Source organism: Chenopodium album, chromosome 18 (genome assembly GCF_948465745.1).
Source record: "Chenopodium album chromosome 18, dcCheAlbu1.1, whole genome shotgun sequence".
NCBI lineage: Eukaryota > Viridiplantae > Streptophyta > Magnoliopsida > Caryophyllales > Amaranthaceae > Chenopodium > Chenopodium album.
The window spans coordinates 47,098,152-47,170,240 of NC_137851.1; the positions used below are offsets into that span (position 1 = coordinate 47,098,152).

At 34.5% G+C, this 72,089-nt stretch overlaps 2 protein-coding genes and 1 pseudogene across 2 annotated transcripts in view; all 3 read right to left on the bottom strand.

Moving 5' to 3' along the window:
* Nucleotides 1–2,906: 2,906 nt before the first annotated feature.
* On the bottom strand, nt 2,907–51,471 carry LOC145592247 (uncharacterized). The gene is made up of 12 exons (XM_081648700.1): nt 51,393–51,471; nt 48,704–49,243; nt 48,152–48,580; nt 46,987–47,276; nt 46,384–46,878; nt 46,139–46,196; nt 6,938–7,333; nt 6,017–6,847; nt 5,553–5,644; nt 4,106–4,298; nt 3,608–3,850; nt 2,907–3,526 (listed from the first exon to the last, which is right to left on the bottom strand). Exons 1-12 carry the CDS (start codon nt 51,469–51,471, stop codon nt 2,907–2,909), a joined length of 4,266 nt encoding a protein of 1,421 aa, XP_081504826.1.
* Nucleotides 51,472–61,750: 10,279 nt separating this feature from the next.
* On the bottom strand, nt 61,751–63,217 carry LOC145592460 (24-methylenesterol C-methyltransferase 3 pseudogene; annotated as a pseudogene).
* An 8,313-nt stretch (nt 63,218–71,530) lies between these two features.
* Nucleotides 71,531–72,089, bottom strand: part of LOC145590965 (uncharacterized) — a 12,562-nt gene continuing 12,003 nt past the window's right edge. The window contains exon 2 of the mRNA XM_081647345.1: nt 71,531–71,810. Within this exon, the coding sequence (XP_081503471.1) occupies nt 71,783–71,810 (28 nt within the window). The 3' untranslated portion in view covers nt 71,531–71,782. The remainder of the gene's footprint in view (nt 71,811–72,089) is intronic.

The window sequence follows — 72,089 nt, forward strand, 5'->3', positions numbered from 1 at the left end:
TCTTATTGGTTTTATTTTAGAGCGCAACTAAACTCATATCCAAAGGAGCAAAATCATGCTCGAATCAAATCACAAACCTTGTCTCACGGCACAAGGAGAACCAAAATAATAAACCCTGTCTCACGGTACAAGGAGAACCAATATATGTTGTCTCACGACACAAGAGAGCCTTTTTTTAATAAAAATATTGTGCCAAACGAGGCTTTTCTTCATCTCCATGGAGATGTATTACGGAGCGTAGACACTTGATTGTGTCTCCCCAAAACCAAAACAAGTGATGAGTACTTTTCACATCATTGATTATCGAACGAGGTGAAATGTGAAAGATTCTCGTGATCCCTTTGTTTTTAATAAAAATAGTTCTTTCTTTTTTCGAAAAGCATTCATTTCGTATCCTATTAATGAAAGACGTCCAGTCCAGTTTAGTTTAGTCCATGATATGGGTCCAATAAGAGTTGCCCAACGATATATTATAAGCCCAATTCCGATGAATAATGAGGAAGTTATGGCCAAAATGCTAAATTGGATCTTAAATGCGTTTTATGGGCGACTCAATGATCAAGTGGGGCGTCCAAAAATTATTATTCCTAAAGTCATTAGGAATTACTTTAATTTTCTAGAATAATCTAGAAGGTTATTTTAAGTTCTAATGGGATTAGGATTAATAATTATATTTTTATTTGATTTTGAAAAGATAAAGGATTTTATTTGGAATAAAACAAGTGTTTTTAAAAGATTAAATCTGATCTTTAAAGATAAGTACAGACTCTTATTAATCCCAATTATATTGGAAAATAGATTCCGTACGGAAATCTATCATGCAGCACCATCGCACTACGCGACAGGCCTGTCGCTGAACGACAGAGTTGTCGCGTCGCGACAGATCAATTTTACACCGATTGAAATTCTTATTCTTTTCTATCATTTACGGTCATTTTTCTCTATAAATAGAGTCGATATTCCCCCATTTTAAATCACCAACAATCATCATCTATTCTCTTTCTCTCTCTAAGCTAGAAGCTTGTTCTTTCTCTCTATTTCTAAGCATAGCCTTTCCAAAAACACCATACGTCCATCATGAGTTCTTTCTCCCTCTTTCTAAGCCTAGCCTTTTTACAAACATAATACCGCATTCACGAGTTCTAGACACACCTAGCCAAGTTCGAAGTTGCCTTCGTCCTAGACGTGAAAGGTTGATAATTTCTGAGGGTTTGGTAGCAAATCCCTTTTTCAATTATTTAAATTAAATGTTTGATTTAATACATTTATTGAAGTTACTAATGTGTGTATTGTTTTGATAGAAAGAGATATGAGGAAACAAAGTGAGTAATTTAATTGCTCTTTATCTTTTAAAAGCATGCTGAAATTATTTTGATTCCTAGTATCATGTTAGGATGTTATTTATTACTTTCTAGAATCATGATTAAGTTGCTTCCTATTTCTAATATCATGTATCTTTCTAGTATCATGTTAGGATTAAAGCTTTAATCTTTACTTTTAGTGACATGCTAGGATTTGTTATTAATCATGTTAGTATCATGCCAGGATCTTGCTAATATTATTATGTTTTGATGAGACTGATATTATGATGATGATTCGTTGTATCAATATTATTATGTTGCTTGATATTATTGTTGTTGCTTGATCACGCCCTCTCTTGCAGGTTTAAAAGGAATTTGTACTTGAAATCACGCTTAATAAGATAATTAATAAATTTATTTAGGCTAATAAGATTTTAATACAAGTGATCGCCAATAATAGGTTTGTTTGTGCATTAATAATCAACCAACATAGATTAAACAGGTTTAGGGTTAATATATTGATTGTTTGTTAGTCAAAAAGCGCACATGAACGTGAGAAGAACAAAGTAAAGGCCTATTTAGGGCAGGTACAATCTCTTTTAGGTTGGATTTGTACCTTCATCCCCAAATATCCAGTCATGGTTCCGGACCACTATGGAGTTAGTGATCTCTTAAATCGTGAAGGGGTGTAACCTTCATCCTGTGAACAGTTTACAAGTTCCTAAAACTTGGTGGCGACTCTTTTGCTCTAGCTTTCTTCCCTTTGGATGCCACCATGCTTAAGTGTATGATCACAGTGCGGCTCAAGTGTACGATGCTTGAAATATTCCCTACACGGAGAAAACTCACTGACACACTCCACCTACCAAAAAAAATTTAAAAAAAATGAAATTTCAAAGAGTTTTAGTATTGCATAGTGGAAGCAAATTTTTGAATCCCACCGGTGGGTTTAACTTTCTAACCCACTGACAAGGGGTAAATTTTTTTGAACGGTCTCAAGATTTAACTTGCTCTTGATACCATGACAAATTATTTATGAGAGAATGGCTTGTTATTCTTATTGATCATCAATAATCTATTTATAAAACAGCAACATAACATTCGTAAATACTCTAAACTCTAAACTTCCTTATAAGATAATATTTCAATATCAATGCTTGACTTAATTGTATCTTAAAATATCACAAAGATATATTATTTTCTCCTAAATAATATAATAAGATCTACAAAAAATATATCATAATAATATATTTTCCTATATTCCTAACACACAGTAATCTTATATTGGAACATTGTTTTCCGCATTCATGGACTATATAGAATTATTTAGAAAATTCCTAAGTTACAATTTTTTTAGTTAATAGGCCAAATAATTCTTATGTTATAAATTTTTTTATTTAAAATTGAAGGAGAATGGAATGTAATTGCTTGACCTTTCCTTTACCAAAAGTCAGAGTATATACTGCGTACAAGAGTCAGTTAGGCCTAGGATTAAGCCTTTAATTTAGGAGCTAAACTACAGCTAAATATCCTATAATTATGCACAAGATAATTACATGACTAATTAAGGATATACAATAAAATCAAAATATATTATCATATATTCTAGCACACCCCCGCAGTCGAAACGGGAGCATCACGAACGCTGAGATTGGCCCTAAAATCTTCAAATAGAACACGAGGTAATCCCTTTGTAAAAATATCTGCAATCTGATAACGAGAGGGAATATGGAGGACTCGTACCTCGCCTTTTGCGACTTTTTCCCTGACAAAATGAATGTCCATCTCAATATGTTTGGTACGTTGATGTTGTATCGGATTTCCTGATAAATAAATGGCACTCACATTATCACAATAAACTAGGGTAGCTTTATGAATAGGGTAATGGAGCTCGAGTAATAAATTTCGGATCCAACATGAATAGAAAACAACATTGGCAACTCCTTGATACTCGGCCTCAGCACTGGATTTCGATAAAGTTGGTTGTCTTTTAGACGACCAACTAATAAAATTATCACCAAGATAAACACAGTAGCCGAAAGTAGAACGTCTAGTATCCGGGCATCCTCCCCAATCAGCATCAGTATAAGAAATAAGCTTACTCAGAGAGGATTTATATAAGTAAAGACCACAAGACAGAGTACCCTGTAAATACCGTATAATACGCTTGAGAGCATTCATATGCTCGGTTCTTGGATCATGCATATGAAGACAAACCTGTTGCACTGCATAAGATATGTCTGGTCTGGTAAAAGTAAGATACTATAAAGCACCAGCCAAACTGCGGTATTTAGAGGGATCCTTACAAGTACAACCAGCCGAAGCACTGAGTTCAGGCTTGGTGTCAACAGGAGTAGCACAAGGGCTGCAATTAGCCATACCAGCCCGTTCTATGATGTCTGTGGCATATTGTGATTGAGACAAAAACATACCATTAGCATCGCGGGATACAGCAATCCCTAAGAAGAAACTGAGAGGACCTAAGTCCTTCATAGCAAACTCACCACTCAGAAGAGTCATGAACTGCTTTCTTAACCTGTTAGAAGAGGCTGTAAGGATAATATCATCAACATGCTATAAGATATATGCCACATCTGAGCCCTGTCTGTAAATGAACAATGAGTTATCAGATTTACTGTGAGAAAATCCAATAGTGGCTACAAAATCTGCAAAACGCTAATACCAGGCCCTGGGAGCTTGTTTGAGGCCATAGAGATATTTCTTTAGTAAACACACATGATCAGAATGAGTCTTATCACGAAACCCCATAGGCTAATGCATGTAGACGGTCTCATTGAGATAACCATGTAAGAAAGCATTTTTGACATCTAACTGATGAATAGGCCAAGATTTAGAGATAGCAATGCTAAGGACAGTACGAATGGTAGCCGGTTTGACAATCGGGCTAAAAGTCTCATGACAATCAACACCCTGTTGTTGAGTTTTGCCATCACCTACAAGATGGGCTTTGTGCCTCTCAAAAGAACCATCAGATTTCTTTTTATGACGAAAAATCCACATAGATCTAATAACATTCACATCTGGTGGTGAGGTACCAATTCCCATGTTTTATTTTCAATTAGAGCATTAAATTAATCTAACATTGCCGATTTCCAATTAGGGTCACGAATAGCACTAACCGGGTCCTTGGGTAAGGGAGATATGTTAGTGGTAGTCATGGCAGCAAGGTTGGAAAAATATTTGGAGTTGGGTTTGTAGATTCCATGTTGAGCTCTAGTGGTCATGGGATGTGAGTGAGAGTGGGAGTTGGCTGATCTGTAGTGGTCTAATTAGCCGGCCCAGTTCGGTTGGGTGAGGTAGGTTGTGAACTGGGCTGCTCTTTGGTTCCTTGGAGATGGATAGTGCTAGGTGATGAGAAAGAAGGGCTTGACTGTAGCCCAGCCGAAAAGAGAGGAAAGTAAGGTGGGCTGGGTGGCGGCCCAGCAATATGAGGGGAAGAAGGTGGTAGGCCAGTTGGTTCTACTTGGGGATTGGGCTGCTCCAAATTAGGTGGGGGGTATGGGTGTGATGGATATGATGGTGAAATTGATTTTCATCAAGGAAATTGTAATCATCAAGACGAGGAGTATGAATTTTTGAAAAAGGGAATTCATGTTCAACGAATTTAACGTGACAACATACAATAATCTTGCCATTAGACATATCATAACATTTTGATCCTCTATGACTTGGAGCGGGACCAAGATAGACACAAGGAGTGGACCTTTGTTGCAATTTGTGAATAGAAGTGGACGGGAATAGAGGGAAACATAGACAACCAAAAACACGTAATTTCGAGTATATGGGATCACATTGTTATAGAATTTGAGTTGGTGACTTAAATCCTAAAATTTTGGTTGGAAGAATGTTTAGAAGATAAGTGGCCATTTCTAGAGCATGATGCCAAAATGAGAGAGGTAAAGAAGCATGAGCAAGTAAGGTCCGTATTATATTGTTTATTAGTTTTATGGGACGTTCTGCTTTTCCATTTTGAGGTGAGGTATGAGGACAGGAGAGGCGAAATAGCATACCATGGTGATAAAAAAACTCTTTAAAAGTGCCATTGATATATTCTGTGCCATTGTCACATTGAAAGGTCTTAATATTACAGTTAAATTGTGTACTTATGAGGGAGTGAAAAGATTTAAATAAGTGTTTAACTTGGGATTTTTTAAAAATACGGAAAGTCCACAAAAATTTACTGTAATCATCAAGAAAAAGCACATAATAACAATGGCCGGAAGTACTTACAATAGGTGAAGTCCAAAGATCACTATGAATAATATCAAAAGAAAAAACAGTGTTTGACATAGAATCATAAAAAGGAAACTTAGAAAGCTTTCCTAGAGGACAAGATGAACAAAAAGTTTTACAAGCCTTATTACAATCAATTAATTTATTACTACTGAGAGATCGAAGAACTGCATCACTGGGATGTCCTAAGCGCTTATGCCAAAGATTGGAAGAAATAGCAGTAAATGCTGAATTATTGATTGGAGGATTGGCTTGAGTTTTTGAGAAGATAGGATAGAGGTCATCGACACTGTCACATCTCATTAGTTTGACTCCCGTCTGTAACATATTGTGCAAGTGAAAAGGTGGGTGGGATAATGGAAAAGTTGTACTACCGTGACCGATAATTGGAATTAAATGACCACTACCCACAACAATGTTATGATTTTTATTGCTCGAATTAAAATAAGAATTAAAAATACCTTGATCCGAAGTCATATGAGATGTGGCTCCGGTGTCCATGTAGAAATTTCCGTCGGGTTGAGTGTAGGATGATGAAAGAGCATTCATGGCCGCCTCGATGTCCGTTGGAGAGTAACTGCCAGAAAGAGCTATGGCACTATAAGCCTGGGGTCGTGAGCCCAAGATGTCAGGCCTAGTTGGATGGAGCCTAGAGGACTGAGCTGCTGCTGGTCTAGGAGCCCAGGAGGAGGCCGGATATGGGCATGGAGGAGGAGTGGGCCACTGACCAACCCAAGGTACATAAAGAGCCCAAGATTGTTGTTGCCAATTAAATGGCACATGTGGGCCATTAAGAGGTGGTTGCTGTTGGGCCCTAAGAGGAGAGTTTTGGGAATTTCGGCCCTTCCTAGAAGCTTTAGAGGAATTTGATTTTTTTTGTTTTCCTCCTTTAGAATTAGAAGATGAGGTACGGGATGGAGAAGAAGAAGCAGAGCTGCTACCCGCACCGGTGGTGGTCACGAGTGCGGCTTGGTTCCGGTGGCCGAACCCACCCTCCTTTGCTAAACGATTTTTAATCGTAAGTTCAGCAAGTTTAAGCCGAGAACGACAGCTTTCAAATGAAGGCAAAGGCTCTTGGTTATGAATGATGTCCACCGTACCGACATAGGCTTCAGGTAAGCCGGCGGTGAGTTTGAGAACCAACCTACTGTCCGAAATAGGAGCATCAACGTCAGCAAGTCGGTCAGCAAGGGACTTAATATGATTACAGTAAGAATCAATTGAGGTAAAATTCTCAAAGTCGAGATCGGCGAGTTCCTCCTCAAGATGGGTTACACGAGAAGCTTTGTTATCTTGAAACAGGGATTCAAGACGAGCCCAAGCCCCTTAAGCGGTGTCGTCTTTGAGAAGAATGGCATTAAGGAGATTGGTGGATATGTTACCATAAATCCAATTCAAAACAGCAGCATCAAGACGTTTCCACAGAGCCGGGTCCGCGGCCTTGGTGGCTTGATAAGAAGCAATCTCCGTTGCCTCCGTAGGAGGAATAATGTGATGATGTAAATTATGGACCCTAACAAGGACCTTGAATAAGGTAGCCCAAGAGTGATACATGCCCTGGTCATCTAATGTCATGGGAATAAGAGATTTGACATTTGTGATGGTGAGAGCGAGATGATATTTGGATGAGTCGGAAGACATTATGAGCAGCGGAAGAGAAGAGATAGGTGGGCGTTTGTTAGGGAGGAGAAGCCAAGGTCGAAACCTTGCTCTAATACCATGAAGGAGAATGGAATGTAATTGCTTGACCTTTCCTTTACCAAAAGTCAGAGTATATACTGCATACAAGAGTCAGTTAGGCCTAGGATTAAGCCTTTAATTTAGGAGCTAAACTACAGCTAAATATCCTATAATTATGCACAAGATAAATACATGACTAATTAAGGATATACAATGAGAAGGTATTGAGTGTGGACGGACACACGAACTGTTTGGTGCCGGAGGCTTGGCTGATATATTTTACTTGTTGACTGATATGTTTCATGTGTTGACTGATATGTTTAATTTGTAGGCTGATCGATATGGTTTTTGTGTTGGCTAATATATTCCTTTTGTTGGCTGATATCAGACATCATTTGGCTTGTATGTTTCTTTAGTTGGCTAATATATGTATTTTGTTGGCTGATATGTATATATTTTAATTGTTAGCTTATATGTTTCATTTTGTTAGCTGATATGTTTATTTTGTAGGCTTACCTATTGCTTTTGTTTGCTGATTTCATCCTTTTGTTGGCTGATATGCTTCATTTGTTGGCTGATATGTTCCTGTTGTTGACTTATTTGTACCTTTTGTTTGCTGATTTCATTCTTTTGTGGACCAATATGCTTCATTTGTTGGATGATATGTTTCGTCTCTTGGCTGATAAATACCTTTTGTTGCCTGATATTTTACTCTTGTTGACTGATATACTACTCTTGTTGGCCGATAGGTTTCTTGTGTTGACTGATATGTGTAAACACCCAAATGTGTCTCCCAAAAACCAAACCCAGTGATGAATACCTTTCACATCATTTGATTATCGAACGAAGTGAAAGTGTGAAAAGTCTAGTGATGTGGTTGTTTTTATTAAAATATCTCTCTTTCTGTTTTTGAAAACATTTTTCTTCTTACTCTATTTATGAAAAATGTCCAATCCAGTTTTGTTTGGTCCATGATAAGGGTCCAATAATGGTGTAGTTGGATGGGGTTTGAAAAGACCTTTCCAACGATATATTATAAGCCCAATACCGATGAATAATGAGGAAGTTATGGCCAAAATACTAAACTGGGCCAAAACCGGATTTTACCTACGACCCAATGATCATGTGGAGGGTCCTATTCCTAAACTAAATAGGATTTATTAGAAGCTTCTATGAGTTTCTAACAGATCTTAATTATCCTTTTTAAAAAGATAAAATCAAAGAGTTCGAAATTGAATAAAACTTTCCTTTTTAAAGTCCTAATTCTATTCGAATTTAAAGACAGTCAGATATTATTTTTGTGCCTCATAATCTTTATCCAAACCTTATATGGTTGGATAGATCTTAAAATTATCTTTCCAATGATATTATAATATTAATTCCGAGCTATAACGAAAAAGATATGAAAGGAATACGAAACTCAATTCAAACCTGACACCCTTCCACTATTTCGGCCATATCATTTTATCTACAAAATATTTTAATCTGATTTAAATTGGGTTAGAAATTAGACTTCAAGAGCTTTCCAACGACATATTATATGACTTATTTGGACTTCTGCATCAAAAGATATGATAAAAACAAAATCCGCAAAAAAACTGTCCCAGCGCCAAACGATAGGTCTGTCACCTGGCGCTGCTAGTGTTGTCTGGCACTGACTCCTGTCGTTGGCGACAGGACGTATTTTATTTCAAATATGAATTGCTTTGATCTCGTGGTATATATTTTTCCTATAAATAGGGGTCGTATCTCCCCGTTTTTCATAATTCATAACCATCATCCCTCTCTATTCTCTCTCTAAAAAAGCTAGAAGCTCCTTCTCTCTCTATTCTTTTTCTAAACCTCCCCTCTTACAAAATTCCACATACATTAGTTCTAGACACACCTAGCCAAGTTCGAAATTGCATTCGCCCTAGACGTGAAAGGTTTATAATTTCTTAGGATTTGGTCCCAAATCCCTATTTCAATTATTTAATTTAATTGTTTGATTTATTATTTTCCTTGAAGTTACTAACGTGTGTATTTTGTTATTAGAAAGAGGTACGAGGCATCGAAGTAAGTACATAAATTGTTTTATAGATCTTTTGATATAGAAATCATGCTTTGATTGTTTTAATTCCTAGTATCATGTTAGGATGTCTTTATGATTCCTAGTATCATGTTTAGGGTTAACTAATATTTCTAATATCATGTATGATGCTTCCTATTTCTTCTATTATGTTAGTGTCATGCTAGGGCTAAGTGATCTTTAATGTTTAGTGACATGCTAGGTTTTGTTATTATTCTTGTTAGTATCATGCCTAGGATCTTGCTAATATTATGCTTTAATGAGATTGAGAATATTATTATGATTATGATTGTTATTATGTTGCTTGATATTATATTTATTATTATTGTTATTTCTTTATCACGCCTTTTATGCATGCTAGGGCTAACTGATCACGCTTTATAAGATAATTAATAATCTTGTTCAGGCTAATATGATTATAATTCAAGTGATCTCCAATAAAAGTTTTGTTTGTGAATTAAATTCAACCGACATAGATTAAACAGGCTTAGGGTTAACCTATTGATTGCATGTTAGTCAGAAAGCGCACATGAATATGAGAAGGATAAAGTAGAGGCCTATTTTAGGGCAAGTTCAATCTCTTTTTGGTTGGATTTGTACCTTCATCCCCGAATTTCCAGTCATGGTTCTAGACCTATTGGAGTTAACGATCTCCTGGATCGTTAAGGGGTGTAACCTTCACCCTGTGAACGGTTTACAAGTTCCTAAAACTTGTTGGCGACTCTTTTACTCTAGCTTCCTTCTCTTTGGACGCCACCATACTTAAGTGTATGATCACAGTGGGGCTCAAGTGTGGGATGGTTGAAATATTCCCTACAGTTTTTTGGCAACTCCGCTGGGGAGGATTTCTATTTTAATTCCTAAAATTTATTTTGGCAATAATTTAGAATGAGTGGATGAGACTCGAAAAGTTCTAAGTATTCATATGCGTAATTTCGATTAACATTATTGGCATATGCATAAAAAGGTCAGCACTGGAAAGACCATCCGTAATGCGTCAAAAACATAGGATTTTTACACGTAGGAAATTAGGGAAACATCTTTCACAACTAAAGTTGAAATAACGCTGCGAAAACCATGGAAAATTCAAGAACAGAAAGCTGCCGATGCATGTAGGAATCAGCGCTGAGAAAACAGAGTCAGCGCCGAGCAATGGCTCTATCGCCTGGCGACAGTACTTATCGTCTGGCGACGGAGGCATCGTCTGGCGCCGAATTCTTCCAATACCGAGCCAGAAATCTACCTTCTTATTACGACTGGTTTTCTAGTACTGTTTGCTCGGTTTTACTTCCTGATTGAGTTTTTTCCTTTTTTCTGAAACCCATATGTGCTCTACATTTGGCCATAACCCTCTGGGGATTCACGCTCCATCTACCTAATCGAATGCTCCTGGCAACGACGGGTACATCCGAGTTTGTGAATTCACCAAACCATGGAAGCGAGTTTAACTCGCGGGGTCCCATCCACTCGCGCCAACCCTTCCAAAGGTTAGCCTTCCGCGCGGTGCATCCGGACACATAACCATGGACCCTCTTTGACTAACCCATATCCTGAACTTTAGAGAACTAGAGCCATGGTTAGGTTGCAAACTCATTGCATCATATTGTGACTATTTGACTACTTGTGCATTATTTGTTTGTGCATAACCTATATGTGTTTCCACTAACCGTTTGTTTGACTTGTGAATGAGTTTAAATGAACTAATTAATGACTAAAGGACTTTTCTTAATTAATTAATTAATTAATTTAATCCAATAAATATGTCTAAAGTCGAGTCATAATTCCTTTGAGTCAACCCGAATTTTTATTCCCGTATACTGCACAAGTGTCACCTTGTTTTGATCATAGCCAGAGTTCTAAGAAGAGTTACGAGCTGTACAACCTATGGATCTGTAGCCCCGTGTTTTAGCTTTCATTTGGAGTTGGTTTTGTTTAATTCGGAGTCATAGATAAAAAGTTATGACTAAAATACTACAGCCTATCCAGTTTAGTGCACATACGTGAAGTCTTAGTTTAGTCTTTGTTTGAGTCTAGTCACATAGTCTAGTCCCACGGTCATACGAGTCTTGAACATATCACCTACACTCACAAGTATTCACACACTTTGTACATACTCTTTTCACACCATGACCATGTCTTAGGTTCCTGCATGAGTCGTCCTTTCCGTCATTTGAGTTGGGGGTCCGTCCTATTCCAGAAATTTCTATAGCTTTCCACATTCTTTCACATCACTTCTCCATACATTAAATGTCTTACACTTTCCTTCTTTCACACTTTCTACATTCATACACCACTTTCATATTACATGCTTCCTTCATACATCATTCACCTCATTACACTCTTTTCCCACCCATGCATGTTGAGTCAAGTTTGAGTCATGTGATTGACAAACGAAAAAAAAGTAATGATGAAACAAATGCACAAGGCAAGCTTCTCACCAAGATTTCATGCTTTCTTCTTCTTTTTTCAAACCCTTCCCCAATAAGTCTAGCATAGGCACCCTTTGTCTACCTTAGATTTATTACATAGATTTTTCCCTTTTTCATTTTAATAAAATGAGCATTTCTTTTCTTGCACATGATCATCGCATTGCATTGCATAAAAAGAAAAAAAATTAATACAAAATAAAAAATAAAAAAAATCCATGTCGAATTAAGCACAAGGTATACTAATGATTTGAGGCACCCCTTGTAGCCATATCATATTACCTTTCACCCTTCAAATATACAATCCTTTCTTAATAAACCACTTTGAGCCTCGTCTAACGACATACCTTTCTTTCTTCAACCCACATCTACCTAACCTTGGGATGGAATGGTGTGCAATTTATGCAATTTTCAAAGAATAAAAGCTTGAGTGATTTTATAAAAATTTCAAAAGAATAAAATAGCAATAAAAGTGTGCAAAAGGGCAAGTGTTCCAATGTCTTTGATATGAATATATCTTTGATAAGAACACGTCTCAGATATCGTCTCTTATTGAGTGCTAGGTACCGTGCCTAAGAAACATGAATGCCAAGTGAGTGATAGACCGCATGATCGGGATTGCCCACACTTATCAAAATAAAAATGATAAAGCAAAAAAAGAGAGAGAGCAAAAATAAAAAAATAAAGAGCTCAAAAGTAAGAAACCTCAAGCATAATAATACAAAGATTCAAAAGCAAGGTTGCACACCTTGGGGGCTTATCTAAGGTCTTGAGCCTTTATCCCCTTCTTCTTCAACCATTAGCCTAACCACGTTACAACCCTCAAAAGACCTCTTTGAGGTATACACACACTTGTGCAAGGTTCGACTAGAGCTAAGTTCGGCCTGATTCCTAACGGATACGTAGGCAACCTCAAATTGGGGTGCGGCCGTAATAAAAATGCATTCATATTTACATTCATACATGATCATATCAAGGGATCTCCAATGCTCATCCCTATCCATTTAGAGCTAGACTTGGGGGCTTGATCCCTACATTATTAACTTACCTAGCCTAAGAGTCACCATCATTTGACTCTTCTTGATAAAATATTCCATACACTTAGCCTTTGCAGTCTAACTTTAGTGTCACTTTCACACACGTCATAGAGACATGACCAAATAATCCACCTCTTAGGAACCTTTTGTCATAAAGTCTTAGCATAACGTTGAAGCATACCTTGTCATATCAGAATCACTCATTATTGCATCATTAAGTATGAAGTACTTAGCCTCCGTGCCTAAGTTACCTAAATACTTTCACTATCGAGTCAACTAGGATAGTCTAGGATGTTACAATCCTTGCACTATGAGATACAACGTGGAAATCTATGAGATACAACGTCGACACCTACACTCCACTAAGCTCATTCAACATGCACCTTCAAAAACTTCACTTCATTTTTTTTTTTTGTCTTTCTTTTTCAGGAGAAAGTCGATACCCTAAACAAAAATGACGAAAATTTTTGTTTTTCTGCGTTTTCGAGTCACACATTGAGTCATGAGTCAATACTTTGCACACACGAGTAATGTACACATTGAGTCATGTCGTGTTATCACATTGATTTTAGTCTATGCACACGAGTCGATTTGAGTACTTCGAGTTACACGTCGAGTCAGGCAATAGCATTAAGTCACACAAATTCAACCTTAAAAACATGAGCAAAGTCCTATAGTCAAAAATATAAATGTAGGTACACTAAGTCCCAGACGGGTGATCTTTACAAAAATTTTGAAGCAAAGGGATGTAAACAAATTAGCAAATCAACTAGAGTCAAATGGTCATATTGATTAATTGAGTTTCTTGGTACGCTAGTTAGCCCCTATAAGCAAATTGACATGATTAGTAGTCAGCTCGATTACAATCGCAATAAGTGATCGACCTGACAAATGATCGTCTCACTTAACTTAAAGCACCTAAGTATTGGCTCATCACAAGCACCGAAGTAATGGTTCATAAAGAAGCACATCACCAAAACGACAATATTTCCAAGAGAGAATTGTCGAGCATTAAATCTTCGACAATTTTTTCAAGATTGGATTGTCATCTCAAACTGGAAATGTTTTCAAGCATGGATTGTCGTGCTCCTTCTCTATTTGGCAAGTTTTTCCAAGTTCGGATTGTCATACATTCATCAAATCCTTGGCAATATTTCCGAGATTGGATTGTCATGCATCAAGTTCCCTATGGAAAAATTTCCCAAAGGATTGTCGTAGATCTCTATTCATCTTAACATTTCTTCAAAAAGGTTCCCCAACGTGGATTGTCATTCATTTTAGTTTAGGCAAATTTTCCAAAAGGGATTGTCGAGTTAACTCTTTTTTGCAAATATTCCAAGACGCGAATTGTCAATTGTGGCAATATTTTCCCAAAAGGATTGTCACAGAGCATTGGCAAATTTCCAAGGTAGATTGCTTTCAAGAGTTATATTCCAAGACGTGGATTGTCGACCGTAGCAAGGTTCTTATGACAGATTGTTACGAAGCATTGGCAACTTTTCCCAAATTTGGATTTTGGCAAAATTTCCGAGATACGGATTGTCGCTTCATCACGGCAACATTTCCTAGGATGGATTGTTACGTGGCATTGACAACTTCCTCTAAATCGGATTGTCATACATCATTCAAGAGTTGTGTTGGCAACTATTCCTAAAGAAAAGAGGATTGTCATCACCCCCAAGGCATCAAAAGCAACAAAATGCGCCGACGTACTGGCACCGCGGTAATTTCAGCAAATATCACAGCAGCAAAGTTCAAGCGAGCTTTGAGGACCAACAAGCGTTGGTCTTTGGTAATTTTCTTTGAAATATTATCACAACAAACAGGAGGTGACTTCAAGCGAGGTTATCTTCGATCGTGTTCCCTAGGATGTGAAAGATGTTCATAAAACAACGGCAAGATGGCGTTCCCTAGATTAAGGAAGATCGTCAAACGAAATAGGTTACTCAAGAGACGTGTGCTCGACGGTGCAAGATATGCGTTTCTTAACTCTTTTATCTGTTTTAACTAACGCTAGGTTGCAGGTATCGGCGTTACAAGAATGATTTAAGATCGCAAAACATTCTGAATCATTCTCCGTCCCTATCGCTACTTTGACTTTCGTTTTCGAAACATGCATTTCTCCAAACTCAGTCAAAGTGGGGGCTTCTGTAGACACCCAAATGTGTCTCCCCAAAACCAAACCCAGTGATGAATACCTTTGACATCATTTGATTATTGAACGATGTGAAAGTGTGAAAAGTCTAGTGATGTGGTTGTTTTTATTAAAATATCTCTATTTTTGTTTTTGAAAACATTTCTTTTCTTACTCTAGTTATGAAAAACGTCCAATCTAGTTTATTTTAGTCCATGAAAAGAGTCTAATAATGGTGTAGTTGTATAGGGCTTGAAAAGACCTTTCTAACGATATATTATAAGCCCAATTCCGATGAATAATGAGGAAGTTATGGCTAAAATACTAAACTGGGCCAAAATCGGATTTTACCTACGACCCAATGATCATGTAGAGGGTCCAAAGGTTTAATCCTATTCCTAAACTAATTAGGATTTATTAGAAGCTTCTATGAGTTTCTAACAGATCTTAATTATCCTTTTTGAAAAGATAAAATCAAAGAGTTCGAAATCGAATAAAACTTTCCTTTTTTAACTCCTAATTCTATTCGAATTTAAAGACAGTCAGATATTATTTTTGTGCCTTATAATCTTATCCAAACCTTAAATGGTTGGATAGAACTTGAAATTATCTTTCCAATGATATATTATAATATTAATTCCGAGCTATAACGAAAAATATATGAAAGGAATACGAAACTCAATCCAAATCTAACACCCTTCCACTATTTTGGCTATATCTTTTTATCTGCACAAGATTTTAATCTGATTTAAATTGGGTTAGAAATTAGACTTCAAGAGCTTTCCAACGACATATTTTATGACTTATTTGGACTTTTGGATCAAAACATATGATAAAAACAAAATCCGCAAAAAAATTATCCCAGCGCCAAACGACAGGTCTGTCGCCTGGCGCTGCTACCTGTCGCCTGGCGCTGCTAGTGTCATCTGGCACTGACTCCTGTCGTTGGCAACAGGAGGTATTTTATTCCGAATATGAATTGCTTTGATCCCGTGCTATTTTTCCTATAAATAGAGGTCGTATCTCCCCGTTTTTCATAATTCACAACCATCATCGCTCTCTATTCTCTCTCTAAAAAAGCTAGAAGCTTTCCTTCTCTCTCTATTCTTTTTCTAAACCTCCCCTCTTACAAAATTCCACATGCATTAGTTCTAGACACGCCTAGACAAGTTCGAAATTGCCTTCACCCTAGACGTGAAAGGTTTATAATTTCTTAGGATTTGGTCCCAAATCCCTATTTCAATTATTTAATTTAATTGTTTGATTTACTATTTTCCTTGAAGTTACTAACGTGTGTATTTTGTTATTAGAAAGAGGTACGAAGCATCGAAGTAAGTACATAAATTGTTTTATTGATCTTTTAATATAGAAATCATGCTTTGATTGTTTTAATTCCTAGTATCATGTTAGGATGTCTTTATGATTCCTAGTATCATGTTTAGGGTTAACTAATATTTCTAATATCATGTATGATGCTTCCTATTTCTTCTATTATGTTAGTGTCATGCTAGGGCTAACTGATCTTTAATGTTTAGTGACATGCTAGGGTTTGTTATTAATCTTGTTAGTATCATGCCTAGGATCTTGCTAATATTATGCTTTAATGAGATTGAGAATATTATTATTGTGATGATTGTTATTATGTTGCTTGATATTATATTTATTATTATTGTTATTGCTTGATCACGCCTTTTATGCATGTTTAAAGGGAATTTGTACTTGTAATCACGCTTAATAAGATAATTAATAATCTTATTTAGGCTAATATGATTATAATTCAAGTGATCGCTAATAATAGTTTTGTTTGTGAATTAAATTTAACCGACATAGATTAAACAGGCTTAGGGTTAACCTATTGATTGCATGTTAGTCAGAAAGCGCACATGAATATGAGAAGGATAAAGTAGAGGCCTATTTTTTGGGTAAGTTCAATCTCTTTTTGCTTGGATTTGTACCTTCATCCCCGAATTTCCAGTCATGGTTCCAGACCTATTGGAGTTAACGATCTCCTGGATTGTTAAGGGGTGTAACCTTCACCCTGTGAACGGTTTACAAGTTCCTAAAGCTTGTTGGCAACTCTTTTACTCTAGCTTCCTTCCCTTTGGACGCCACCATACTTAAGTGTATGATCACAGTGGGGCTCAAGTGTGGGATGCTTGAAATATTCCCTACAATACGTTTTTATTTATATCTCATATGTCTCTAATATTGACTGATATTATACATCCATTAGTTGATATGAGTTGTTTGTTGGCTAATATGAGTTGTTTGTTGGCTAATATGATACTAACTACTAAGGAGTACTATATTTATTTCTTTCTCTCTCCTCTTTTCTCTTTCCTCTTTATTCTTTTCTCTTTGGTTCTCACGCAACATCCCACCCTAGACACAATTAACAAAGCACGCCATAGCAATGATATAATAGCATCACTCACCATAACCTCACTCACCCTAACCTCACGACCCAGACCTCACACCACACCCAACCAGCCACCACCCTAACCTCACACCATCATCCAACCACCCACCGCCCTAACCCACGACCCTAACCTCACGCCACCACCTCTAACATCGCAGGACCTCCAACAGCCACCATCAACCAGAAAATCACAACCACTCGCCGTAGATCACATCACCACCAACCACAAGCCACCATCGCCGCAAATTGCATCACCACCAGCCATCAGCAAGCATAATCGCTTTACCTTGTCTTCGTCGTCATCGTCATCTTCGATTTAATCAAAAAATAAATTATTTTCTTCGATTTAGTTGGTTGATTCAAGGATTATGATGTTATTCTGTGAATGTGAACCCTAAAATCTCAGTTTTCTTTGATAATTGAAATAAATGGTAAAGTTTCAATTGTGTTTGAAGGGGAAATCGACTTGCTTGCACAAACACTTTGGTGCGAGTGCCCGCACCCAATTGTTTTTGTTTCTAATAAAAAACATAATTTATATAACTACTTTTACTAATATAATTCAATTTATCATATGGTCAAGGATGACTATGAGATCTCACCCTTTTGAGGAAACTGTGAGATCTAACTATACAAATTGATTTTTTGAGAATACCATATAGTCTTCCATTTCACAGATTGTTATAAAAATAAGGATGATTGTGTATATATAGATTTTATACAAATTTAAATTTATCTACTAGCACAAAATTCAATTAGCAACTTAAATGCTAATTTTATCAAGCAATTAAACAAAGTCTTTTAGCCTTCCTTAACTACTACATCATGCTTATTAAAAATGTAAAAGCAAAAATACAAGGCTAAATATGTAAATTAACTTTTTAAGGGGTATATTAATCTCAACACTATTCATAAGAGTTGGGTGATACTTTTAAAGAGATAGAGAAGCGTTTCAATGATGCACAAGCAATCAAATCTATACTATATATTAATGGTGTTCATAAAATCTATACTATACATTAAAAGGCGTTCATAAAATTGTGTATGTTCCACGTGTTTCCTTTCTTACACCTGTATAGCGCCACATCATCATTCGACGGCCTTTAGCATCTTGCCACATCATCATCCAATTATCTTAATTAAAAATCCATATAAAGAGATTTGAACCCCAAACCTCATTGAATGGAAACCAAATGCATTACCATCTTAGCTAGAATTTATTCATGTTTAATTAATCCAAATTTATATATATAAATACATACATGTATTAGAATGTAGAATAAAAACCAAAAAAAATCCAAAATAAATTATTAATGCCATTGTATTCTAATTTACCTATGTTATATAAATTAATAAGTCTTTTAAAGCTTCTAATATAAAAATGAAATTATTCAAAGTATCACCCAGGGCAAAGCCCGGGTCACACACTAGTTTAATATTAAACACAAATTAAAATCTCTGAATTTTATTATTGATAAAAAAAATATATTTATAACGCATACATATATACCATGCCAACTAGTAAAAAAAAATTAATATTAAATACACGACTCTCTAAATTTTATTAATGATAATAAATGTAATAGAGTATAAAACATATTTCTACGCTTCAACCATCAGTTTACGCTTTTAGTTAAATCGGTCATTTTACATGGTATCAAGAGTCAATATGACACAAAAGTCACGAGTTTGAATCTCTTCCACCCCTCTTTTTAAAAGTGGAATATTAAACGTTGGTTATGGTGGGACCCATGCTGCATCCACCCTTGAAGCTCAATGAGCTCTCGTGTGAGGAGGAGCGATAGAGTATAAAACATATTCCTGAGCTTCAACCATCAGCCATTTGAATTTTGAAATAGCACTAATATATACTTCATTTATATATATAAATATATAATATATATATATATATATATATATATATATATATATATATATATATATATATATATATATATATATAGTTATAATAAGAACAAAGGCTAAAATAAGAACTAGAAACTAATCTAGGTCGTTAGATCATGTTAATCAAACGGCTCACATGCTTCCCGTGTCATTAATGGTATTTTCGTAATATTTCAACTTTACAAAGTAATTTCCAGTTTTAATTTCTAAAAAGTAAATGAAAAGTTAGTAAAAGTAAATGAAATCGGTCATAAAGTAAATGAAATTGTCTTGAAAGTTAAAAAACTGGAAAAACGTTTGAAAATTCGTGAATTACGAAAATGTCACTAATGAAAGCGGGTGAGATGTGAGCCGTTAGATGGAGTGCGATTAAAGGCTGAGATTGGTTTCTAGTTCCTATTATTACCTTGGTTCTCACATGATCTCAATTCTTTATATATATATATATATATATATATATATATATATTTGTGGATTTGCTAGAATGAGAAATGAGAATATGAGAAAGCCATTTAAAAATTATCATGTGTCTCTTAAAAAGTACAAAGTACATAAGAAAGGAATATTTGCTTTTTAAAAAATTAGGAAGTGGGACATGTGTCAACTTTTAAGCGGTTTTCTATATATATAAATCATGCGTAACTTTCAAATTGACATACTTAGGGGCCGTTTGGTTGGGGTAATAATCAAAGGGAAAAGGAATCAACCGCCTTTATTCCCCTTGTTGTTTGTTAGGCATTTTTCCTCATTCCCTTTACCCTCTCCATTCCCCCAAATCCTTCCAATTTGATTCCATACCCCCAAGGTATTTCCATTCCTATTCCCTAGCCACCACCACACCACCATACAACCACCAAGCCCTAGAAACCCCTTTACCCTCCCCGTGGTAGGGGAAATGCGGCAAATGGTGGGGTGGCTGGGTAATGGTTGGAAAAGGTGGGATGTGAACTAGATGGAAGGCTAACCTACTGTAGCAGACGGAGGCGGGGTGGAAGTCTAACCCGCTACAGTTTACGGAGGCGCGGGCTTAAACAACCACATATTGGATTACTCCAGTACGGCACGAAGCCGCTGACGCCGAGTCGGCTCCTATTCCCCATTTTCTTGGAATAGTAAGAGATCTTCCTATAGAACGAAGAAGGAAGACGCAAAAACAATAACTCGAGAGGGTTGAAGAAACCGTAAAAAGAAGCGAATCCCATTTCCTCCGGCACGGAAGTGGAACGAGCAAGGTCGTCATGTGGTGGTGATGTGGTGGTAGGACTGGTGATTTGTTTCTCATTGTTTTTTAAAACAAACCAACATAGTAATTTGAGGTATTATTTTCATTTCATTCTCTTTCTTTCCTTTTATTCATTCCATTTCGTTTACCCCGTGCAAACCAAACGACCCTTTAATCTCTTTGATAATATGCAACTTGAGCAAAATTAAAGAGTGAATTTAAAATTGATCATAATCTTGAATCTTTCTGAACCAATTCAATTTACATCGCCATTCTTCTCACACTTGTCCATTTTAATATTGGCACATTTATAATTATTAAATGTGCTGTTTAGATTTACATTTATATCATTGAAAGTTATGGAAATAAATGATATTGTTTTTATAAAGGGAGTGCAAGTAGAATAAAATAGTCTATATTTATCCTTACTTTTTAAAAATATATAAACAAACATTTTAATGGGTATAAATGTCCTCACACTATTTATAAGCTCTTATACTTTTTAAAAGGTAGGGAAATATTTGTTATTTGCCCCCATTTATAAGTTTAAGAACCTCTTTTTTCCTTAAGTATTTATATATTTACCTAATAACTACAACTAGTAGGTAGTGATAGGAATGGTGTCCTTCGAACAAGTGTATTATTCCGATAGAAGGTTCGGAATTATTAGAAAGCTAATTATTCAGCAAGGTTAAGTAATCGGAATGCCTAGCTGGAGGCCGCTTCCGATCAATAATATTAATGTATAATTAATTTTACAGCTTAATCTTGACTGAACCCTTCGGGTCACACCCAATCAAGTAACCGATCTGTGACGACGAATTAATCCGAAAGAATTAATGAGTCTTTAGAGTATTATAAGCATAGACATCGGATATCGAGCTAAGAGTGTCGAAACCGAGCGTCTCAAGTCGAGTCGAATTTTAGAAATGGCAAGACGGTAAAATCAAGCAATCAACAAATCAAAATACAGCCCTAGCCTCGGGTTGGCCTAGCCAATCAAGAGCTAGGCTATATGTGCGAGCAAGCCATAGCCGCAAGCAAGGCCACAAGCACAGCGACCCTCGAAGGTGTTGGCTGGTGCTTGCTGGCTGAGTTCGCAAGCTTCCAGTGCTAGCAAGGCAAGCCACAAGCAATGTGCGCTGTGCCTCTTAAGCAGCTACTAACAAGGGTTAGGCGTGCTAGCTCGCATAGCCCGCATCATCGCAGCTAGGCCAGAAGCAATTGCTAGCTGGGCCTCGTGCGCATGTGCTAAGGCAGCAGCGCCCAGCAGCCCACAATGATGCGTGGCTGGGTTGCCAATGCGTGTGACCAGCTGGTAGGCCTAGCTAAGGGGCCAGGAAGCCAACTGGGCAGCCTTGGCGCCCTAGGCTGGCAGCGCCAGCTGGCGCGCGAGCATTGGCCGAGCTAGGGAGGTAATTTGTGAGGGGAAGCCTTAGAGAGCAAGGGAAATGGTCCCCTCCCCCTTGGTGGTCCTCACCTAACCTTTAGTCACATTGTGACACTTGTTGATTGTTGATTGTTTTGCCTTTTTCTTTTGATTTTTGATTTAAAAATTAAATTGAACGAGGGGATTTTACCAATTCTCCCACATTGATGGGAGAGAGGAATGTTCAAGGGATTTTCTCTATAAATACTCACCTTGGAAATTGAGAAAATCCCTTTGAGTTGTGAACTTGAAAGGATCACCAAAGGCTTGAACTTTTTCATTCGCTCTTAATACTCTAAGTTTTTTGTTTAGGCCCATCTAAGCTCCGGGGTAGGGGCCGTACGGGTCGGTCTTGAGGGTGTAAGCCGTAGGAGGCTCTCGCAAGTGCGAAGCTCGGCTAGCTTTCAAGTTAGAGCTCTTAGTCAGCGAAGCACGCGTCGAGGGTAATTTCGTCTTTCCCTTTCTTGTTAATTAATATGCACTGTTATACAACATCTAACACATGTATCGGCTATATGCAAAGAGTTATAATAAATTATCATACAAGTACATTAGCCATTCGGTCCAATTTTAATAACACTTTTCTAAGACTAGCCATACTGCGCATCGCGTACGCCAAAATCCCTAGTAATATAATAATGATCTTGCTACCGAAAGCCTAATTAAGCATTCCTAAAAATGTGTCACATGTACCCTTCTTCTTACACTAACATTATCACATCACATTATCATTCATCAATCTTATTCTCTGTCATGGTTTACAAAAACGCATACAAAGATATTTGATCATGTAGAGAATATTTCAAGCATCCCACACTTGAGCCCCACTGTGATCATAAACTTAAGCATGGTGGCGTCCAAAGGGAAGGAAGATAGAGTAAATAAGTTGCCAACAAGTTTTAGGAACTTGTAAACCGTCCACAGGGTGAAGGTTACACCCCTTAATGATCCAAGAGATCGTTAACTCCAATAGGTCTGGAACCATGACTGGAAGTTCGGGGATGAAGGTACAAATTCAACCTAAAAGAGATTGAACCTGCCCTAATAATAGGCCTCTACTTTATTCTTCTCGTATTCATGTGCGCTTTCTGACTAACATACAACCATTAGGTTAACCCTAAACATGTTTAATCTATGTTGGTTGAATTTAATGCACAATCAAAGCTATTATTGGCAATCACTTGAATTATAACAAAATTAACCTAAACAAGATTATTAATTAACTTATTAAGCGTGATTACAAGTACAAATTCCCTTTAAACCTACAAGAGAAGGCGTGATCAAGAAATAACAATAATAATATATAAAGCAACATAGCAATAACAATCATCATAATCTCAATAAAGCATAATATTAATAGCAAGATCCTAGGCATGATACTAACAAGATTAATAACAAATCCTAGCATGTCACTAAACATTAAAGATCAAAGCTTTAACATGACACTAACATGATAGAAGAAAGAAATAGGAAGCATCATAATAAACATACATAATATCATAAATATTAGTTAACCCTAAACATGATACTAGGAAGCAATAAAACATCCTAACATGATACTAGGAAATAACAAAATAATTTAAGCATGATTTCTATATCAATAGATCAATAAAACAATTAAAGTACTTACTTCGATGCCTCATATTTCTTTCTAATAACAAAATACACACGTTAGTAACTTCAAGGAAAATATAAATCAAACAATTAAATCAAATAATTGAAATAGGGATTTGGGACCAAACCCTCAGAAATATTAAACCTTTCGCGTCTAGGGCGAAGGCAACTTCGAACTTGGCTAGGTGTGTCTAGAATTAATGTATGAGGAATTTTGTAAGAGGGAAGGTTTAGAAAAAGGGAGAAAGAATAAGCTTCTAGCTTTTACAGAGAGAGAATAGAGAGAGATGATGGTTGTTAATTATTGATGATTATTGTTGATAAAAAATGAGAAAATACGACCCCTATTTATATAGAAAATTGTTCAGAAACAAATCAAGTCCTATTCGGAATAAAACCGGCATCTGTCGCCAGGCGACAGACATCAACGCCAGGCAATAAGCTTAGCACCAGGAGACAGATGTTAGGGCCAGGCGACAGACTTTGCCGTTTGGCGCTAATTAAAAGATAAAACACGCTTTTTTACGGAATCCTCTTCTTAATATGATTAAGCACCAAATTCCGTGTTTAGCAGATTAAAATCATGTTTGTGCCAAATCACATATTTTATTCAAAATAAAACTCTTTAAAATATAATTATCATTCCTAATCTCAATAGAATTAAAAAGAACCTTCTAATATTCTAGAAAATTAAAATCAATCCTAATAACTTTAGGAATAATAATTAATAGGCCCTCCTCTAGATCATTGGGCCGCATATAAAATTCATTTCGAACCCAAATTTAGTATTTAGGCCATATCTTCCTCATTATTCATCGGAATTGGGCTTATAATATATCATTGGAAAGCTCTTTACGAGCCCCATCCAACTACACTATTATTGGACCCTTATCATGGACCAAACTAAATTGGACTGGCTATTTTCATAAATAGAGTAAGAGAAGAAATGTTTTCAAAAACAGAAAGAGAGATATTTTAATAAAAACATTCACATCACTAGACTTTTCACACTTTCACTTCTTTCGATAATCAAATGACGTGAAGGATATTCTTCACTGGGTTTGGTTTTGGGGAGACACATTTGGGTGTCTACAGAAACCCCCACTTTGACTGAGTTTGGAGAAACGCAAGTTTGGAAAACAAAAGTCAAAGTAGCGATAGGGACGGATAATGATTCAAAACGTTCTGCGATCCTAAATCACTCTTGTAACGCCGATACCTGCAAACTAACGTTAGTTAAAACAGATAAAAGAGTTAAGAAACGCGTATCTTGCACCGTCGAGCACACGTCTCTAGAGTAACCGATTTTTTTGTTTGACGATCTTCCTCAAGCTAGGGGACATCGCCTGAAGACTGCTCCGCTTGTAGCTGCCTTCAATTTCTACTGTTTTAGTCTTCCACATCTTAGGGAACACCATCAAAGATTGCTCCGCTTGTAGCGATCTTCTGCCGTTTTGTGACCATCTTCCACATCCTAGAGAATATGATCGAAGATAACTCCGCTTGTAACCATCTTCAGTTTTGCTGCTGTTGATACCTTGGGAGTGATGACAATCCTCTCTTCTTTTAGGAATATTTGCCAACACAACTCTTGTATGATGTAGGACAATCCGATTTAGGGAAAGTTGTCAATGCCACGTAACAATCCATCCTAGGAAATGTTGCCACGATGAAGCGACAATCCGTATCTCGAAAATTTTGCCAAAATCCAAATTTGGGAAAAGTTGCCAATGCTTCGTAACAATCTGTCATAAGAATCTTGCTACGATCGACAATCCACGTCTTGGAATATAACTCTTAAAAGCAATCCACCTTGAAAATTTGCCAATATTATGCGGCAATCCTTTTGGGAAAATATCGCCACAATTGACAATCCGCGTCTTGGAACATTTGCAAAAAAGAGTCAATCGACAATCCACTTCGGGAAAATTTGCCACGTACTGAAATGAATGACAATCCACATTGGGGAACCTTTATCGAAATGTTAAGATGAATAGAGACCTACGACAATCTTTTGGAAAATTTTGCCATAGGGAACTTGATGCATGACAATCCAATCTCTAAAATATTTCCAAGGATTTGATGAATGTATGACAATCCGAACTTGGAAAAACTTGCCACATAGAGAAGGAGCACAACAATACATGCTTGGAAACATTGCCAGTTTGAGATGACAATCCAATCTTGGAAAAGTTGTCGAAGATTTGATGAATGTATGACAATCCGAACTTGGAAAAACTTTCCAAATAGAGAAGGAGTACGACAATCCATGCTTGGAAACATTGCCAATTTGAGATGAAAATCCAATCTTGGAAAAATTGTCGAAGATTTGATGAATGTATGACAATCCGAACTTGGAAAAACTTGCCAAATAGAGAGGAGTACGACAATCCATGCTTGGAAACATTGCGAATTTGAGATGACAATCCAATCTTGGAAATTTTGTCGTTGAAGAATGATGCTCGACAATTCACTCTTGGAAATATTGTCGTTTTGGTGATGTGCTTCTTTGTGAACCATTACTTCGGTGCTTGCGATGAGCCAATACTTAGGCGCTTTAAGCTAAGTGAGACGATCATTTGTCAGGTCGATCACTTACTGCGATTGTAATCGAGCTGACTACTAATCATGTCAATTTGCTTATAGGGGATAACTGGCGTACCAAGGAACCCAATTAATCAATATGAACATTTGAATCTAGTTGATTTGCTAAGTTGTTTATGTCCTTTTGCTTCAAAATTTTTGTAAAGATCACCTGTCCGTCTAGGACTTAGTGTGCCTGCATTTATATTTTGGACTATAGGACTTTGCTCATGTCTTTAAGGTTGACTTTGTGTGACTTAATACTATTGCCTGACTCGACATGTAACTCGATGTACTCAAATCGACTCGTATGCGTAGACTTAACTCAATGTGATAACACGACATAACTCAATGTGTACATGACTCGTGTGTGCATTGTGTTGTGATGTGTTTGACTCAAAATGCAGAAAAGCAAAACAGTTTCCGAGAAAAAAAATTTCCGTCATTTTTGTAGAGGGTATCGACTTTCTCCCAAAAAAGAAAGACATAAAAGGGAAGAAGTGAAGTGTTTGATGATGCATGTTGAACGAGTTTAGTCAAATGCATGCGTCGACGTTGTATCTCATAGTGCAAAGATTAGTTCATCCTATTGTTGACTCGATGATGAAAGTATTTAGGTAACTTAGGCACGGAGGCTAAACACTTCATACTTTGTGATGCAATGATGAGTGAGTGATCTTGATATGACAAGGCGTGCTTCATGGTTGTGTTAAGATTTCATGACAAAGGGTTTCTATAAGGAGGACTATTTGTCTATGTATCTGTGATGTGTGTAAAAGTGACACTAAAGCTAGGCTGCAAAGGCTAAGTGTAAGGAATTTTTTTTTTAAAAGAGTCAAATAGTGGTGACTCTTAGGCTAGGTAAGTTAATAATGTAGGGATCAAGCCCCCAAGTCTAGCTCTAAGTGGATAGGGATGAGCATAGGAGATCCCTTGATATGATCAATTATGAATGTAAATATGAATTCATTTTTATTACGCCCGCACCCTAATTTGAGGTTGCCTACGTATCCTTTAGGAATCAGGCCGAACGTAGCTCTGGCCGAACCTCGCACAAGTGTGTGTATACCTCAAAAAGGTCTTTTGAGGTTTGTAACGTGGTTAGGCTAAAGGTTGAAGAAGAAGGGGATAAAGGCTCAAGACCCTAGAAAAGCCTCCAAGGTGTACAACCTTGCTTTTGAAATCTTTATATTTTTATGCTTGAAGTTTCTCACTTTTGAGCTCTTTTTCGTTTATTTTTTGCTCTCTTTTTGCTTTTGCATTTTTTTTATTTTGACAAGTGTGGGCAATCCCGATCATGCGGTCTACACTCACTTGGTATTCATGTTTCTCAGGCATGGTACCGAGCACTCGATAAGAGATGCAATCTGAGACGTGTTCTTATCAAAGACATGTTCATGTCAATGACATTGGAACACTTGCCCTTTTGTACACTTTTATTATTTCTATTTTATTTTATTTTATTTTATTTTTTTATGCAATGCGATAATCATATGCAAGAAAATAAATGCTCATTTTATTAAAGGGAGAAGAAAAAACCTAAAATAAAACCTAAGGAAAACTAAGGGTGCCTATGCTAGACTTATTTGGGGAGGAGGAACAAAAAAGATAGAAAAAAGGGAGGTCACGAGATCTTGTCGTTTAAGCTCGCCTTGTGTCTTTTGCTTGATCATCACCCGGTCTTCTTGCTAGCTAGAGGCAATGAGATCTTATTTGCTTCTATGAGGTCTTGAATGAGATTTTGAAATCTGTAACATTCATCCGTGGTATGACCATTTCCTTGATGGTACTTGCAATAAGAGTTGGGATTCCATCTTGAAGATCACCTTTCTGGTGTTGGAGCTTCAGTAGGGCCAATAGGTTTGATTAATCCTCGATCATGGAGACGATCGAAAGCAGCATCTTAAGTCATTCCAATGGGTGTGAACTCTCTTTTGGGTTTCCTTTAGATCCTTGATTATCCATAGCTAAGACATCATTTAGGTCAAAGGTCCTAACATTATTACTAGAGTGGGTGTTTTCAGAAGAATAAGGATTGTCGTTCTTCTTTCCTTTCCAGCCACTGTTGTTGCTATTGTTACGAGCCCAATCTAACTACACTATTATTGGACCCTTATCATGGATCAAACTAAATTGGACTGGCTATTTTCATAAATAGAGTAAGATAAGAAATGTTTTCAAAAACAGAAAGAGAGATATTTTAATAAAAACATTCACATCACTAGACTTTTCACACTTTTACTTCGTTCGATAATCAAATGACGTGAAAGATATTCATCACTGGGTTTGATATTCTACAGATCATTGTATCAAACATCATTGAATGAGAACCACACTTACTACCATCTTAGCTAGAAATAAATCATGCTAAGCTATAATATCTTCCTTATAAATGTATGTACATACTCAAATATAGAATAAAATTGAAGCAAAATAAAAATATCCAAAATAATTTATTGGTGTTATTGGGCATTGCGTAATAATTTAACATTAAAATTTTAAAAAAAAATCAACAAGTTTTTTAACCCTATACGTACTATTTTATTTTAACATTGCAACAATTTGACTTTTTCTACTACTTCCTCTGTCCCAAATTACTCACAACGTTTTAACTTTTTGCACTATTCACACATCTCACTTTGACAATCTTTTTTAGCTATTGTATGAAAGTCAATGTAATCAGGTAAGATATTGTTGGGTCTCTTTAATGTATAGTTTCTTAATATAATTTTTTTATAGTTTTTATAAATATATAATAAAAAATATCGAAGGTCAAACATATGCATTGGCAAGCGTATCCAGTCAAAATGTTGCAAGTAATATGGGACAAAGGGAGTACTTATTTAGTAGTTTTGACTTATATTTTTAACTAATAATAACAAACAAATTTTGTCATGCAATAATATGTGTTGAATATGTTCTAGTATATATATATATATATATATATATATATATATATATATATATATATATATATATATATATATATATATATATATATATATTCTTGATATCGACGAATTATAGTTATACTAATAAAAAAAAAAATTAACAGTCAAATTTGTGTATTGACAAGCGTGCTCATTACAAAAATAATTGAGAAGTATAGTGTTGGTGGCCTGATGGAGGTGGTGTATTAAGTTTAAATTTATTAAAAGTATAGCAAGTATTTAAAAATAAATGAAGTATATTTATGCATTGAAAATGATTTAAGTGGTTCATTTATCTTAATTGTTTACACTATTCTTGTGTCAAAATTTTGCAATTTGTATGATTAATAGGCATGAGGCAAATTTGTTGAATAATTATCTCTTAATACGTATATGTCTTATCTAAACAAGAAAAATAAAATAAAGTTAAATTGGAAGGGTGGCGGCAAATTTTTTTTTTTTTTTTTTTTTTTTTTTTGAATAGTGCAGGAAAAGCTTATAAATAGGAATTAAAGTATACTCGTATTGATAATGCCACTAAAATGATAAGAATTAGATGAAGCCCGTGCGATGCATGGTTAGTTTGATTTTTTTTAAAATAAATTTTTTTGTATTAAAGTGCTAAAATTTGTTAAATATTTAGATAAAATTCTTAATATTAAAAGATAATATATAATATTTAATTATTTTGAACATAAAAATTTTATTCGCCAATTTTGTCTATGTGGCATTTGAATTATAAAATTCTAAAAGAAATTAATAAACTCTTATTTCATTGGCTACAACAAAAATTTATAATCTTACATGGAGCGCTAAGAAAATTAAATCCTACATGACTCTTCAAAAACTCGGGAAAAAACTCCCCTTTATGTATATATATTAGATTTTGGGCTAGCTAATATTTTGATTTTAAAAACAACAGTGTTGTACTAGTATAATATATTAGCAATATTATTATCCCTTGATTTACTCCGTGATATACACAATTAGGTTGATTGTCAAAGATTTCCTAACTATTGTCTAATGTACCTAGCTAAACAAATACTCTAATGTATCTAGTCAAAGTCTAATGCTTATTACTTATGTACTATAAATACTCTTCAATATAATTAAGCTTTCCAACATTCTTTTTCACATAACTCTATCACAGTATCATGAGCTTTTGATCAATCTTTTCTTGCTTCCGCTAATACCATGGCAACACTATCGGAACATTTACGCCGACAAATGATGGTGACCATATCAAACTTCCTTCTCGGAAAGCATCAACCAAATCCCACTATTCGCTCAACTCTTTTGGCACCCCGTATTTCATGCATCAAAATATGTCATTTTTCATTTTTTTTTTTTCCTCCAAACCCTTTATAGAGAAACAATCTCTTTTCGACATCTTGCAATTTACCTATCATGTGTTGCCAAACATGAAATTCACTCTCCAAAACCATTATGGAGAAACATAACTTTTCGTTCTAAACCACCATCACCACCATTACATTTTCACTATCTTGCCTCTTCGATAATTGTGAAGGAACCCCTATATTTTTATTTTTCTCGCATACATTGCAAGCATACACTAAAAAATTCTTCATTTTAATTTTGCAATAATCAAAGGTTAACGTAATGTCACAAGAACCGTGAAAACACCCATTATGCAACTCCTTGTTCTCTATACATTTGAAAAGAAAAAACTATACTCTCTCCAAACCCTCTTAGAGAATGACAATGCAATGCAAACCTTCTCACCAACTACACTTCAATTCGTACATTATTGACCAAGATTGATTTGCATTATTATATCCAAGATCGATCTCTCGTTCTGGACGTTCGTCTTGCGGGGGCATGTACAGGATAATGATATTAGAAATATCATTTCCCTTGATTTACTCCTTAATTTACTCAATTAGGTTGATTGTCAAAGATTTTCCTAACTATTGTCTAATGTACCTAGACAAATACTCTAATGTATCTAGTCATAGTCTAATGCTTACTTATACTGTTATATAATCTTCAATATAATTAAGCTTTTCAACATTCTTTTTCACTTAACTCTATCATAGTAGTATAACTAGATTAGGTCCCGCACCATGCACGGCACGGTTATTTCACTAAATTTAATCAATAAAAGAAAAAAAAATAACATAGATAAAATGCATCTATAACATATTTATTATCTTCTTATTTTGTGCATATAATGAAATGAAACATGAAATATAACGAAAGAGTCAGTTAGACAAATGAGTATATTAAAACTACATCTACATGTTAGACCATATGAGTGTTTCAAACATTCAATGATAAATTAGTATAAAATTTTTTTTTTTATTAATCAAATAAGTATTTAAAATTGTGTATTACACTTAATAATAGACAAGAATGATAACCCTGTTTTAATATTTAGTCAATTTTTTTCCCTAAATTATGATACTATATAAAAGTATTGGAGATACAAATATAAAGAATTTAATCAAATTATCTTACATGATTACATGTATAGATAAAGTATTTATAATGTTATACTATGTTGCTAAACTCCCTTCATATTTTTATTAAGCTATTCGTATTAGAATTAGGCAAGAAACCAATTAAAGTATTAAGAAAAAAAATATAAAAATTCCCATTTAATAATAATAATTTGTGTAGTACAAATCTATTATTTAATAGATTTATCATTTAAATTATATTAATCAATTGAATGAAAAAAATTATGATGTATTAAAGATTTGTCATACAAAGTAATATTTATGGAAAACGAAGTAGTAACTAAAAGGAATATATTGATATGGTGTCTTCTTTAGTATTATGTTATTGATATATAGAGACATAGTACAAGTCTGATCCAAACTTAACATATTTGTATGAAGCCTTAATTAGTTATTCAGCTATCCCTAATTTTTTGTCTCATTGCAAAAATGTGGGTTACACTACTATGTTACATTACTATGTGAGATGTTGTTATATCTATCTTATTTTATATTTTATTAAAATATACTCCGTAATTTTTATAATTTTACACATATAAAAATGGAGATAAAAGTATTTTAACACACGTTTTGGAGACTGTAAAAAGTCAAATGGAGCAAAATATTATGGACAAGAAATACTACTTAGGTAGGGCTTTTTAACCACAAAAAAAGTCAATAAAAAATCACATTTATAATTACATTTTGGCGGATCTACTAAGGAACCCAGGGTAGCACGTGCTACCCCCAAAAATTTTAGAAAAAAAAAATGTATTGGTCGAAAAAAACAACCTCCGTAAGTTAATAAGCGACATAATTCGCAGAATGTGCTTCAATAGTGCGCGTTGCTCTAGTGGTTAAAGTGGGTTTTGTCAATCTAGATGGTTGGGGGTCGAGGCCCTTACCCTTCCCTTTTTGTTTTTATTTTCTATTGTTTTCAGAAGTCTACTATTGCTCAATTAAATTTCCTGTTATAAAATAAGGGGAAAAGGAGAATATTAGAGAGAGAGATGTAGATGGTAATTGTGTTGTCTATCCTTTGATTTGCCCATGCTATATATATATACATAATGTAAGTATGTAACCTTTATGGAAAATTAAGATTCCATTTAAGTGGGGGTTACAATAGAGGTAATTACATATGGGGGTTACAATGGGTGGCATAATACTAGGGAGTTACAAATGGTATTGAACATCCACATTGAATATATTTTGTAACACTCCCCCTTGGATGGGCATTATATAAAATAGATTCAATGCGCATATATGCTGCCTCATTAAAAAGCTTTCCAGGAAAGCCCTGTGGGAAAAACCATGGATAAGGGAAAAAGAGTGCAGCGCGCAATTACTCCCCCTCATTATTATATCACTGAAGATCTTTGAGACGACGCAATCCAATACAATAAACTAACTTTTTAAATGTTGCGGTTGGAAGAGCCTTAGTGAATAAGTCTGCTAAATTCTCACTTGAACGAATCTACAATACATTTATATCTCCATTCTTCTGAAGATCATGAGTGAAGAAAAATTTGGGTAAGATGTGCTTTATTCTGTCACCTTTGATGTATCCTTCCTTAAATTGAGCAATACAAGCTGCATTATCCTCATATAGAGTTGTCGGTGCCTCTTTCCCAAATGATAAACCACAAACTTCTTTTATATGTTGAATTATCGACCTTAACCATACACATTCACGACTAGCCTCGTGAATTGCTAAAATCTCATAATGATTGGAAGAAGTAGCTGGAATGGTTTGTTTCATGGAACGCCAAGAAATGGCAGTACCACCATATATGAACACATATCTAGTTTGTGATCAACCATTATGAGGATCAGATAAATAACCTGCATCTGCAAAACCAATCAAATTTTCTTTGGACAACATTGGGAAAGATAAACCCATATCCTTCGTACCTTGAAGATAACAAAGTAAATGTTTAATCCCATTCCAATGCCTTCTGGTTGGACATGAACTAAACCTTGCTAATAAATTAACTGAAATTGATATGTCAAGTCGTGTATAACTTGCAAGGTACATTAGTGCTCCAATTGCACTAAGATATGGTACTTTAGGACCAAGAATTTCTTCATCATTTTCCCGAGGTCAGAACGGATCTTTCTCTACATCAAGTGATCTTACAACCATAGGGCTGCTCAATGGATGTGCTGTATCCATAGAAAATTTATTAAGAACTTTTCCTATGTATGTTGATGATGCACAAGGATTCCATTCTCTAGGTGCTCTATTTATAATACCCCGTATCTTTAAGTCGTTTAATAATTATTAAATATGGATTTTTCGAAATATTTTATCATACAAAAATATTTATATGATTTTACGAAGATAATTTTATACCTATATTTTATAAAGATTTTAATTATACGAGTCAAGTCAAAGTTTGTCGTATCCAAATCAAATTTTCAACCGTTAATACTTTGTACCCGATTCAGACGACAAAGTACCAAATTCACTTTTTATACACAAGTTCAATTCAGATGTGTAGTACGCTAGTACTACACAAAAACAGTACGTCAACTTACCTATTAGCTAGCATTCTACTTCAGTGTATATAAGGAAATTGATGAAGACTATGTCGGCAAGGCCATCCACTTGCCTTCTTCATTGATGATGAAGGTTAAAACACCAACACCACCACCATAAATAGCCATGAACATATGACTACTTACTCCATCTTCTTCCTCCAAACTATCTCCTCCTTCTTTCCTCTTCATCCCCTTCTTTCTTTCATTTTTTTTCTTGATCGTGAGTTGGCCAAAGCTTCACCTTACCGCCGCCCAACCACCACAACACTACCACCATTGCCGCCGCCTACTGCCGTCGACCACCGACCACCAAAAGCAGCCCCCTCTTTCCTTGTGTTGCTAACCGTAAGTTCCAAACAAGCCATATATTTCTCATTCTTTCTACACTACTATGTACTACTACTACTACTACTACTACTATTTATTATTATCACTATTATTATTCATAATGTTAATAATATTTTTATGCTACTAATTAATTTACTACTACTACTATTACTAGGTACTAGTAATACTACTACTACTGCTACTTCTTATTATTATTATTATTATTATTATTATTATTATTATTATTATTATTATTATTATTATTATTATTTTATTACTAGCTACAACTACTTGCACATTTACTACTACTGCTACCCACATATATAGTTATATGCTAGTACTACTTACTTACGTATAATACTACTACATCTATTGTTATTATTATTATTATTATTATTATTATTATTATTATTATTATTATTAAATTGTGAAAGCAAATACTAAATTTATAAAAGGGTTATAATAATAAGATGTTCATGCACAACTAGTCAAAGTCGGTATTCTAGTCCTCGTGTCTATGGGTTGAAAAGTATTTGAGTAGGATTATTAGTTTGTTGTAGGAGGAATTTGGTGTTCGTAAGTAGGAGTTCCGTACTTGTGTGCAAAGATTAAGGTACGTACACGTGGCTAGATCTTTTATAAAGTGAATTTTATATGCAACGTGATTTACATGTTAAGTGATTTCGAACCATGTTTAAATGATTGTGAGAAATATTTTGGTGAAACAAGTTCTAATGGTTTGATCTTAAATGTTTAAAGATTTTATATGGTTGATTATAAACTTATATTGATATTCAAGATGTTTAAAAAGGAAGATTTATTGTTTAAATTATCCCAAGTATGGGATATGATATTGGAAAGTTTATTTATCAGGATTTATTCCTTGGATCTTGGGATTTTCAACTCCCACTATGCGGAGTAAGTTGAAGACTATGTGTAACACCCCCAAATCTCCCTCTACGGAAATACGAGTATAATACATATAATTATACCGTATAGATAGACTTAGGCTTATTACTGCCGCGTGATTACGCAAGGCTACTCAAAATACTTAACTCAATAACAAAACTTGCAGCGGAAACTCAACTTTCTTTTATTAATACTTATAAAAATAGTAACATTGTTATGAGTACTCAAATAAAGACGTAACCAACATTCCTAAACTAGGTAAACCAAATCCCAGGACTCCCATATGCTCATTCATGACTCCACCTGAAAATAGTCAACACTGCTTACCATTAAGGTAAACAGGGCAAACCAAAACAAATAAGAAATACGGATTAGCAAATTATGCTAAATACGATAAGTGCAAGATAATGTAAACTCAATTTATTTGCAAACATGTTTTAAAAATCATTTTCAATAATTAATCCAATAAATTCCAAACTCATTATTCCAAAACCGATTCCAATGATTCAATATTCAAAATAATAGTTAATAAAACCAATTCCTTTATTAAAAACCAATTTCTTTTAATCCAATTCCTCACCCAAGTGTGAATACCCCCCAAGCTAGTCTCCTTATATTACAAGGCTATTCTTGAGGAAAGATCCGATCATACAAAGTTCAAGGCCTTATCAATAAACCAAATCCGCATAGTGGGATTACCAACATGCTTATAAAGCATTAATAATAATGATTCAATGGTTCAATAAATCCTTTTAATATCCAATAAATTTCAATATAATTCAAACTCCTTTTTAATAATTCCACATACTTTCAAAATCAAAACCTTTTAAATAGATACTTGAGAATAAAATCTCAACAAACCTTTTATTTAATTCAACAAACCTTTTAAAATCAAATCATTTATTTAAACATGATAAGTAATTCAAACCATTCAAAACATGATTTAAAAATCAATCATTCAAAATACTTTTATTAAAACAAATATTAAAATCAATACCTCCAAACATTATTTATTTCATAAATCATAATTCAAATCAATTTAATTCAATCATCATAAAATCATTCAAAACATGTTATTCAAAACAATCACTTTCAAAGGTATCTAGCCACCTAAACGTACCTTGATCCTTGCTAGAAAAATCACACAAAAAGAACCCCAAGAACCTTAATTCCGAATATCAATCAACACTTCGCACTTTCAAAGTTCAATTACGAATACACCTTGCAAATAACATAACCATAAGGTTATCACAACATAAACTCAAATCTAATGTGCATGGACTATAAAACTCTTTTAAAATAATACTTTAATATAAAATTATAGCTTATTTGTATTTTAGAAAACTAACCATGAAGAAGATAAAAGAATAGGATTAAAGAGAATTGAATTTTCGTAGAAAAGAATAGGCAGAACTTTCAGAGGTCATAACTCCTTCAATATAACTCCGAATTGGGTGATTCTTGAGCCTAACCTCAAGGATTTTTCGAGAGAAACAATCTTTTGTGAAACATTAATATCCCAAAAACTGACCAGAAGTGCCCAAAAACTGGCTTCAAAGGTATACGGGATAATATTTGTATGAAAAGAGGAGAAGAAAAGTATGAAAAGGTTTAAGGAAAAGAAGAATAAGAGAGAAGAAGAGAATTGGGTTTTTGGTGTGAAGAATATGAGAGGTATGAAGGGGTATTTATAGGCTAGCTCATGCAAGAATTATGGCAAGAGAATGTGGGAAGAATTATGGTAAAAAGAATTAAGGAAATTACTTGGAGAAGTGAATAAAAGAATTAAGGAAAGTTTGGATATTAAGGTGATTGTGTATACTTGAATATGGAAGGTATGTATGTCATGAAAAATAATAAGGAAATTAGAATTACTTGGGGAATAATTAAGAAGAATGAATGGCAAGAAAATATGATGATTAGATATTAAAAAGATGGAGAATTAGACTTAAGGAAAATAAGAGATTTTGAGGAGATAATTAAAAATATAATTTACCAAAATAAGTCACCCAAAAATCCATCATGGTGGCTTTAGATATTTAGGGAATTAATTTGCTAGTTTTAAGGAATTAAAAATAATTGTGTAAATAATATTTATTGTATAAAATAATTAATTAATAAAATTTCAATTATTCACTAAATAAAATAACTAAGAAAATCATATTTTCAATACATAGATAATCCGAAAATCATAGTCATTAAATTAGGAATTTTCGGCCATAATATAATTTTGTTTAATTAAAATATCCGGAATATATATAAATAATCCGGTTTTTAAATAAAATAAATGGATAATAAATCTTATCCAAAATAATGATTAGTTTTCAAAATACTTTTGGCGCCAAAATTCAAATATTATTTTGGCTCAAAATAATAAATTTACTAAAATACCCTTTTTAAGAGAATACTAATTAGAAAATACGTTTCAAAAATACGGGGTATTACACTATGGACTTTGTATGACCTAGCCTTTCCCCTTGATAGCACTATGTAAAGGAGTTACTAGCTTGGAGGGTGTACACTCTTAGATGGAAAAATGATTTACGAAACTATGGATTGATCCATCCTATTCGGAATTATCTTTGGAAAGTTGGTTATTTCGGAAATTGGTTCTTTTGACAAGTTTTAATACATGAATTTCTATTCATGAATAGTTTGGATAAATTATGATTTAATAAATTCAAATCCCTTCGAAAGCATGTTTAATTAATTAAATTGATTTTACATGTCTAGCATTTGTATGTACTTAGCATTTTAGCTAATACGTATTTGTTTTGTTTTGGCTTTGCCCTACTTATCATTAATGATGAGTAGATAGGTGATGATGACCAGACGACGTGAATTATATGCTGCATTGGGAACGATGGGCGGTGATCACCTAGTTTAATTTAGTCAACATAGTATCAGTGTTTTAGTTGCTCCAGAAGTGTTTCAAAACTATTACTATTATTATTAATAAAAGATAAGTACTATTTTCCCCGCAAAACTCTGTTAAACCTTACGTAATCACGTAGCGGTATTACTCCCAAGTTACTCCCTAAAGTTGAATTATTATTGTTAATATTATAGAGTAATTTGGGGGTGTTACACTATTTGTAATCCCAAGCAAAATTTTGTCTTTCCAAGATCTTTCATTTCGAACTCTTTCTTTAAATAATTGACAGTCACTGAAATCTCTTCAGGAGTTCCAATGATATTCAAATCATCAACATACACCGCAATTATAACAAATCCCGATCCAAATTTCTTTATAAAAATACATGGGCTAATAGGATCATTCTTATAACCTTCTTTTAACAAATACTCGCTTAGACGGTTATACCACATACGCCCAGATTGTTTCAATCCATAAAGAGATTTTTTCAATTTAATACAAAAATGTTCTCGAGAACTAGACTTTGGTGCTTCTGGTAGCTTAAAACCTTCTAGGAGCTTCATATAAATGGCATTATCTAGTGGGCCATATAAATAAGCTGTGACTACATCCATCAAGCGTTAGTCAAGTACTTCTCTTATTGCTAGACTAATCAAAAATCTAAAAGTAGTTGCATCCACCACAGGAGAATATGTCTCCTCATAATCAACACCGGGTCTTTGTGAGAATCCTTGTGCAACTAATCGTGCCTTATATCTTACAACTTCACCCTTCTCATTTCTCTTTCGCACAAAGACCCATATATATCCCACTGGCTTTGCACCTTCAGGTGTACGGACTATAGGTCTCTCTTTTTCCAAGAGATTTTAATTCTACTTCAATTGCTTCTTTCCATTTTGGCCAATCATTTCTTTGTCTACATTCTTCAATGGACTTTGGTTCATGATCCTCATTATTATCCATAACATCTAATGCTACATTGTATGCAAAAACATCATTGACGTCGATTTGATTTCGGTTCCATGTAATTCCAGGCATGATATAATTTGTTGAAATTTCTTCATTATCAGGTACCTGAATTTTTTCTTGTATCATGTCTAAATTCTATTCTAGAGTTCCATCGGAAATTGTTTCCTCAACTTGACCATCATCAATCATTGCTCCTTTTCTTTTCCGAGGATTCTTATCTTTGAAACCTATTGGTCTTCCACGTTTCTGACTTGGTTTAGACTCATTAGCAAATTTATTTTGTCCTTCCGGGACATCTATTTTAAACGGAACATTTACAGCTAGAATATGTGACTTGGTCACTCTTTTTGGGTCAGCAAATGATTCTGGCAATTGATTCACTAAACTTTGTAAATGAATTATCTTTTAAACTTCCAATTCACTTTGTTTAGTTCAAGGATCAAGATAGGATAATGATAATTCATTCCATTTAATTTCCTTTTCCAGCTCTCTCTTTTCTCCTCCTAATGTTGGGAAAAGTGACTCGTTAAAATGATAATCTGCAAAACGAGCCGTATATAAATCCCCTGTTGTAGGCTCAAGATATTTAATTATTGACGAGGATTCAAACCCAACATATATTCCCAACCTCCTTTGAGGACCCATCTTAGAGCGTTGTGGTGGAGCTATTGGAACAAAAACCGCACATCCAAAAATTCTTAGATGGGAAATATTTGGTTCCTGACCATAAACCAATTGTAATGAGGAGAACTTGTGATAACTTATTGGCCTGATGCGAATTAGTGTTCCTGCATGATGTAATATATCATGTCCCCAAGCAGAAATTGGGAGATTGGATTTCATAAGCAATGATCTAGCGATTAACTGAAGACGTTTAATTAATGACTCTGCCAGATCGTTTTGTGTATGAACATGTGCTACAGGATGTTCAACATTAATAATCATTGAAAGCTTGAGATTTAAATTCACCAGCATTATCAAGCCGAATAGTCTTAATAGAAGTATCTAGAAAATGTGCCCATAACTTAATCAATTGGGCAAGTAATCTCGCAAACGCCAGGTTACGAGTTGATAACAAGGACACATGTGACCATCTAGTTGATGCATCAATTAAAATTATAAAATATCTAAATGGTCCACATGGAGGATGTATAGGCCCACAAATATCTCCTTGTATTCGTTCCAAAAAAAACTAATTGATTCAAAATTAATTTTAGCTGGTGATGGGCGAATTATCAACTTGCCTTCTGAGCAAGCAGTACACGAAATATTATTATGAAGAATCTGTTGGCTCTTCAAAGAATGCCCACATGAATTCGTAATTATTTTTCGCATCATTATTGAATCGGGATGGCCTAACCGGTCATGCTAAACAACAAAATTATCAGTAAACTTCTGGTTTACTATAGCATGAGTTTCAATAGTATTGATTTTTGTGTAGTACAAACCAGTGGAGAATGTGGGGAGTTTCTCCAAAACATGTTTTGTGCCTTGAGTTATATTCGTGATTTGAAGGAATTCGTTATTTTCTTCATTGATTGTCTCAATATGATAACCATTGTTGCGAATATCCTTAAAACTTAATAAATTTCTTTGAGACAATGGGGAGTATAAAGCATCAATTATTTTAATTTCAGTTCCCCAAGGCAATTTTATATTGGCTCTTCCGGAGCCTTCAATGATATTTGTACTACCCGATATGGTACTCACATTAATCTTTTTCATCATCAAATGAGAGAAATATTTTTTTATTTTTAAGTATTGTATAAGTAGTTGCACTGTCAGCAAGACATAATTCTTCACCATTCATAGCAAATTGTACTTGAGTAGTATCCATGTTCTTCATGAAATAAAGTACATGTCAAAATATTAAGCATAAAAATAAATATGATATATAAATAAATCAATAAAAACACCCAAATAGTTCATAAATTCATAAAGCATATTAAGTCTTTATTACAACCATAGAAATTAACATAAGTAAATAACTAGATAAAGTCTAATACTTAAAGCTGACACAAAATAATAAAAATTTAATTATTCCCTTCCGAGGCATTGAAGAAATCAGCAACTTCTAAATGAGTTGTATTGCAAAAATCAAAATTATTTCCTTCCAGGGAAATAAGAAAATAACCAACTTCTAAATGATTTGCATTGCCAAAGTCAAAATTACCTTCACCATCTTCAAGAACATGGTTTGCCTCAACTTTCTTTCCTTTCTTCAATGATTCTTGGTAAAGTTCAACAAGATGCTTTGGAGTTCTACAAACCCGAGACCAATGGCCTTTTACTCCACAATGGTAACATATATTGGTCTCACTTTTCTCTTTATCATCTCTACGTTCCCACTTCTGGTAAGAATGTGAGTTTGTGAAATGACCTCCACGACCTCTACCATATCCACTAAAACCGCGCCCACGACTGCGATCGCGTCATTGGCCACGACCGCGACCGCGACCTCTACCTTGACCACTACTGCTGGAATGGTCTCTGTTTTTTGTTTCTTTCCCGATATGGGTTGTCACATTCGCTTCAGGAAATGGAGTAGAGCCAGTAGGACGTGATTCATGATTTTTCATTAACAACTCATTATTTTGCTCAGCCACAAGAAGACAAGATATTAATTCAAAATATTTTTGAAAACCTTTTTCTCTATATTGTGTCTGCAGGACAATATTATTAGCATGGAAAGTGGAGTATGTCTTTTCAAGCATTTCTGCATGAGTAATATTTTCTCCACATAATTTCAACTGAGAAGTTATTTTAAACATAGCTGAGTTATATTCACTTGATTTAAAATCTTGCAATCTCAAATTCAACCATTCATAACGACAAAGATTACTCCAAACGATTTGTGGGTCTTTCACTGTTAAATATTCATTTTTAAGTTCTTCATGGAGGTAATGACGGAGGAATATCATGGCCTTGGTCTTATCTTGAGGTGTTGCCTCATTAGCCTCTTTGATTGTTTCACCAAGCCCTTTAGCATCTAGGTGTATTTCAGCATCTAACACCCATGATAAATAGTTCTTTCCAGTAATATCAAGGGCCACAAATTCAAGCTTGGCAAGATTCGACATTTTTCACTATACAAAATATTGTTCAAAATTAGATCTCATAAAATATCAAACATATACATATCAAATTATAATGGTTGATAATAAAAGGCATTAATATGTATTGTCAAAATAAAATTAAGCAGTACTATTATAACCAAATGATGCATAATATAAAGGCTTGCTAATATTAAGATCATATATTAATAGTTATGATAATCATATATAGTTATATACTTAATCAAGCAAGCAAAATATAATTAGAGACCAAAATACTTATCAATAGTAATGCACGAATCAAGCAAGAAAGATGTTGCAGCACTAAAATAAGCCATGATAATAAATTAAATTAATAGCAATCATGATAATATATAGTAGAAAATACTAGTGTACTACGTACTCACAGTTGGTAATCAAATTATGAATTACAATACATGAATTACAATACAATCATTGTATTATAAAGTCTTAACATTCTCCTAGTATATTATATATTTATATTTATGATAATGATGGTATATCATCACATACTCCACTAATTTAAATAACAAAACAAAACTATACCATATACAAAACAAGAAATCATAAATATATATATAAAGGAAAACAAAACATGGATAATCAACAAATTTCTTAATGAATAACACGGATAACAAGACGAATAGAGATAGCTTATAGATTCTTACGAATATGAGACATGATTACAACTTTATATATATGGACTTAAGAAAATAAAACAACAAATCATAAATATGATTTAGTAAATGGAATTACAACATTACATGGCTAGTAAATTCAATATCACGTGATTGCAATAAACAAGTAACAAACAAAAATGATGAAATTCGGTAGTTCGGCACTAACAAACAAAAGGAACAAAATTTTCATAGTTCGGCACTAACAAACAATCTATTGGAATAAAGTTTTAATCAATACAAAATGGAGGTAATTACACTCACCTCAATTGGACGAAGTGTATATTTTGCAACTCGGTAAATTGAGGTTGGTGCAACAAGTCAGCTAGCAATAATGTTTCCTTCGATTCCCGATAACTAAAGCGATGGTATTGATAATGTATTATAAAATAAGGGGAAAGGGAGAATATTAGAGAGAGAGATGTAGATGGTGTTGTCTATCCTTTGATTTGCCCATACTATATATATATACATAATGTTAGTATGTAACCTTCATGGAAAATTAAGATTCCATTTAAGTGGGGGTTATAATAGAGGTAATTACATATGGGGGTTACAATGGGTGGCATAATGGTAGGGAGTTACAAATGATAATGAACATCCACATTGAATATATTTTGTAAAATTTCCTACTTTCTTCCACATTTTTTTTCCAATTAAATTGATTAAGATAAGATCTTTCAATTAATAATCAACAATAGTTTTTTTTTTTTTTTAAAAAAAAAAAAATCAACAATAATATTAATATTGTAATTAGGAAATTTTGCGAAAAACTACTGCAAAAGTTCCAACTTTTGCGAACAACTACGTTTATCTTTTTTTTTTTTTTTTTGCGAACAACTACCACAAACTTTGCATTTATTTTGTTAACACTACCAGTTAACGATGGACGTTTCCTTGCCGTATGTGGGGCCCACCCTAATTCGTTCAATACACAAATAAATGAACAATTAACCAGAAATCATAAGAAAGATTAAGAAAATGAACGAATATTACCTGTTTTTTCAATCCTAATAGCATGAATTCGATTTCTAGGTGAGCAATTTCACCTATACCCTAAAATTTTTCGAAGACAAACATTCAAAGAAACAAAGAGTATCTAATTAGGGGGAAGATCGTTAATATAAAGGAGAGATAGTTGGAGGGAAAAGGACGAAAGGTGGGCCCCACATATGGCAAGCAAACGTCCCTCGTTAACCGGTAGTTGTAACAAAACAAATACAAAGTTTGTGGTAGTTGTTCGCAAAAGTTCCGCAAAATTTCCTTGTAATTATACTCCATATTCATTTTCACAATTTTTAAAAAAATACTAATCTCTATTTTTTCAAAAAAAAAAATAAAAAAAATAAAAAAAAAAAATAATTGTATTATTAAATTTTGTTCGCCATTCACTTTTAATTATACGTCCATTTTTAAATTTATTAGATCTTGACCATTCACCTTTACTTTTACATTTTATTCATCTTCACAATTTTTAAAAAGATACTAATCTCTCTATTTATTTTTTTTTATTTTGTAGTATTGAATTATTCACTTTTATTTTTATGTCTCTTTTTAAAATTATTAGATATTGGCCATTCACCTTTACTTTTACATTTTATTTATCTTCACAATTTTTAAAAAATGCTAATTTGATCTCTTTATTATTTTTTTATTTTGTAGTATTAAATTTTTGTTGTCTTTCGCTTTTATTTTTAAGTCTCATTTTAAATTTATTATATACTTGTAAAACTTTTGACATCATGATTAATAGTTACAGGGTGCATTAAAGTAATTCATGTCACATAAGGAGTAATTTTAAATTTTATCATTACATTATATTAATACCTAAAAATTATTTGTGCACGTAAATATAAAAAATAAATCGATTATTTTTTAATTATCTAGTGCTACCCTAGTTAGAATTTTTGGATCCGCCACTGATTACGTAGTCCAATAGAACCAATACATAATGCAGGTAATTGATAAAAAGTAGAAGTATACAAACATGAAACATGCATGATTAATTGAAAGAAGCACCACACATAAAAATAATGCAGGTAATAGAAGTATAGGGCTTACAAACTCGACCTGGTACACAACAAACTGTATTGCCACTACATACATATTACATGTTATATTGGAGACATCGATCAGCACAGAACAGCACAAGTGCATTTCTCAGAGGTGGTGGTGGTTGTAAACTGATCATTGCACGAGTTTATGGAACTCTGTCGAGTGCAACGCCGAACCCCGGCGCTGCATTTTGGAACATTGTCGATGCAGTTTTGAAGTCCAGTTTGGTCGACAGAAGACGTGGATTGATCTTTGCAAATCCCGCCTACGCCACGAACCGGATGCGCAGCCAGGCATGCGTCTTTACAAGATATATCATCGCATCCTCCTTCGAATGCCGGCCCCAACACCTGGCAAATGCCAATGGAACCTAGCTTATTATTTCACAAAATAAATGAATAATTGTCAATGTGTTGCACTACTTAAAATACGGAGTTAAAAAATAAAAAAACTATAAAAATAGAATACTCGTATTATTGTTTCACTTTACCTTTCAAATTACAAATTTCGCATTATACATTTTATGTTTTAAATTTTAAAATACTAATCCGGCAAGTTATTTTTGCCTTTAATTAGCACAAGGTTTTAGGGTGGTGAATAATAAAGTAAAGTAGTGGAATTAAGTTGATTTAAGGTGAAAATAAAAATAAAATAACATGATAACGGGTTTTGGTTGATTAATTTAAGGAGTAGTGGTGTCACGAAATGATTTTCCGTAGTTTTTATTAGAGTATAGCAAGCGTATATATACAACCTAGCAAATAGATTAGGGCTCATGAGATAGGCCCGATAACTATACACTATACACAATAATAGGCCCTAACACCCCCCCTCAAGTTGGAGCATGCAAATCACAAATGCCCAACTTGCCAAGTAAATACATGAATTGACTTTTACTCAAAGCCTTGGTGAATATATCCGCTAATTGGTCCGTTGTCTTTACATAAGACGGACTAATGATACCATCCTGAATCGCATCACGAAGATAATAACAATCCACTTCAATGTGCTTGGTACGCTCATGGAAAACCGGATTCTTCGCAATATACAAAGCAGATTGATTATCACAAAACAAACTCATAGCACGAGGATGCGAGACACCCAAACTCAAAAGAAGGGCCTTTAACCATTTCAACTCATCAGTAGTTTTAGACATTGAACGGAATTCGGCCTCTGAAGAAGACTTGACCACAGTGTCCTGTTTCTTAGTCTTCCAAGATATAGGAGAAGCACCAAGAAACACCAACCAGCCAGAGATAGAACGGCGCGACAAGGGACAACCTGCCCAATCTGAATCACACCAACCTGTAATATGTAAATCACAATCTGAACTCAAAAGGATTCCCTGACCCGGACATCCCTTCAAGTACCGCACTGTACGAAGAGCCGCTTCCCAATGATCCTGTAGCGGGTGTTGCATAAATTGAGACAAAATATGCACCGCGTATGCCAAATCCGGTCTAGTAAAAGACAAATAAATCAGACGACCCACAAGCCGTCGATACTGCTCTGGATCAGAAAAGAAAGAGGACTCTGATTTCGCCAGAGTATGATTCTGCTCAATAAGAGTGCCTGCCGGACGAGCACCTAGCAAACCAGACTCTTCAAGAATGTCAAGTGTATATTTCCGTTGATATAAAAATATGCCTTCCGGACTACGAGCAACCTCAACACCAAGAAAATACTTTAAAACACCCAAATCTTTCATATGAAAACAGTCACTCAAGTATGACTTAAATGTTGAAATCGCAGAAGAATCATTACCAGAAATTATCAAATCATCAACATACACCAGAATACTAAGTTGAATAGACCCAGATTGCAGAGTAAAAAGAGAATAGTCAGAGTACGATTGCACAAATCCGTACCTTTTCAGAGAGGCGGCCAATTTAGAATACCAACAACAAGGTGCTTGTCGAAGACCATACAACGACTTCAGAAGACGACACACCATACCAGGTTGAGAGCCATGAAACCCAGGGGGAAGCTTCATATATACTTCCTCATCAAGATTACCATGAAGAAATGCATTGTGGACATCCATCTGATGCAATTCCCAATTCTTTGCAGCAGCGACAGCAAGAAAAGCACGAACAGTGACCATTTTAGCAACGGGAGAAAAAATCTCATTGTAATCAATACCCTCAACCTGATGATTACCAAAGATAACAAGACGAGCCTTCAATCTCTCGAGTGTGCCATCAGAATTAAGTTTGACCTTGTAAACCCATCGACACCCAAGAGCTTTCTTACCCGGAGGCAATTTTTCCATTAGCCATGTGCCATTTTTTTCTAATGCATCAATTTCTGTTTGCGTAGCCGCTTTCCACCCCTCATCCTGCATTGCCTCCTTGAAATTACGAGGCTCAACTACCGTATCAACATCTGCAATAAAAATACGGTGTTGCACAGAAAATTTATCACAATTCACAAAATGTGCTAAGGGATAAGGAGTACCTGAGGAGCATGGAGTAGGCGATGAACATTGCGAGATAGATGGACTAGGTAGAGATATAGTGTGTGCGACATAGGGCCTGTTCATATTTACTGAATTGAGCTGAACTGAACTGAACTGAACTGATTGGAGCTGAACTGAACTGAACTGAACTGATTGGAACTGAACTGAACTGAACTGAATTGAGCTGAAATGAATATTTTATGTGAGAGGGAAATTAAGAGCTGAACTGAACTGAACTGAACTGAACTGATTGGAACTGAACTGAACTGAACTGATTGAAACTGAACTGAACTGAACTGAACTGAAATTAAGTAAATGTGAACAGGCCCATAATCCCGGTGCCACCCCGGGGGTTGTCTTGGACGTTGAGCACGGTCCAACACAATAGAAGAAGGATCAATGGGAATCGGAGCAGCCACCTCTCGGCCGTCCGAAACAGTAGTAGTGGAAGTAGGCACAGCACTGGAGCTGCTCTCCATGCTGCTGTCCGTAGCAGAAGCAGTAGGCGCAGAGCTGGAGCTGCTCTCCAGGCTGCTGTCCGTGGCAGAAGACTCCACGGTTTAGCCGTGGTTGGGGTTGGTTGGGGTGTCGTGCATAATGGCCTCTTCTCCAACCTCTAAAACATACTCCAAGTCATCCAAGAAATCACTATCAACCCCAACAACCTCGGGTGACCCCCCCCCCCCCCCCTCAACACTCAAACCCGATTCCTCATGAGAAATAAACGGAAACTCGTTCTCATGAAATTTCACATCACGAGATACAAAAATGTCACCAGTTTCTAAGTCATAGCATTTTCAACCTTTCTTCCCATGAGGGTATCCGACAAACACACATTTTCGACTTCGCGGGGCAAATTTGTCACCCTTTGCCTTTTGATTATGAGCAAAACATAAACATCCAAAGACACGCAACTCATCAAACATGGGTGGTTTAGCAAAAAGTATTTCATATGGAGTTTTATTGGCTAACAAAGAGGAAGGAGTACGATTAATGAGATAAACCGCCCCAAGGACACACTCACCCCAAAAAGTAATCGGCAAATTGTCTTGAAACATCAAAGCACGACTCACATTCAATATATGTTGGTGTTTACGCTCTACCCGACCATTTTGTTGAGGTGTGCCAACACAAGAGGTTTGGAAAAGAATGTCATTTTCAGTAAAATATGGGATCATGGGTTTGAATTCTGTGCCATTGTCACTCCGCACACATTTAATATTGACATTAACTTTACATTTAACCATAGCAAAGAAAGAGCAAAAAGAAGAATAAACCTCAGTTTTGTCATTCAATAAGTAAACCCAAACACCACGGGAATAATCATCAACAATCGTCAAAAAATAATGAGCACCACAAGTAGAAGCCGTATTATACGGTCCCCACAAATCACAATGTATCATTTCAAGAATACGACTATCACTATCAGGAAAACTGTCTCGGGTTTGTTTAGCTAGAGGACAAATTTCACAAGCTTTATGTAAACACTTAGTACAAGTACTACCTCGAATAGCAGGAAGCAATTTGACAATTTTCTCCGACAGATGCCCCAAACGACGATGCCACAACTCAAATGTAGAAATCTCCGGACCCATAAGTGCACATACTTTTGGAATACGCCGAAAATAATATAGTCCATCTATCCGTTCACCACCTCCAATTAAGCTCCCCGAGGATTGATCCTGTATAGCACAAAGAGTATTAATGAATCGGACAAAGCAATTAGAGTCATCAATCAACTTAGACACCAAAATTAAATTGCAATTCAATTGCGGAACAAATAGAACATGTTCAAGAGTAATGCCATCCGCCAAGACAACACGACCCTCCTTAGTAGCCATAGCCTTAGCACCATCGGGAAGACCAACGGGACAAGAGATAATAGAATGAGCATCTTGTAAAAAATTGTCATTGCCGGTAACATGATGGGATGCACCGGTGTCAATAATCCATGAGAATCACTAGCCATAGTAGTCGTAGTGATCAAACACACCCAAAATAGAAGAGGCGGTAGTAGTAGGAGTAGGAAACCGAGGAAGGGCAGCAGTAATGGAGGAAGTAGCAGCCGCGGGGTGGGGTCGCGGGATATCCCCGCGGCATGGCAGAACCTCCTGGGGTGTAGCAGCACCCGCGGGACAGAGTCGCGGGAAGTCCCCACGACCTGGCAGGGCACGTGACAGAGAAACAGCAGGCGAAGGTGTTAATCCCGCGGCTGGCAGATGGTGCGAAGAACAGGCGGCAGAATTAGTCATCACCGGAGAAGAAGAGCACCGTTACTGCTGCCCACTCGGGTAGGCCATGGACGAGAAAACAACCAGCAATATCATGTCCCGAACGATGGCAATGAGTACAAAATAAACCCGACTTTTGACGTCGCTTGGACAGAAAATTTTCAATAGAAGGAGAAACAATGGTTTCTTCCGCCATTGTTAAACAAGTAGCAGGATAGCACGACAGAGGTGAAATTGAAGAATAATAGCACAATAAAAGAATAGAGTAGAAGAATAATTGAAGCCCCACAAACTTAGCACAATAGCACGAGAATTAGAAGAAATTGAATTGGGAAATATCCCAAATTAGAAGAAATTGAACAGTAGGACGCACAACACTAGTCACGAAGCAACCAAAGAATAATTTAGAAGAAATTGAATTGGGGATTATCCCAAATTCGAACCCAATTTAAAAAAAATTTGGTAAAATTGATGGTAGAAATTGATTTTAGGTATTAGAATGGAGAATTGATTTTAGGGATTAGAGTGATTTTGGCTCCAATACCATGTCACGAAATGATTTTCCGTAGTTTTCATTAAAGTATAGCAAGCGTATATATACAACCTAGCAAATAGATTAGGGCTCATGAGATAGGCCTGATAACTATACACTATACACAATAATAGGCCCTAACAAGTGGTGTTTGATTGATTGAAATTAAATAAAGAATAAAAGAAGCACTAGTGGAAAAAACATCATCCGTAACGGGCAAAAAGGGCCCATCCGTAACGGGCAGCGTCCGTTACGTATGCGACCGTTACGGATGGCCAATATTATTCGTAACGGGCGCTGTCCGTTACGAATAACAAGTTATTCGTAACGGGCAGATAAAATGTCCGTTACGAATAACAAGTTAATCGTAACGGGCAGTTAAAATGTCCGTTACGAATAATGGGTTATTCGTAACAGGCAGATAAAATGTCCGTTACGAATAACGAGCATTTCAGGTGCCCGTTACGAATAAGTCTTTATTTGAACTAAAATAAGACTCTATTCGTAACGGGCACTATAAACGCCCGTTACGAATAACTCATTATTCGTAACTGACATTATATCTGCCCGTTACGAATAAGGGTTTGTGGTGTTCAATTTAGTACTTATTTGTAACGGGCATCAGAAACGCCCGTTACGAATAAGTGCTTATTTGTAACTGACATATTCCATGCTCGTTACAAATATTCATTAAATTATTATTTTTTTTTTTATTAAATTTCGGCAGCATTTATTTATATATAATTAATATATTTTAATTAAAACCTGTTATAATAAACCTGTTCCTGTAGATAAACAATTATACCGACTTTTGTAAAAATTAATACGACATAATATAAAAATTCTAGTATAATATTACAAATAAGAACTTGTATAAATTTATCCAACACATATATACAACGAGCAACACTAATAACATTACTAATGTTCTACCTAAACAAATAGTTAAGATATTAGTGTTCAATTGATCATTAAAGTGAATAAAAATATAAAAAGGTGAATGAGACCTAGGGGCAAGAATTTTGGAAGAAATGATACTTTTATTTGGAGACGAAATTCACATGTAAAACAAATTTCATATGTCCTATCCAACATAGAGCTCAACTAGACGTGTAAACACATACTTCTTATTTTATGTAAGATCTTAAAAAATTTGTTAATTTTAAAATATCAATTTTTTATACAGTCAATTTGTTACATTGTCACTTAATTGAACATATTGATGCAAAATAACACACACATACAATACAATCTACATGCATATAAAGTTGACATATTACCTTCAGCAGCAGCATTCAGTAACATAATGGCTAAAATCATACTGGCAAAGAAAATCTTTCCTGATGTAAACTTTGCCATTTTTGAGAAAATTTAATTAATTTGCAAGTAGATCGAACGAATTGTTTAGAGGTTTTTGTTGCAAATTAAAATCCCTTTGAACTATCTGTACTTATAGCACTGTGAATTCATATGCCCAGTCACTTGCCAGCCTTACAATTTGCAAAACATCATGGAAGGATGATAACACGATCTGTAAATTAACTGCCGCCTTATTACTGTATTTAAATTGTGCGTGATCATCAAATGCAATATTTAGTTTCTCATTAGAAATATATTATGGAGTAGAATTTCTTGACATACATTGCCAAATAAAAGAATGTGAGGAAGCAAAGAAAGGACATCCTCACAACAACTTATTAATTAGGACGTTTTACAAATCTATTGTTTTTAGATTTTTTTTTTTTTTTTAAAAAAAAAAAATTAAATTTTCATGAATAGAAGTCTTAAGACATCTACAAAGAGATTTTGATCTAACAAAGACATAATAATCGAATCAAATAAATACATCATGTCAACAAAGCTACAATCATGATTGCAAATCGTACATTCTTCATACCCTCTTTCATACCGATGTGATTTACAGCCTTTTTCGATAAGGGAGTCTATTGATCTGTTTTAGCCGTGAAGAAAATTTTTGTTTGATTCATTAGATTGTAATCGAATGATTAACCTCTTTTTCAATCCCACACAATGTTACCATTAAACAACTTTATCAATTATTGTTTTCATTTTTTTTTTTTTTTTTTTTTTTTTGGGCTTAGAATTTGAGGATTTGTCTTTAGGAGAATTCCCATCAAAACTGTCGTTTCTGCAATTATGATGGACTGTGGAACAATGGGAGTAGCATTAAGCAAACGAAAATATGATTTAGCTTGATCATTTCTAATTTCTAACAAAGTAACAATAATAATAAGGTGAAAAAAACATAGTCTAATTATTACAAATCAACAAAAGTGCATGATGTTTTTAATTACAGATAAGTACAAATAGATACAAAAATCAATATTTAAAAATCATATATTGAGACGAAACTAAGAAAATTCCACCTAACTATAATTTTTTTTATGTAAAAAATTGCATATGAGTCAAAGTAAAATATTCCCCCTATCCCAGAATAAGTGAATAACTGACACAGTCAAATTTTGTACACATGTCGATGCAATAATTTAACCTAATTTATATATAATTAAATACCAATTAATAAAATTATGAATTTTTTTTTTTTTTTTGAAAGGGAAAGATAAAATTTTATTAATTGAAAGTCATATGGCATCTACAATAAGCAATATAGAAAAGTAAAATACAATCTAAATTAATCAAGTAAACATCCTCTTTAAAGAAACTATGATGATGAGAAACTGGATATGACGATGAAGCACAGTCCCCGATTATTCGCTGAATTATGCAGCCTTCGGTGAGGGAGTCCATCTTAGTTATAGGAAGAAAATTCATTACTTGACCATGTAGATCTCATTCTCAATTCCAACGCCAATTGCAAAATTGTACGACTAACAACCCATGAATGCGGATTATTAATGACTAAAAAACAAAAAACAAAAGAAATAAAGAAATAATTGGGGCTTTACCATCATCAAAGAGATTATGATGGTAGCCTCTAATGGCTTCCAAAGATTTTAGGGGTTTTTTAGAGAGGGAGAGAGGAAGAGGCGATAGTAAGAAATGTAACCTTTATTTGATAGGGAAGGATATGAAAAAAAATAAATAAATAAAATAAATAAAAATAAATAAAATTATATTATAAAATCTTATATTAATATCTATCTTACAACATATTTCATGGCAAACACTACAAGATAATAGGCTATTTCCAACGGAAAAATTCTGTCGAAAACACCCTATTTTCCATCGGAAAATCCATTTTCAAAGGAATTTCTGTTGAAACCGATTGTCGGAACAACTTTTGTAGGAAAAACCACATTTTTCGATGGAATTAAGTCGTCGGAAGAGATTTCCGACCCGAAAAAGTCCCTTGGAATCAATTTCGCCAGAAGTTTTCGTCGGAAAATGGTGCAATCAAATTAAAAAAAAAAAAAAAAAAAAAACAGGTCGCACCACCACCGGCACGGCCTATCACCACCTTCAACCACTCGAAAACCCATTGTAAACCCTACCCTCACCCAATCGCCCGAACCACACCACCATCACTCTAACCGAACCACCCTACCACCCACCTTAACCGAACCAGACCCACCTCCTAATTCCTAACCCTAATAAAACCGAACCCACCCCACCTAACCCTAATGCACCCAAACTAAACCCATATTTAAAACCACCCACCACGGCCCAATCTAAAACCACCCAAACTAAACCCAACTAAACCCATATCTAAAACCACCAAAACTAAACCTAGATCTAAAACCACCCAGACTAAACCTAAATTATCAAACCACCCCACTACCCAGTTGAAACCACCCAACACGGTGCCAAAACACCCTAACCACCGTAAATATTAAAAAAAATCAAAAGAACAATTAAAAAAATAAAATCAAAATTAAAAAAAAAAACAAACAAACAAGAGATACATACCGTATTCCACCACAAAAAAAACCTTGAAATTGGGTTTATGGGCCAAATTCAACCACGACAACTCCAAATCTAGAGTTTTTATGGTCGAATTTCACCTAAAAACCTTCGTTTTGACTTTGAGACTTCAAATTTCCGTCGTCGTTTAAGCTTTTTAGGCTCCAGCCATGAAAACCCATCACCCTAAGAAAAATAGAAGAGATAGAAAGGGAAAGGGAGAAAGAGAAGAGGATCGAAAAGAGCTAGAGATAAAGGGGGAAAAAGGAGGGAGGAGAAGAGAAGAAGACCAAGAAAGGAAAAGAAGAAGGAGAAACAAGGCGAAGAAGAGAGAGAAACATGGTGGAGAAGAGGAGAGAGAAAAAGAAAGAAAGAAAAAGAAGTAGGAGAAAGAGAGAGAGAAAAAAAATGAAGGGAAGGGAAGGGGGTTGTCGGTTTAGGTAAGAGGGTAGGGTTTTGTTTTGTTTTGTTTTCAAATTTTCCGACGGAGTGATGGAAATTTAAATCTCCGACGAAATAAAAATACTGTTATTCCGACGGATTTATATTATGTCCGAAATTTCCGACAGATTCTTTGATTTTGTCGGAAATTTCCGACGGAAAAACATTTCTGTCGGAACCTGTCCGTCGGAAATCGGCCTATTTCTAATCGTGAATATATGTATTTGATGCGTTTATATATATATATATATATATATATATATATATATATATATATATATATATATATATATATATATATATATATATATATATATACAGTCAAAGTTAATATATGAATAGTGAAAGAAGGTCCAATATGTCAGTTATTTTAGTACGATGGGAGTACATAAATAGGTGTGGCCAAACCAAATATTCGATTCGATCCAATTCAAAAAAATCAAATATCCAAAAATTTTGAATTGATTAAAAAACTATATAAAAACATTTAAACATAAACAAACCAAATACTCCTTTCGTATTTTGTTACTTGCTTCATTTCTCTGGACACGCGTTTTAAGAGTAATAGTATAAAATATTATTTTACAGTGAAAGTGAGGTTGGTTTAAGAATCAAAATGTCTAAAAAAGCAAAAGTGAGTATAAATGGAGAGGAGAGAGAATACTCCCTCCGTGTTTTGATAAGTGTTACACTTACTAAATGCGATCGTATTTTAATAAGTGTTAAACTTTGTGGACACCTAATTGTGTCTCCCTAAAAATCAACCCAGTGATGAGTACCTTTCACGTCTTTGATTATCGAGTTAGGTGAACAGTTGAAGAGTCTCGTGAATTTTCCTTTAGCCTTGACCATTTCCAACCTTTCCTTAAATTTTTTAACCAAAATCATTAACTTCGTATCTTTGAAAATCATTCATTTCGTGTCCAATTTATAAAAACGTCCAAACCAATCTATCATTAACTGCGTAGTGGGATGTTTCTTAAAAAGAGCTTTCCAACAATATATTATAAGCCCAAATCTGACTTATAACAAATAAGTTATGGCCAAAATACTAAATCGAGGCTGAACCGAGTCTTACCTACGACCCAATGATCATGTGAGGGTCCAAATACCTTAATACCAATCTTAAACAAATTAGGATTTATTAGGAACTTCTAGAAGTCTATAGAAGGTTCTAATCTATCCTTTCCAAAAGATAAAGATCAAATTAAAGAGTTTGAAATTGAATAAAACTTCACTTTTTGAAGTGTTCAGATATGATTTTCATGCCTCATAATTTTTATCCAAATCTTAGATGGTTGTATAGCCCTTGAAATTATGTTTCCAATGATATATCATAATCCAAATTCCGATCTATAACGAAAAAGATATGAATGAAATACCAAACTCTATCCAAAACAGACAATATCCCACTATTTCGACGATATCTTTTATTCTACAAAAGATATCAATCTGATTCTCGATGGGTTAGAAATTAAAATTCAAGATCTTTCCAAATATGTATTATTTATCTTATTCCAACTCGTGGATCAAAATTTATGATTAAAAACAAAAACCGCAAAAATTGTTGTCTATCGCGCCGCGATAGTCTATTGCGTTGCGATAGAAAGAGTTTTATTCTGATTCGAATTCGGACTCTTTTCATATCATTCGACTCTCTTTTTTCCCTATAAATAGAGATAGTTTCACCCCGTTTCCAATCATCAACAAGCTTGATCACCAACAATCATGCATTATCCCGAAAATACGAAATTGGACATATTGGAAAATTTTAAATTGGGATCCAAATATAATTCAAAAATTTTGGATATAAAACTTCAAATAGCCGAAACAAAAAAATTTTAAATGTATGTGTTCCTCTCCTCTCTTCTAGGACTTTATAAATTTTTTACTATTTAGCCCGAAGAAATTAGACTAATTTCGACCCTTTTCTAGTTTTTCCATAACTTTGCTTTTAAGGTTTCGATAAATCTATACGAGTAGTGTAGATGTTCGTCCGTCTCCCTATGGTGGAGTCGTTAGTTTTTAATTTAGTTATTTGTTTTCGTTAAAGTTTATATATGTGTTAGGGCTTATCAAAAAAATTAAACATATTTTGCCCTATTATTAGTTCATTAGTAAAAAATTGTTCGTGATCGCTACGGTTGTCGAATTCTCAAATACGTTCAAGTTTATATAATAATCATGTTGTTTCTAGAAACATAATTCTCCATCGTGTATTAGGGTATTTCAGGTTTATAAAGAGATCCTAGAGTCTAAGTCCAATTGTCCAGAAGTCCTTAAGAAAGTCCCTGAGCTTCGCCTTGTAAGAACGTCTGAGGGTTCGACCTCCAAGAAAGAGAAGGTTAGCTGCCCCAGAGGTGTGACCCAGGGAAGCCCCTCTGATGCTTAAGTCGTACTTCGCAAAAAGAGAAAGTAAAGAGAGAAGGAGAGAGATTAGAAAAAGCTACCATCATAAATCATTTGTAAGCTATTTATAGATGTACTTTCATGTGACAAAGATGTAGTTTAGTGGACACATTAGAGGTAAAAGTGGACACATTAGAGGTAAATATGTACTTTGTGATGATTAATAATGGGTTGGATCATAGAGGGGTATTTTCATCATTTATTGGGTTTAGGACATGGACTAGGCCCAAACACATGCTTATTGCTACAATAATTTGTTACACCGTTTCTCCTAAAAGGCTGCATATTTCAGTAATGTGTGTGAGAGATCTATCACAGTGTAAAATCTATTTAATGATTGTAGTTTTTATAAAATAAACCTTTATTTAATTGTATTTTATGTATTTGTTGATTTAGATTTCACTTGTACATGTCTAGAATTTGTTATATACACCCGGGTGTACAGAATATGCTCTCATAGATGTCATATTACATTTTGTTAATGATTTCTTTTCCAATTTTTTTTTAAAAAATGGGTATTCTAAATTTCGGATTAGATCGACTAGATCACAAATCAAATAAACTAGATAGAAAGTTTTGCCCACCATTAAATAGGGCCATTCTTCTGTCTAGGCTCAGTTGTTGTTAGCTGGACTCAAGACCAGGCAACTTTGGCTAGTCCCTTATTCATAAATGAACATTTACTATAATAAAAAAAAAACTTTCTAACTGAACATATTTTACAATAGTTTTGTATTTCTCATTAACTAAATGTTCATTTTCATGCAATATGATGTTCATTCTTATAAAATAAATGTTCATTTTCATGTCGTATGATGTTCATTCTTATAAAATAAATGCTCATTTTCTTTTTTAATTAATACAAATTTTTGTGTTTGGTCAATTCTATAAAATGTTCGTTTTTATAGTAAAGGATGTTCAATTAACATTAGCATTAATAATGTTAGACATTAGCATTTTGTTCATAATTAAAAATTAAAAAAAATAAATAAAAAAAAATTTTTGATTTACTTAATTGATATCAAATCATATATTTCAGCAAATTGCAAAATATTCATTTAAAAGAATTGAACAAATCAAGGTATTTCACTTGAAACTTAAAAAAATGGTTTTTTTTTTGTTAGAGAGTCACGAGGGCAGGGTGAGAATCGATCCCAGAATCTCCTGGAATCGGGAGGGAAGTTCTAACCACTTGAGCTATCCCTCACTCTCGGCTTAAAAAAATGTTGATGAATTAGCAATTAAATGATATGTTCATTTTTATTTACAACTGAAATGTTTAGTTATATAACATAAGATGTACAATCTTTTTTCCAATTTCATAGTTTTTTTTTTTTTGGAAGGATCATAGTTTCTTTATTTTATTCTTATATTATAAATGTTCATTTTTGTATATTGCAATGTTTAATTATTATACCAATTGTCTGTTGGTGTAGTGGTGATTAAGACTACACTTGGTAGGGAAGACCCATGTTCGATCCCTCGCAACAATAATTGAGAGGGGACTGGAATTTAACCATCCACAACTGATCCCCGAATTCGGATTAGCCCAAAAGGTGAACCGGGTAAAACACCAAAAAAAAAATGTTTAATTATTATATGTTCATTTTTTTTTTCTTTCTAGTAAGTGTTCTAGTAAATCTTCATTTTGTAGCGCAAGACTAGCCAGCTATGGCAGTCACGAAACTAGCTAAAACTTCGCAGTCTAGGTTTAAATCCAACTTTTCGCGGGCTGAATGAACTGAATCCATCTATCTCAAACTCTCAAAAGATATTTGTTGGAAAATGTCCAATTGAAGACTTCTTCCTTTTATGACCATTCTTCTCACACGTCCATGTTATTAGCGTTGAAACATTTATATTAATTCTCGTAATTTTCCTAAATTTATACCGTGATAATTTATTTTTAATTAGATATTTTGAAGGATCCAACAAACGTCTCCCGAGCGTTAGATAATCATTTAAAATGTTTTTTAAAGTCGTATTAATTTAGGAATGCATATCAAAATCACGCGTCAATCAGAGTAATTAATGCTCATCTTAATTCTTTATTTCCACTTTTAATTTATCTTATCCAATGTCTCTGGGCGTTCGTTAGGTTTTGCCTATTTTAAATACTCGAAAAATTTACAATAGTGATTTGTATCTAATCCAAAAATGACTTGGTATCCAAAATGAAACATATAAAATATAAAATTCAAATTGGATAATGAATATCCTAAATTTAAATCACAATATTCACAAATCAGATCAACCTCAATAAATAGTGCAAAATTCAAAAAGTTCTAAACAAGTTTTGAGTTGGTTATGGAGTTAATTAGGATACCACAGTCCAGAGTAGTATTTGGAATGAGGTGAGTGTTGCCAAGTAAGAGGGCTGAGGGCGTTAGTAAAGTGAGGACAGCACGACTGAAAGGAGGGAGTATTTGGAATGAGGTTTATCAATCAGAGGACAGCACGACTGAAAGTGTTACCACTAATATAAAATGACCTAAAATAGAAAGTGTTGTAATTAATGCTAAACGGGGGGAGTATTGGAATGAGGTAAGCGTTGCCAAGTAAGAGGGCGGAAGTAAAGTGAGGACAGCACGACTGAGGCTAATCCGCTAATAAGGTTGATGAATAATAGAGGTGATAGTAAGCAGAATAGTCCATGACATATTGACAAGGACAGCGCAAACACATGGAGGAACTACGTACCTTTTTTAAGGGACAAACTGGTCCCCTACAGGAGAGTGGACCCACCACTTCTACGCCCACATTTTCTACTTAAATTAAATAAAAGCCAATAATCTAACAGAAAATTAAAAAAAAAAGATCGAACAAGTTTATGCATGTGAGAAAGAGAGAAGAGTGTTGTCCATGTGGGCCTCGTGGGCTCCCACTAAACTTGCCTCATGTCCCCTTTTTTTTATATTCACCAGTCACGTGTCACATGTGACCACTTCCCTGAGACCAACCCACTACTCCCTGGCAATCCTGACCCGATCCGAATAACTCGACCCGTAACCTGAAGTTGACCCGAAATTATTGACCCGAAAATGACCCGAACTCGAACTAACCTGACCCAACCTGAACCCGACCCGAAATGGAGTTGACCCGAACATGACCCGATGACCCGAAGTGACCCGACTCGAATGACCTGACCCGAAATTGATCCGAAACCCGAACTTGACCCGACCCGAAATGACCCGAAACCCGAAGTGGCCCGACCCAATTTTAACCCGAATTGATTGACCCCAATCAACCCGACCCGAATTGACCCGAATAATAAGAGAATAGGATGAAATGGTTAATTACTTGTTTTAAGGCTTCTTTATTTTCTAAGTAATAGGTACTCACAATTTTTTTTTTTTTTTTAACGATTTTACTTTATTTTCCAACTATTTTTTTTAAGTGAATTTATATTGGTGACCCAACACAAACTTAACCCGAATAGACCCGACCCGAGTTGACTCGACCGAAATTGACCCGACTCGAAATTGGCCCGAAAATTGATCCTAAATATTGACCCGACCCGAAAAGACTCGACCCGAATTGACCCGACCCGAACTTAACCCGACCCGAACTTGACCTGACCCGAACTTGACCCAAAGTGCTGACCTGAATTTGACCCGAAACCCGAGTCGACCCGACTCGACCCAAACCCGACCCGAACATTTGTTGACCCAAACTTGACCCGACCTGAATTGACCCGACCCGAACCCGACCCGAATGACCTGTTTGCCAGGTCTACTACTCCCTCAGTCCCTCTTTATATCTACTATTCCACTTTCTTCATTTGGCCTTTGCATAAACATAAATTTACATACCTCAACTATTTTGTGCTTACAATTCTCTCCCCAAAAATATCATACGTAACAGTGGGCGATTTATTTGTTGCCCATTTAGATAGCTTAATTAAGTTTTAAAAATATCATACTCTGTATGTACCTTACTGTGTTAATGAGTTACTCGTATAGTCGTATGTCTTAAGTGCTTAACATTTGCCTATTTGGGAATGTTTATCAATTCTTCATCCAATTATCCATCTATACGCTTATTGTTTTCAATTCAAGTGCTTGGGTTTGATTTGATTCAATTGATTCGAGTCATGTTGAACCAAGTCAGTTGAGATTTCAATAATCATACAATACTTAATTTTGTACTCCGTATCTCTTTTGTGATTGATTATAGTGCAACTTCTAGACCTCACAAATTCATACCTGATTATTCAACTTCAAATACCCAAACTCCACACATAATCACTTGACACCGTAATCAACCTGATAATCAATTGAAAATGACATGATTAACTTATTCAAATGACCCATTTATCATCTCTACTAATAATAACGGAGTACTATTTCTAAATTAATATCCTCGATTGATGTAAGATCACCTCAATTTTAGCTAAAAATGTGAATTTCCACTTAATTCTAAAACCTAAATATATACATTGAAAAGTATAAATATTTGACCAGCTAAATATACAATTACAACTAATACTGTAACATATAAGTCTAAATAACCGTTATTTTAACAATTTAATATTCCAACACCATCACCAAATCACCATACTAGAAGCCATAACCAAACCGAACTTCTATTATTTTAACACAGTTGAGCAGAGAACAACGGAGTAGAGCCAAAAACAGGTCCCATAATTTCATCAGATTCGATTATTGCATTGTTCAACTAATTTATTCATTATTTTTGACTGTTTTCCTTGGAAAGGAATCACGATTCGACAATAACAAAAATAATAACTTTTTTATTAATCAGCCCGATCTATTTCTGACTACGAATGTTATTATCATACTTGTATTAACAATTATTTTTCACCCAACAAAATTATTACCATGAAAAATTGAGTGAATATAAACAACAAAAATAAAAAATTGAATTGGAATTAAGGATTAACCGAGACATATAATTTAAATTAATTTAATTAAATAACCCAAAAGAACCACAAAACCAAATTTAATTGACAAAAAATTAAAGCTAAACAAAAAGAAAACAAGAGTACTGACAATAGAAACACAAAATGACGACTATTTTCCAAATTTAATTCCCTTTTTCCTTTTTTTTTTATTTTTTTTTTATAATTAATATAATTACCTCATCGATCAATCTAATAAAAGATGAGCCACTCTCAGCGGTCGATGTTGATGAACGAATACAGGAGGAAATCAGGATGAAATCAACGATCAGATTTAGCATCAATAGGCTTCCTACAGAGGATCATATGCATCGGGCTAAAGATGCCAGATTCGCCACCACGTGTAAGGTAATCAGCGGTCTTAAAGAGCATATCATGAACATCCACCGTTCCTTTAGGTGCAACACCAATAGCAGCTAAAACTGTAACCACAATGTGGTTTCTCCAGTATGCAATCCTCCCCATCTTAAGGCGGTCCCACCACGGCTTCGCTGGTGGGGCCGATAAGTCTCTCTCGTCAACAATCTCAAATCCAACATTCTTCGCCGCCTCCGATATTTCATCATACCGCCTTAGTCCCGGCAAGGCATTCCCTCGCTCGATCTCTTGGATTACATCGCGGTGTTCGCTGTCATCGCCGTTGAACTTATCGGTGGTCACCCATTCGTACGACACGAACAGAGATCCGGGCTTCAACACCCGGAAAATCTCGGAGTACACGTCATCGAGCTTGGGTGCATGACACGTGGCTTCAATAGAGTAAGCACCATCAAAGGTGTTGCTGGCAAAAGGCATTTCAAGGAAATTACCGCAGACTACTTCACAAAGTGAATCGAGTCCAGCTTTTTTGTTGTGCAACTTTGCTCGGTCAACTTGGTACTCGTTTATGGTAATACCCGTAACCTTGGCGCGGGAGTGGGCGGCGATGGCTCGCATTGGTCCGCCTACTCCGCAACCAACATCGAGGATTTTCTGACCAGGGGAAACTTTGATTAGATCAACAGCCATCTCCTCGTGAATACGAGTAGCGTCGCGGTGAGATTTCCCGGGAATAGAGGGGGAGAAATGGAAGCTCTGACCCCACCCCCATTCGTAGATATCGGTGACCAGATTGTAAAATGTGTCGACGAAGTCTGGAACCTTCTCGGCCGTCTCGATCTCCTTGGGACGGCGGAAGAAAGACCAGTATTGCTGGTACTTGTCTTGGACCTTGTCGGAGGAGATGGAGCCGCCGGAGAGATCGACGGCGCGCTTGCCCTTTCGCTCGGCGGGGCCGTGGATGCAGACGAACCAATAGAGGCCTCCGAAGAGGAGACCCACGGTGCAAATCAACGCCATGGAATCCATGGTGGGATTTTAGAGAGAGAAAGTGGGGGTGGGGTGGTAGAGAGAGAAAGAGAGGAAAGGCGTTTTGAAAGGAAGAGGAAAGAGAGAATAGGAAAGGAAAGTAAATAGTGCAGGGTTTTTGACGTTTTTTTACCTTTAATCTGTTACTTTTCCTGATTGGAGAGCGATTTTTTTGAGATTTGGCATTTAGTGCTTTTTTTTTAAAAAAAAAAAATTTATTAAACATAGGAGTACTTTGTAATAAAGCTTTTTTCCCCGTCAAAAAAAAAAATAAAGCTTTTACCTTTCACTTTGAATAAAATTTGAAATAATTACGCTCTTTAAACGAGTAAAAAAACCTTTATATGAGGCGGCAAATGTGTTGTAAATGGTGTGCTGAGGGCTGTTTATCGGTCTAAGATCGGATTGGACCGAATCGATCTAGACCAGACCGAATATTGAAAATTTTGATTTTAAAAACTGAAAATTGAACCGATTAAGCTAGGATCGAATCCGGACCGAACGAAAAAATCGGTCCAAAACTTGGACTGCACCACTAGGAGTGCTTGTTGATAATTGAAAATTAAAATTTAATGGGTTAGAATAACTCAACTCATTTAATAAATGTATCTCTTACGTTTTGTTTTTTTTTTAAATGTATTAGTTTGTTTGATTTTTAAATGTTAAAGTAATACTCTGTATATCTATTAGATTCGTCACAATGTCTACTTTCATAATATAACTTTTTTACAATTTTCACGAATAAACAATTAAAGATATTAATGGTCAAAGTTACGTTTTGGTAAATATGCTGATCAAACTGATGCATTTTTAAAAAAAAAAAAAATTGAAAGAGTATTAACACTTATGCTTTTGTTTGGACTGAAATAAATGGAGAGATACAAAGGGGAGGCAAATAAACGCGCGCGGGGGGGTGTGGGGGGAGGGAGTATCTTTCACTTTGATTACAAATGAGAATGAAGGGAATTGAAGGGGACAAAAATGGAGTCACGCCATTTCTAGTAAGAAGTCGTGATTTTTGGTAAGAAATGTGCGCATTGAAAAGTCGGGATTGATCACTTAAATTAGGGATTTTTCATTTAAGTTCAAGAAGTTTGTTTAAGTAATTAATGATATCACTTATTATGTTTTTTTTTTAATTTTATTAATAATAAAGTTAGATCTTCTTCTACTACCAAGTAAGTAAGAACAGTAGTTAGTGGTTTGTAAAGTGAGCCTTATATAATAACGTGACAGTAATAAGTCCAAGCTTTCCTCTACGATATTTATATGTATTACTCTAGTATTTGTATAGAGAGAATGTTGACGGTGTTACAAAGTGATATCAATTTTTTAATTTTAAAAATATTAAAATTGAGAAAATAAAAATTGATAAAGCTAAGATTGGCATATAAGATAGAGTTTTGAATTATTTGAAAGCATATTATTCTCTATAAAAATAATCTTCTCTTTTCAGGAAGAAGATTGAGAAAGGATTGTTAAGACTCTTTCCCTCCCCTATGTTTAAGGTAACTTATATGGGATATTCGGGGTTGTCTATCCTACTACCTCCATTAACTTTTAGTTGCAACTTTGGGCTATTATTTGTGAGGTATAAAATATTTCAAGATTACAAATAAAAGTTAACGAAGGTAGTATATCATGACTCATGACGATACACTAATTTTCACAAACTATTCGGTCAGTCAAGCCTGATCAAATAATTCGTGCGGCAGAGGAGATGACGATGACGATAAAGACGACGATGACGATGATAACAACAATGGTGGATCTCCTTTTCTCCCAGTAGGCGACAATGACGATGATGACATCAATGGCGAAGGAGAGAAGCGAGGTCATTCATGGCGGAAGAGAGAGAAATTTTATTCTCAGATTTTTCGAAAAATGCCCAAAAAATCGAATTGGGGCTTTCTTATGTGATGTATAATTGTTAAAATTGTTTGTCCCATATGATTATATGTTGAATTGTGAGCATTTTAATGACAAATGCATGTATTTTGGTTGAGAAATGAGCAAGTTATATTATACCCATTACCTTTAGTACGAGCTCTTCAATGGAGGTTTTGCCATTGTTATACATATCATCAAACAAATTATACATATCCTTGTATGATATCCTCTATTGGCTGGATGACATCCTCTATTGGCTATATGATATCATTTATGACTGTGTCTATATATGATATCCTTTATTGCCTGGATGATATCCTTTATTGGCTATATGATATCATGGTTGGATGATATCCTCTATTGGCTATATGATATCATTTATGATTGTGTCTATGATATCCTTTACTGGCTATATGATATCATTTATCATCCAACCATGTTATCATATAGCCAATAGAGGACATCATCTAGTCAATAGAGAATATCATCCAACCAGTAGAAATATCATCCAGCCAATAAAGGATATCACATAGCTAATAAAGGATATCTTATAGCCAACAGAGGATATCATCCAGCTAATAGAGGATATCATCCAGCTAATAGAAATATCATCCATCCAATAAAGGATATCACATAGCCAATAAAGAATATCATATAGCCAGTAAAGGATACCATCCAACCAATAGAGAATATTATCCATCCAATAGAGGATATCATCCATCCAATAGAGGATATCATCCTGCCAATTGAGGATATCAAAAATCCGTATTTCGTTAGTCCAGACTGACGCAATACCTTCTCATTATTTTTTTCTATAAAAATTATTGAAATGATTTGATTTTGAAACCAAATTTGTACCACATGGGGGTTTTCTTAAATCAACCTATCGAGAACTATATTGCCAATATTGATTGGAATAAAGCAGTCATTGGATGTTTCTTTGGGCCCTATCCTCCATGTCGCTCTCTTGTTCAAGAGATGGTTGATACTCAATGGCTCCTTCGAGGTGCAGATTCGGGTGGATCTTCTCCGACTGGGTTTTATGCAACTTAATTGGGGACACTTAAATATGGTACCGCTATGTTCACTTTACAAATTGATGACTCTTGGTTTTAGGACACTCGATGCCTGGAATGGGTTGGTACCTCGATAACACTGACCCCCTTGATGATAGGATCGTTGGTGGAAGTAATTATGGCTTTGGAACTTTGGCTTTACATACTGGCCAGTATGTATGAGTTACAATGGGCTCTGACTTTAAATTATCAATTGATTACAGTATTTACATATTCCTATACTCTAATTTCTCTTCTTCGAGGCGATAGTCAAGACAATATTGACTACCTTTGGCTAATTCAAAAAATCAAACTATTAGGGTCATCCTTTCAATATTGATGTGTTCACAAAGAAGAGCATCAACGAGTAATTTTAGCTCATCGAGCTCATCAAATTGCTAGGGAAGCTGCTCTTCATTCTATGGCCTTTAATATTAGTTTGTAATTTGTTTGTTTTTATCCATTGAAAAAAAAGAAAGAAATAAAAAAGAAACCAAATGTGAATTATAATAACATAATCCCAATGGGCTATCGTTTGAGAGGAACGTGATAGATTATAAAAACATATTTCTGAGTCTTAGTTATCAGTTTAAGTTTTTGGTTAACTTAATCTTTTAACATAAAGTATAAAAATGTAATTAAACCAATTGGACTAGAAAAAAATATGTAACATCCATTATGGCACTATCTTAACTCCCAAGTCTTAACCATATTTATTAGAGCTATCAAAATCTATCAAGACCATACTAACTTTATCATCGAATGAGGCTCCCTCAACTCTTTCCAAAAATAGTGTACATTTCTTATTACTTATATAGTTAGGGCCTAAATTTTTCAGCTTAATTTCAGTTCAGTTTAGTTCAGGTTCAATCAGTTTAGTTTAGTTCATTTCATTTCATTTCAGCTCCAATCAGTAAATCGGAACAGACCCTATTCAAATTGAAGATTGCTATAATCTCCTCATCAGTTCCTCAATCCATACTCGAAACAAGAAGTTTTGGGTTCGTTTGATATCACTGTGGTTTTTATTTTTTGGGTTTTGTTTTTCAAAATCATACTTCCTCCGTTTTAGTAATATTGCAACAATTGAACTTTAGTACTATTCATCATGTTTGTTTGACCAGATTATTATGATTTATACGTAAAGTAAAGTATAGTTATGTGCGATCTTGTTAGATTTGTCTTGTAAAACACTTTCATAATATCAACTTTTTATAATTTATACTCTTATATAATTATAGATATTTAACATATAAATGTGCTTTGGGATGTGTAATTCATCATTGTTGTAATATTTGTGAAAAAGAGGAGGTATGATATAATTATGTCGTATAATAAATTAAAAATTAGTCAAACTTTTTAAAAATGATGCTAATATTGAAAATCGACAACAGAAATGTAAAAACATTTTTTTTTCTTGTGTTTCTATTTATGATTTTTTTTTCAATTGAATATAAAAACGATATCATACAAGTCCTATACATTTTTTTTCCTCTCTTGTATAAGGAGGGAGAACGAAAACAATCCCAATATATTTATCATTATTTTACAAACTTAATTAGATGGCATTGGCTTGGCAAGCACGTGTTTTGGTTGTTGCTATGTTTTGTTCTTGAGTGTTGGCATAGTTTGTTGTCTAAGTGGCAAGATCAACTACATGCTACATCTAGTACGCAACTATATTTGTTGTTTATAACCTCATTAATTTCTAAATTTCGGCAGCAATTGTTTGGCTTTGGATTTGGATTTATTCTTTTGTTTAATTAATTACTCCCTCCATCCTTTTATTACATGTCTGTATTTCTTTTTTGGATCATCAAAATTAAGTGTCTATTTCTATTTATAGATTATACTTTATTCTCTTTTTGATGATTTGTCATCCCTTTTCTTTTTCTTTTTTATATTTTAACATCAACTCCCAATACTTTTTCTCTCCTAATTTTCAACCATTTTTTTCTTTCTCTCTATCTCTCTCTAACCGCACATGTATATTTGTACTTCCAATTATTAATTTTAAGGAATGTTTAACTTTTTTAATTTCCATACAAAATGAGAAATAGGTACATAATAAAAGGACAGAGAGAGTAATTATTAAATAATTAAGATGTACACAGAAGTACTGGTAAGTCCAGAATGCTGATTATGAGTTGCCAGTTGGTCTACAATTTGGGACCCACTTGAAAGGTTATGTGCTCGTCGAATATCATCTTAATTCTTAAATCTCTAATCTGATGTCCTATACATTAATACACATGGAGTTAGATTAAAGTACAGTTATTAAAAACATGAGAAATTCACTTTGCCACTTGAATGTTGTGTTTGCAATTGTGTAGACTTATTGCATGGTAAATTTTTATTACTATCCATTACGGAAGGATAATAACCATGAGATTTACATTATCTTGATAATTAAAAGGAGATTCCTATATGTATTTGCTAATACAAAATACAAAAAATAAAAAAATAAAAAAAAAATAAAAATAAAAATAAAAAGGTGTTTAAATCATGAGATTGTGAGATCAATCTATGTTAGAAGCAATTTGAGGGTGATGATTTATTTACCTTTCTTCCTTCACTTAAGGTGTCATGTTCATAAATGCGAGTCCGGATTGACTTGTTCGAGGTCTCAATCTGATAGGGCGCACGCATTCTTCTTACTAGTATGGAAAATGAATCGCTATAATTTATTTATTGGTAACTAAAAAATGAAAATAGATCCAAGTCGGATGTTGTGCGGTAATATTTGAGCCTAAGTCAATTAGTAAATCAATAATTCCCAACATATTCATTTGGGCTAGATTGGATCAAGTTGGTTCAACTTTGATTACAGTCAAATCATTTCTTTAATTTCAAGTAAAAATTGAGTCTAAATCTCTAGATTAGATCACTTTTGTTGATTCTACTCATGTACAAATTATTACAAAAATGTCAACCAAAGAGCACATTTATCTAAGGATGACTAGATGACTTAGATCCAACGATTATGAGATTCAACATACTACAAAGTACAAACTCCAAACGGAATCTTAGTTAACTTAAAAAAAAAAAAAAAAAAAAAACTACAAAAATGCGGATTAAACCAAAAACAAATTACTATTATTTCATGTTAAGCAACGTGCAAACGTGCCGTAGCTCCCGTCAACAAAAAAGGCTAATAATTAATATCAACGGAATATCCGTTACAAGATCTCTGTCTTTTAGCCTCCATCATCGGTCACGTGATCTGTCATATTGGATCTTTCAAATAAAAATAAAAAATAAAAAATAAAAAAAATTAATAAAATATTAGTTGGGCCTGGGTTGCCGGCCTACATCGAAGATATCGGGTTAAAACTGGTGCATCCAACAGATCATTAATAGCTGTTATAGTGTTATACTAATAATAATAAATGAATAAATTTACAAAAAGAATAAAGTTGATATAATATTGCTCTATATTTTTGTTGATCAATTATTGTACTCCAAAAAGTTGATAAGTTGGTCCATCATTATGTTTGAAATGTAGTGAGATATTTTCTAAAAGAGATTTTGGACAAATCACACCAAAATAAAAGCTAATCATTGATGGTAATTGAATAAAAGGTAAGACTTTTATTTAGAGGAGTACTAGTTTGTACATGTGCAATTGCAAGAATTATTTGGGAAGAGATGATGAATAGATAATTATGTAATGTAATCAAAAGTATTATTCTAATTTGGGGAGAGATGATTGATTGATTAGTGTGTATCAAATACCAAAAAAATCTCTTTCAATTTTGCATGTCCCACTTTTCAATTTGCTAAAATTATGGTATATGAAACATCTTTAACCAAAATAAACAACTATATTACTTTTGTTTTGTTCAAGTTACATAGCTTTCAAGCTTCATAAAATGATAGCACTCTGTAATGGCAACAAAAGTTGGCTCGAGTGGTAAGCAACTTGATGTCGCTTAAGGAAGGTCTCGAGTTCGAGCCTCACTGTATGCAAAAACTCAACTATTGTTGGGAGACTTACCCATCATAAGTAAGGTGTGCTACCCGAGTCGGATCCGGATGTAGTCGTTGAACCGGGTGAACAACCTAAAAAAAATAAAATATACTATACTCCTTTTGTCCTCAAAATAGAATTTTAGGTGATTAATGATTATTTGATTATCAACTGTTAGTTGATTGGAAAACTATATGAACTTACATGAACTTATTTTAATAGTAAACCAATAAACATAACTTATTACAGTATTAATTAATTTTTGTTTAAAAGTCTAAAAAAGGGTGAATATAGTACCAATTAAGGCATTTTATAGTCGAATCAAAATGAATATTGATAGACCAAACCTTTTAGTAGTAAAAATAGAGAAGTAATAAAATACAGTATTAGTATTTGTAAAAAAGAAAATATAAGAAGTATTGACGAACGAGTGATTACTATTATCATAATTTTACATCTGTATAGATCTTTAATTTAGCATGTTATGTTTTTCCCCTTTGTTAACAGTTAACATACTAGTCATTTGAAAGTCTTATATCACCAACATATTTTTTTTCCCCTCAAATTTAGTTGATATTTTTTTTTTGAAGACTAGTGAATATTATTTCACGTATACATAGTTAAAGATATTACTCCGTAGTTAAAAATGCTGACTAATATGTTTTTTTTTTTTTTTTTTTAAACCAATAGTTGAAGCTACTCCGTACAACACTACAAGTCTTCAACCAACGTGTTTCTTTATGTATCTCTCTCAACTACTATTAGAAGTACTGCTAAAACCATCTCAATCAGCATCTAAATTTGCGCATCAATTTTCTTTCCCACCTTATTTCCCAGCAATTGCGTCTATGATGTAAAGGCACATCTCTATTGGATTACTACACACTACTACGGAGTATCAAATTTTTGACTTTTTATTATCACTATCCCAAATTTTCCATATCCTTTTGCATTTCAATAAAGCTCACTAGACTTTTTTTTTTCCAAACTGTAATATAACTATAATATATCTAATATATATGGCCATTCAAAGCTAGCTTATAAACTTCGTTGAAAATTTTCATTTTGGTGCCTGAGATTTGTCTAAAATTCTACTTTTGATGTCACTTGGATAGCCTCACTATACACAATTGTTCCATTTGAGTACAGGAAAAACCGTAGAGATTCATGCATGCAACAAGATTAGGCGAGAGAGAACAGTAAGAAACCGAGTCCTGTTATTCAGGGAGGGTTGATGGAGCAACCATCAGCAAAGATAGCAGATAGCCTTCATTAAAGAGAGAAAACCCTCTTAAGACGCAGTATCTGAGTGTTAAAGACTCTCTAGAGTCGCCTTCACCTGTTTCTTCTTTTATTAATAGTATTATTTATGAAAAGAGTTTTCATCAAATCCGGTGGTACATCTATACCCCTTGCACCAACACGGCCACACTAGATCTAATAGTGGCTAACCATCAGCCATTTAATGTCACTAAAATAGAATAGCAGTATACGAGTATGTAATATAACCTCTCCCTTTTTTGGATGGGAAATGGAGGCATAAGGCTTTACTTGAAAGGAAATAATTACACAAGTCTGCTGCAGTCCGATGGACAATACAGACCTTACCTCCATCCAAAAGACTCAAAACAAAAATAAAAATCGCACTCGCGAGCAGTGACAAAATCAATGGGATATCAAAACCAAAACTTAGACAAAGAGGTAATCCAGGTTTTCTTTAAGAAAATTTCGGAAGATGTGCAAGTCTCTAGTACCTCATTTTCCACTTGTATCTTGAAGACATCTGCATCAGCCAAATTTAACATAATAATTAGCATGATGATAATCGTGACAGCTTTAAGAACCAGTGATCAATTATCAATACTCAACTAGAGTAAGCAATATCAAAAATATCAACTTGTTCCATAAAATTTAAAGCTGGCTGTTTCTATCAAAACTAGGTGGTGGAATGTCAAGAAGAATAATCAAAATGAGGCACAAAAACAAATATGGCTTAAGGAATCACAAGGCTTAGAAATTTGACTAATCAACATCTTATCAGATGATCTTAGTAATCTGATAT

Excerpts from the sequence above, each read along its gene's own strand:
- LOC145592247 (XM_081648700.1), bottom strand. The coding sequence starts at position 51,471 with ATGGCAAAGTTTACATCAGGAAAGATTTTCTTTGCCAGTATGATTTTA. Across the intron at positions 48,581-48,703 it reads TAATACGGCTTCTACTTGTG|TTAATGTCAATATTAAATGT; the intron begins GTGCTCATTATT and ends TTAAATGTAAAG. Across the intron at positions 4,299-5,552 it reads ATCTTTGGACTTCACCTATT|AAATCTGATGGTTCTTTTGA; the intron begins GTAAGTACTTCC and ends CGTCATAAAAAG.